At 36.2% G+C, this 72,089-nt stretch overlaps 1 pseudogene; it reads right to left on the bottom strand.

Moving 5' to 3' along the window:
- Nucleotides 1–37,495: 37,495 nt before the first annotated feature.
- LOC145105519 (putative complex I intermediate-associated protein 30) lies at nt 37,496–40,012 on the bottom strand (annotated as a pseudogene).
- Nucleotides 40,013–72,089: the final 32,077 nt, after the last annotated feature.

The raw sequence follows: 72,089 nt of genomic DNA, 5'->3' as shown, positions 1-72,089 counted from the left end.
GAGAAATGACGTTACACCGCCCGGTGTTTCCGCCGACGTCCGGGGTGTGACTGATTGGTATCAGAGCTATTAACTATAGTGAATTAGTACTTTCTTAGGAAAGCACGACTATAGTTTAGGGCTTACTCTGTTAGGTTTAGGTATCCACATAGGTGCTTTGACTAAGTCCAATTAGTCTTTTACTCCTGTTTCTCAAAATCCTTATTCCTAGGATATAGGCAGCTTCTCCAAGGTCCTTCATAGCGAAACACTTCCCAAGCCAGGACTTTACTTCCTGCAGGGTTGGGATGTCATTTCCTATGAGTAGTATGACATCCACATACAGTACCAAAAAGCTGACTATACTCCCACTAGCCTTGATATAGACACAAGATTCATCTTCACTCCTTGAAAAGCCAAATTCTTTGACTTTCTCATCAAAGCAAAGATTCCATCTGCGAGGTGCCTGTTTTAATCCATAAATGGATTTCTCGAGCTTTTACACTCTACTGGGGTACTCTGTACTGACAAAACCCTCTGGCTGAACCATATAAACATCTTCAGCCAACTTTCCATTAAGGAAAGCGGTTTTTACATCCATTTGCCATATTTCATAATCATGAAATGCAGCAATGGCTAACAGAACCCTAATAGACTTAATCTTGGCCACTGGTGAAAAGGTCACATCATAATCAACTCCCAGAGTTTGAGAATAACCCTTTGCAACCACTCGTGCCTTATAAGTGTGTACATTACCATCCATGTCGGTCTTCTTCTGGAAGATCCATTTGCACCCAACTATCTTACGATCAGGTACATTGTCAACCAAGTTCCAAACTTGATTGTCATACATGGACTGTATCTCGCTATCCATAGCCTCTTTCCATTTAGCAGCCTCAGGGCCTGCCATGGCTTCCGTGTAGCTGTTAGGCTCATCCAGATTTACCAGTGTGTCATCACTGATAAGTGTCTCACCTTCTGCAGTAATATGAAAACCATAATAATGCTCAGGTGCATTCCTAACTCTGGTGGAACGCCTCAGAGGTATAGATTCTTCAGTCGGCTCAACAGGAGTTTTCTCCTCAGGTTGAGGGCTAGGGTTTGAGGTTCCTTCACCACTTGACTCTTGAATTTCCTCAAGGTCAATTTTCCTCCCACTGTCTCCTTGGCTCATGAATTCTCTCTCTCGAAAGAATCCTCTTCTTGCTACAAAGACCACATTATCACTGGGTCTGTAGAAGATGTAACCAAAGGATTTCTGTGGGTAGCCGATGAAAATACACCTTTCGCTTCGGGGTTCGAGCTTATCGTGAGTCTCGCGTCTCACGAAAGCCTCGCAACCCCAAATCTTGATATGGTATAGATAGGGAACTTTTCCAGTCCACACCTCGTGAGGTGTTTTGGCAACCTTCTTTGTAGGGACTAGATTAAGGATATGGGCGGCAGTCTCTAAGGCATACCCCCAAAATGAGATTGGTAGCGAAGCTCGACTCATCATGGAACGAACCATGTCCAACAAGGTCCGATTGCGCCTCGCAGCTACACCATTCAACTGTGGTGTCCTAGGAGGTGTCAATTGTCAGACAATCCCACATTCCTTAAGATAGTCAAGGAACTCAGTACTAAGATACTCACCACCACGATCGGATCGAAGCATCTTAATATTCCTGCCTAACTGATTCTCCACTTCTTGCTTAAACTCTTTGAATTTCTCAAAGGTTTCTGACTTATGCTTGATTAGGTAGACATATCCATATCTACTAAAATCATCAGTAAAAGTCACATAGAACCGATTAGCATCTCTTGTGGCGGTTCTGAAGGGTCCACACACATCCGTATGTATGAGGTCCAACAAACCTTCACCCCTAGCATAAGTGCCAGTAAAAGGTGACTTTGTCATTTTACCAAGCAAACAAGATTCACAACTATCATCTGACTTTAGGTCAAATGACTCCAAGACTCCATCCTTTTGGAGTTGGCCTATGCGTTTCTTGCTTACATGTCCAAGACGACAATGCCATAAGGATGCTTTATCTAAGCTAGTGGAAGAGTTAATACACAATACATTATTTCCTAGATTATCTACAACAGATACAGTTTCATACACGCCATCACAAGGTAATGCTTTAAAATAAAGAACATTATTAAAGAAAGCATCAATACTACCATTATTATTATCAAAATAAAAGGTAAAACCTTGTTTATACAATGCATGAAAGGAAATAACATTTCTTTCCATTTCTGGCGAATAATAACATTTATTCAAATCTAATGTAAACCCACTATTTAGCACTAAGGAATAAGCTCCTATCTTGGTGACAGGTGAAGCTTTCCTATTTCCCATGATCTAGTTTATCTTTCCCTGCTCCACATTCTCACTTCTTTTTAGTCCCTGCAAATCACAACATATGTGAATACCACAACCTGTATCAAGGACCCAAGACTTAGAATGAGGTGAGTTATTAGACAATATAGTGTATATACCTGCATGGTTGGGTTTTACTTTCCCATCCTTCAAATCTTGCTGGTACTTTGGGCAGTTTCGCTTCCAGTGCGACTTTTCATGGCAATAGAAGCATTCAGCCTCATTAGGGTTAGCAGAAGGAGTGACAAAACCTTTCTTGGTTTTGCTTGAAGAGGAGCCTTCAAGGGTCTTGCCCTTGGTACCCTTAGAAGGGTTCTTTCTCTTCTTCCCTTTGCCATGCCCGATTGCCAAGACATTGGCCGCAGTTGGAGTAGGAGTAGGAGTAGTAACAACCGACTTACCCTTTAGACCACTTTCGGCGGTCTTCAAGAGTCCTTGAAGTTTGCTGAGGGTGACTTCTTCCTTGTTCATGTGATATGTCATGCGGAATTGGTCATAACACGATGGCAAGGAGTGCAAAAACATGTCTATTGCTAACTCCTCAGGGAAGTTCACATTCAGCTTCAGTAAACGGTCCACATACCTTTGCATTTTCTGCATGTGGCTCGTGATGGGTTCACCATCCTTCATTCAGGTTGTTATCATGGAGGAGATTATTTCATATCGCTCTTGACGAGCACTTTGATGGTAGCGGTCCATCAAGTCCTGGTGCATCTCAAAAGGATAATAGTCCTCATAGGACTTTTGGAGCTCGGCTGTCATGGTGGCCATCATGATGCATGCCACTTTTGTAGCATCTCTTTCATGTACCTCATATTCAGCAAGCTCTTCAGGAGTAGCAGTTGGCTCGGGTACCTTCAGCTCCTTGTCGAGAACATATTCTTTGTTCTCATACCGAGTGACCATCCTGATATTTCTGATCCAATCTGTAAAGTTGGACCCATCAAATATGACTCTCGCACAAAGATTCATGAGAGAGAAGGAGCTAGTAGGGTTTGAGGCAGAAGCATTGTTATTGGAAGACATCTAAAAAGAAGAGGGAATAGATTAGATTAGATATAGAGATAGTCCTTAACAAAACACCCAAATGTAATATTAAGGCTAGGACCCAACACAATATTTTATAACTTAGAAGAGGGATGCCGTAATCTAAGCTATAAGATATTTGAAGGTAGGTGAATGACGATTCACCAATTTCCACCATGAAAAACGAAATATTTAATTAGGTTTTAATTGGTTTAGAAACTCCTAGATTCTTTGAGATTCATTGAACTTTCTTCAATGGCATGTTCCAATCTCGAGTGTGCCCTTCAAGTTTTGTGACTGGGATGCCGAGGATCACAAAACAAGGTGTGAAGTAACCATGCAAATTACTTGGTACCCTTAATGTATTACCCCTCAATCGATGTGCCGGTTAACCACACACGCTCCATCGATACTATGATAAACATTAAGTCACCCTTTACCTACCTTGTTAAGTTCAAGTTAGTGTGTCGGTTAACCACACACGCTCCACTAACGACTTAAACAAAGTGTAAAGTGTAATTTCATGGATTAGCACCTTATTCACATTTTCCTAAAATAACTAAGATTGGGAATTCAATAAAGTTTAGTTACTTTAGTATTATCATTATACTATTAATGAGAATTTATAAGTCCTTGTCCTACCCGTTCGGCTAACGATCCTCCACCGATCAAGGAAGCGGTGGGTGAGAGTGGACACCCATTAAGTTGCCATTTTATAGGCAACAACCTTATACCCCCCTTATAGACCGGCTTCGTGAATAAGGCGTACTAACGGTAAGACGACTTGATCTTATACATATATAAATATTATTAAACTTATAATATTATAAAGTATAAGGGTTGAATTTTAACTTTTAAAATTCTAGGGGTTGGAACTAAAGTTTTTAATATGACTTTACATGTTCCAAAACTTGAGGGCAAGTTTTGTAAACTTTCAAAACTTTTCATTTCTCATAACTTATGAGTTAATGGTTATTAAAAATGAAGACTCTTCTTTTTTTGTAACCTATGTGTTCTTTTAATGGTTATTTATAAATGTGACTTTTGGTTATCCATAACTTAAGAACTAGTTATGGACTCCATTAAAACACATAAAGATCAAGAATTAATCTAATCAATTATTAGCACATAATTTCTATGATCTTCTAAACTCATATGCTTATGAATGTTCATATCAAAAATTTCAAGAATCGTAAGTACATATACAAAACTTGAAATTTTGATACGAGCTTTTGAACAAAACTTCGATTTTCAAGTTTTTTTTTTCGCATCAAGTATCAAATAAACAAACCAGGCTCTGATACCACTGATGGGTTTTGAGCATTCTAACACTTTTATGGTGTACATGCAACCCTAGAAACCTTGGATCTATGTTTGACTAAGATACATGCAAATAATTATTTTTCCAAGGTTCTTATCCTAACTAGCATGGCATGGGGTACTTGAATCAAATAAAACTAGTAGAATTACTTACCTTGTAGTAGTAGTTGATTGCTTGGAGTTTGAGAGCCTAGCACCAATAATGTGGATGCCTCAAATGGAAGTCACAAATCACCACAAACTTGGAAACTTGAGAGAATAGTCACAAACTTCTTGAAATCGGCCCTCTTAGTTTACACACATCAACTAGTGCAATTTCAAGAACCAAAGCCTCCTTTATATAGTGTGGTGGATTAGGGTTACATCCATGTAAACCCTAATACCCATGTCTTTTCATTTCCATGAGATCCATGGGTTAAAGCTCCATGGAGTATCCATGGACTTTCCATGCAAGCCTAGCCCATTCCAAATAAGCATTAGCCCACACTATATAAATACAAGAGCCCATATTTAATTAGTCATACTTTTGATCTCTAAATTAATTCTAAATTAATTATAGATCAATACTAATTAAATAATATGATTTTATATTAATATATTAGGACTTATAATATATTCATAAATCATAACTTATACTATTCTCAAACGATTATCCATAAATTGTTCGGGTGAAGTGCAACCCAAATGGACCATGCCGGGTCGGGTCAAGTACATACCAAATATAGTTATGGACTTAGACACTATATCCAACAAGAGAATCGATGCAGCTCTTGCTAATGTCACAAGAGGAGGAGTTAGAAACGAAGGCAATGTAGGGACCGCAAGAATGTGTACCTACAAGGATTTTATGAATTGCAATCCTAAGAGCTTCCATGGAAAGGAAGGGGTCGTTAGCTTGACTCGGTGGATTGAAAAGACAGAATCAGTATTTCAAATAAGCTTCTGTCCGGACGAATGTAACGTACGATTTGCTGCGTGTACCTTCGCTGATGCAGTACTTACGTGGTGGAACAGCCATGTGAATACAACGGGTATTGATGTTGCCAATTCCATGCAATGGGAAGAGCTGAAGAGGATGCTAGTAGAGGAGTATTGTCCCAGGGAGGAAATACATAAGCTGTAACAAGAATTGTGGACCCTAACCATGAAGGGTTCAGAGATAAATGCTTATACCGCTAGATTCAATGATCTTGCGGTGATGTGTCCAGCACTAGTAACCCCAGAGTATAAGAAGATCGAGCGATATATCTGGGGTCTAGCATCAAAAATCAAAGGAATGGTGATCGCATCGAAGCCTACAATATACGACAATGCAAAGCGTATAGCTCATCAGCTAACCAGCACAGAAATCCAAGTAGGATTTATAGCTGAGTCTCCCGAATCTGGAATGAACAAGCACAAATTTAATGGGAAGAATCCCATACAATCATCTGAGGAGAGACAAGAGGTGACAACTAATTATGCAACCACAACAGCAATACCCCTACAACCAAGGAAGTATGCTGGAAAACTCCCAATGTGCACTCAGTGCAACCGTCATCACCTAGGTAACTGTTCATGGTGCAGTCAATGTAACCGTCAGCACGCAGGTGACTGTTATATTTGCATGAAGTGCAAAAAGAGGGGATACACTGCAAATTACTGCAGGAGCACAACACCTACAATAGAAAATCAAGGAACAAACACTGGAGCAGGCTATGTGGGAGGAAGAGCATGTTTTGAGTATGGTGAATAAAAATCACATGTGATTATACCAATCATGTAATGTGATCTTGTTAAAACTAGTAATGTGATAAACTTACTATGTATTTCATGATAATTATAATACAAATATGAACTTTCTTTATGATACAACTCAAAGTATACATCCATACGATTCCAAAAATATACAGAACGTCTAAATTTGACTTCGCGTGAAGAAGTTATGATAAACCGAACACTATAAATCTCTATAAAAAGAGGAATTAAAAATAGACTTCTAATTAGCTATTTGAGTCTAAAGATAATTGTAGTACTTGGAAATACCTACGCGTGGATATAAAGAACGTCAAAAACGGAGTTCGTATGCAAAAGTTATGGCCTTCCGAAGATTTCGCTGTCAGAAACCCTAATTTGACTGAACTCACGACGTGAGCACAAAAACTCACGGCGTGAGGAGTCAAACCGCCACATTTCGGATCTAGAAGGTTTGACGAGGCTACGAGGGGATAAGATCCAAACTCACGACGTGAACATTGATAATTCACGACGTGAGGAGTCATTTTGCCACCTTCGGAAGCTAGAAGACGGATGGCAAGTCTACGAAGAGATAAGTTTGGAACTCACGATGTGAACAATGAGTTTCTCACATCGTGAGGGTCCAAAATCCTTCCTATAAATAGCAGGTCCGACTTCAGCTATTCCTTACACCATTTCCCTTTCTCCTCTCTCCTGTGCTGAAGCCATCTTGCATCCCGAGCCCCGACGACCTCGTACGCTGACCGTTTCTGCTTAGACTACATAAAATCACGCTATTAAGGTGAGTTTCACGGCCCCACTTTCTAATATTTTCGGGGGAAAATGCATGCTAAATATTGTATATACGTTATTATTATGTCTATATGATAATATATTAATATCAACGTAGATAGTTATAATAACCGGGATATAGTTATTTCGTATTTGAAAGTATACAACTATCGTAAAGTTGTTAGCATGTTATTGTTATAGTAGTATACTAATGTAGATCTTGAGTTATACTTAGGATTCTATATATATGTTGTGTGCGATATAGTTCCGAAGTTATATTCGGAAGTTCTATATGTTAATTGATAAGTATGTTGTTATTGTTGGTTTTATGTTAAGATAAAACCTGGTATGTTATATGTCGTTATTGTTAGTTTTATGTCAAGATAAAACTTGGTATGTTATATATTGTTATTGTTGGTTTTATGTTAAGATAAAACCGAGTTTTACCTCAAGTTATAGCTGTTGTACTACCGCAAGGTGTGATCCTTGTACTACCGCAAGGTGTAATCCTTGTACTACCGCAATATGTGATCCTTGTAATAATAATAAGAGGTATAAAACTAAGTCATATAGTCGCAGCTACAGACTCATGGTAGCACAACTTTAGAAGCATTATACTTTGTCGATATACAAGTATGAATGTTAAGTATAAGTTCCCCAAAGACTTATACTCTAAGTATAAGAATCTAGTAGGTATATTACTTATATATTAAGTAGACCACTACACGTATCCTACTTACTTGTATAGATGTGAAATAGATTTATACGTAGCGGTTTTACTCGTATAGAATTGAAATAGATTTATACGTAGCGGTTTTACTCGTATAGAATTGAAATAAGATTTATACGTAGCAACTTAGTTTGTATGGAATTACAAACATTTATACTTATAATATATGAGACTTATAGGTATATACTTATTTGGTAAGTAAACCATTATACCTAGGATATATATACTAAATGTTGGAGAGTCAAAATGATACTTTCAAAACTATACTTTTGAAACTTGGAAAATGTATTATTTTTATATGGAGTCAAAACTTGTGGACTCACCAACTTTATGTTGACGTATTTTAAATTGCATGTGTTTTCAGGAAGTTGATAACTATGATACGAGAAATGACGTTACACCGCCCAGTGTTTCCGCCGACGGCCGGGGTGTGACAGTTATGGTACCCACGTCGAGCTCTAGGATGTCGCGAGGAGGCGAGAGATCGAGATGGAGCTTCAGATGAGGGAGCAGTGGAAGACTCATGTTTAGTCACAACAAATGGAAAAGCAGTTCAAGCCCGCTAACTCGCATTCTGGGGGAAAAATGGGCCGCACTTGTGGCAAGTGCGGTAAGGTTCATGTGGGTGCTTGTCGATCTTCTTCTCGATGCCACAAATGTGCAAGGGAGGGCCACATTGCTAAGGATTGTCGTCAGCAGGACCTGCCAGTGAACATCGGGATTTGTTACCACTGTGAGCAGGTTGGCCATGTGAAGCCCGGTTGTCCCTTGCTTGCTGCAAGACCGAAGCAGGCTCCAGCATCGGCTACTCTAAGGATAACGGATGGATGCCAGCGTAGGGCAGAGCACTCGAGGGTTTGGGGTCATGCTTTCCAGCTCACGGCTGAGGAGGCCAAGGCGGCGCCGGACGTCGTTACTGGTATGTTTTCATTTATTATTATGTCAGTTATTTTATGGTATGCTTATCTTTATGATTATGTTAGGTACCTTCTTATTAAACACATTACCTGCTCTAATTCTTTTTTACTCGGGTGTGAGTCGGTCTTTTGTATCTTAGTCTTTGAGTAGTAGTTTTGATATGGTTGTGGGAGAATTGGAGTGTCCGTTGTGGGTTTCTATCGCCAACGAACATGAGGTTTCGGCATTGAGCATTTATCAGGGTTATGTCTTGGAGATTTTTAGGGTGTCTTGTATGAGTGACCCGATCCCTATTCCCATGGGGGATGTATGTGTGATTGTAGGGGTAGACTGGCAGAGTAGGTTTGGTGTGATGACTGACTGCGAGAGGCAGTGGGTGGTAATTCGAACCCCATTTAGGGGAGAACTGGTTATTTATGGAGAGGGTACTAGGATTGGATTAGCTTGTTGTTTTGATACTAGGGCTCGTCAGTATCTACAGCATAGGTGCATGGTTTATCTCATGTGTGTGGTTGACACTCGGGTCGGGAAAGAGGTTTCAGTGTTAGATGTTCCTATAGTTAGGAAATTCCCTGATGTGTTTCCGGAGGAATTACCCGGTGTGCCTCCTGAGAGGCAAGTTGAGTTCAGGATCGATTTGGTCCCCGGTGCGGCCCAGATTGCTAAGGTGTCATACCGTTTCACCGTGGGGAGCACCGATCTTGTTAGTGAAGAAGAAAGATGGGTCTCATCGCATGTGTATTGCTTACCGGGAGTTGAGCAAGTTGACGGTGAAGAACCGTTACCCACTTCTGTGGACTGATGACCTCTTCGATCAGCTTTAGGGTGCATCTTGGTTTTCCAAGATCGATTTGAGGTAGGGTATCATCAGATGAGAGCTAGGGAGGATGACGTGGAGAAGACAGTGTTTCGGACTCATTATGGTCATTACGAGTTCGTGGTAATGCCGCTTGGGCTCACGAATGTGCCGGCAACATTCATGGATTTGATGAATTGAGTGTGCAGACTGATGCTTGATCGTTCAGTCATTGTTTTCATTGATGATATCCTGGTCTATTCCAAGACTAGGGAGCAGCATGAGGAGCACCTTTGAGAGCTTCTGGGCATTTTGAGTTCGTAACGGCTATATGCCAAGTTCTAGAAGTGTGAGTTTTGGTTACGATCGGTCCAGTTCTTGGGACACCTCATTAACCAGAACGGGATTTTGGTCGACCCGGCCAAGATCGAGGTGCTTATGTTGTGGGAGGTTCTGAAGTCTCCCTCGGAGATCAGGGGTTTTCAGGGGTTAGTTGGGTATTATCGGAGATTTTGTAACGTCCCGAAAATCATGACATAAAATTTTTGTTTTTAGATTGATAACTCGTTAATACATATCTTTCCCATAAAACCAAGGTAGCCAAAATTTAGCAAAACATCATCAAATCAGAGTAATTCACAGAATGCGGAAACATGTGGCGTGTGCTCTACAATTATTTCGACCTCTTCCATTTGAAAACCAGAGTACCTTAAACATAAACTGAAAACCGTAAGCATGAAGCTTAGTGAGTTCCCTAAAATACCACATACATACAACCACAGAATATCATGTGTCATACATACAGGTCCCATGGGCTCCCCCATGGTCTTTACCTGGAATCCTATGGGCTCCCTCATGGTCTGATATCCAAGTGTCATGGGCTCCCCCCATGGTCTTTAGCTGGAATACCATGGGTTCCCCCCCCCCCTCCCCCCATGTTTTGATATCCAAGTGCCATGGGCTCCCTCCATGGTCTTTCATGCACGTATCATAGAGACAACTAGCATTCCACATAAGTCATTACATACCAACTAACAAAACCATCGTATATCAACTATTAAGACCACATATCGAGTAATGGGCCGACATTGGTGCCTTTGACCCATGGATATAGTAAGAAGACTCACCTCGATAGCTGAACCCATGAATAAATCTCTAACCGATGATCCGCAAGAAACCTCGCGCTATCAAACAAATAACACCCAATCAACAATTGGGTTCCAAACCAAATCCAATAATCCATACATGGGGTAAAAAGACCATTTTACCCCTCACCTAGTTGGGTCCAAGACTAAGGCCCAAACTCACCATCATAAAGGCCCACAGACCAATAATCATCCAAAGCCCACTAATCAAAATTAGGCCAAAACCCTTACATAGGCCTTACCCTAAAGCCCATTAACTTTTCCTAATCCAAAACACATATTCTCAGCTGGTCCAACAAAGCCCCAAGCAACCAAGCCCAAAAGATAGCCCAAACACACCATGCCCATTCAGACTGGGTACGTGGGGCGTACAGGCACGTACGCGCAGCATAATCGCTTGGAAGCTTGTACGTTGTGCGTACCTGCTTGTATGCCCAGCATACTCACCTTATTCAGCCCAAACTTGATTTTCACTTAATCTATTAAGACAAATCTTTTCAAACCACATATCTGACCTCCTTGAGCTGGAATACCACATAAAGTTGCCAACTTTACGTTTATACAAGACTAAAAGAAGCTCTTAAGCTTAAAAGGGACTTATTGGTTAATTAATTCATGCATGACTCCATAATACCCATAAAGCTTGAACCTTTACGTTCAAGGACACCAAAACGAACTCAGATCTAAAAGGATGAACCCTTAAACAACCTAACCCATCCATAATCTCATAAAGAAGACCAAAATCATAATAAACTAGCGATGAAGAGAACTAATCATACATAAGACAAGATGCAAACTTGTTACCTCAAAAAGCTTCCCTACAAGGTGATGATTATGGATCCAAACCTTTCCCACCAAGCAAAGCAACTTCAACCTTCTCTTGTTTCCTTCCCAAGGGCAAGAATGAGCATCAAAGCCTCCCAATAGCTCAAGAACACCTCCAAGAGGCTACAAGGTCGATTTAGGGTTTTTAGTGGGTGGAGGCTGACATGGAAATGAGGGAAAGGGGTTAACATTAAGCTTATATAGGGTACATCCCTAAAAATTAGGGTTTCAATCTGACCCTCATACACCCAGCGTATAAGGTCTCGCACCCCGATCCCAGCCTCGCACTACACTATACGTATTCTCCATTACGCACAGTGTAACCTCCCTTGCATCAGTATGCACTGCGTACTTCCGTGGTACGCCCCACATACTAGGGTTTTCCCCAAACCCTAATTCCTTCCGAATGTCATAACTTTCTCGATACAACTCCGATTCCGACCATCCTTATATCAATGAAAAGGTATCAGGAAGCTCTACACTATTATCAACTCCTACTTGAATTAAATTTCCCCAAACACAAATTTCAATTTCCATAAAGGCCTGCTGCCAATTTACCAAAATGCCCCTTGGCACCAAAACCAATTTCGAATGCCCGAACCATCTACATTTTATCACCCCCGCCCCAAATGGGTAACATTTCACCCCCGCCCCAAATGGACATTACAAATTTATTCAGGATTTCTCCAAGATTGATGTACCCCTCACTCATATGACGAGGAAGAGTGTGGATTTCCGTTGGGGCCTGAGAAGCAGGTTGCATTCAAGACTTTGAGGCGGAAGTTATGTGAGACCCCAATGTTGATCCTTCCTGAGGGTGTTGAGGGCTTTTTGGTATTTTGTGATGCATCCATCATCGGTCCTGGGGGCAGTTCTTATGCAACGAGGGAGGGTTATTGTGTATGCTTCTAGGAAGCTGAAGCCCCTTGAGGTTCGGTATCCGACACATGATTTGGATTTGAGAGCGGTGGTGTTTACTCTCAATATTTGGCAACATTATTTGTATGGGGTCCGTTGCACCATCTACACGGATCACAAGAGTTTGAGATATCTCATGGATCAGCCGAATCTGAACATGAGGCAGCGTAGGTGGCTTGACGTGGTCAAGGATTATGAATGTGAGATTCAGTATCACCCGGGGAAAGCGGATGTGTTTGTTGATGCTTTGAGCCGTAAGTCGGCTAGTTCCTCGGTTCGAAGCTTATGTATGAGGATTTCGATTGATTCTCAAATTCTGGATTTGATTAAGTAGGCGCATGACGTGGTGGTTAAGAAGGAGCATTGGAAACAGGAGAGGATCAGGGGAGAGATTGACAGGTTTTCCACCGACATTCGTGGATTGTTGACTCAGTGTGATCGGGTTTGGGTATTGGATTTTGGTGGGATCAGACAGACTGTTCTGGAAGAGGCACACAAGTCTAGATTTTCGATACACCCTGTAGCCACCAAGATGTATCAGGATTTGCGACTTAGCTACTGGTGGTCGTGTATGAAGAGGGAGATAGTCTGGTATGTTGAGAGGTGCTTGACATGTCGGATGAGCAAGTCCGAGCACCAGAGGCCACATGGAAAGCTTCAGCCTTTGGAGCTTCCCATGTGGAAATGGGAACAGACCACCATAGATTTCATCAATAAGCTACCTTGGACGGCTAAGGGGTTCGATGCGATTTTGGTAATAATGGTCCGTCTGACCAAGAGTGCCCACGTCTTAGCTATTCGAGAGAGATCCGCAGCCGAGAAATTGGCCGACGTGTATGTGCACGAGATCTTCGCCCGTCATGGTGTTTCGGTTTCTAATTTTCCAGATCGGGATGTTCGGTTCACTTCCTAGTTTTGGCAGAGGTTCCACTAGGAACTGGGTACAAGGTTGCATTTTAGCATTGCTTATCATCCGTAGACTAACGGTCAAAGCGAGCAGACCATCCAGACACTTGAGGAAATGTTGCGGACCTGTATGATCGATTTTGATGGGAGTTGGGACTCCAACTTCCCTTAGCGGAGTTTTCATACAATAAGAGTTACACTCCAGTATCGGTGCGCCACCTTTCAAGCATCTATATGGGAGGAAGTGTCGTAACCCAGTATGTTGAGGAGAGGTCGGTCACAGGGATATGGGAAGGACCGAAGTAGTCCTTCGGATGTTAGAGCTTATTCAACAGTTCTGACCGAGGTTGCAGACGGCTCAAAGTCAGTAAAAGAGTTATGTCAACAGATGCCGATCGGAGTTGGAGTTTCAGGTCGACAATATGGTTCTATTGAAGGTATCACCCTGGAAGGGTGTAATACGCTTTAGGAAGAGGGTAAAGTTGGGGCCCTGATATATTGGGCCATTTCTAGCGATTGCTAGGGTACGCGGGCAAGCTTATCGGTTGGAATTGCCTTAGGAGTTCAGTCGGATTCACAACACCTTCCACGTTTCTCGCTTCGTAAGTGTGTGGCTGATGATTTAGCGATTGTTCTTCTGGATGATATTCAGGTTAATGATCGCCTGAATTATGTTGAGAGACCAGTGGCGATCTTGGATAGGAAGAAGAAGGCCTTGCGCAACAAGGTGGTGTCTTTGGTCAAGGTCCAATGGAAACATCGAAAGGGTTCCGAATGGACATGGGAACCCGACACAGAGGTGCGGGAGCATTGCCCTGGGTTGTTAATAGGAGCGGACTTCAAGGACGAATTCTGATTCAAGTGGGGGAGAATTGTAACATCTCAATTTCCAGGCATTTTTCATTTTGACCCTTGATATGAGAATTGTTTGCAAATTTGGTCCCAAATGGCACTTTAATGAAAATTGGATGTTGCATGCAAACGTTGGACGTACATTGTGTGCGTTGGGCGTACATTGCATAAGATGGGTATACGTTGCGTATGTTGGGCGTACATTGCGTACGCTGGGCGTACGTGGCCAGGGTTCAAACCCTAATTTTTATGGTTTGGACCCTATTTAAAATCCTTTTCTCATTGAAACCTCTTTATTCTTCCGCCTCCACCTCCATATTCGACCCTAGCTAACCCTTAATCCATTTTTGAGCATCCTTGAGCCATTAGTGTGTGTTTTGGAGTTCATAAAGGAAGGAAAAGGAAATGAGAACATCTTAGAAGCTTGGAGAAACCTTGGATCTGGAAGTTTTGCTCCCTCTTACATCTACAGGAGGTATAAATTTTATACCTTGATGACTATTTGGTTAGATCTAGCTTGTATGATGTTATTATGTGCTTTTGTCCCCAATCAATGATGTTCTTGAGTATGGCATGCTCTAGACCCAAATGAATTGTCTTTTCAGACGTTTTGGAGTGTCTAGAGTTATAAATGCAATCTTGGTCATTGGTTTCCTTCCATGCATGGATTATAATGTCTTAATGAGTTAAGAAGTTAGGGTTCTTAGTATTGAGCACTTCCTAGCCATACAAAGTCATAAAGTTGGAAACTTTATGAATTAACATGTTATTTTGGGACTAGATATGCTTTTGCTCGAAGGGACTTAATGGAATAAGCCCTTAAAAGGAAGGAACTCATTCAGCCATCGTATACTGGGCATATATGAGCATACGTCGTGTGTACGTGATGTGATCCCCGATTTGGGATCTTGAGTACGCTAACCGTACAAGCTGAGTATGTGGGCGTACTCAGCTGAGTCAAATCGACTGACTTTTTGCCTTTTAACTTTGACCAGATTTTGACCACGTTAGACCTAAGGGTATTTTGGGTATTTTGAATTGTAGTTGAGTTTGGTAATTTTTCAATGTATAGGTGACAAGTAGAGCTGATATTCGGAGCAGTGTCCTATTCAGCTATCTTTTCAGACTGAGATTTGAGTTTTCCTCATTGTACTTGTGGGTCGAAGGCACCAATGTCGGCCAACTAGGTTATGTTCCATGTTATACAGGATGTTATTATGTTGTAGTGATCTGTTAGATCTGTATACTAGTATATATGATGTTGTTATGTTGTAGTGATATGTTAGATATGTATCCTGGTATATAGGATATGCTATGCGGTAGTGATCTGTAGATCTGTCTGTTGATTGTTTATATGTTTATCTATTGTATATGTCGACATAGTATGGCTTGGGGTTGAGGCTTTACTGCAATGTACGTGAGCGAACAGACCGGGGGTAATCCATCCTGATGGCTGTGGAAACGAGGGTATGTCAGACTAAGGGTATGCCATTCCGATCATTCTGAATCTGCAATAAAAATATTGAGACTGTTTTCTAGTTAGTGATTTAATTGGAGCTTCCTCGTTGTGAAATCTAATCATGTGAAGTAAAAAAGAGTGAAGTGTTTTTATTTTCCTTTATTTTATTCTAAATTCTATTTAGGTCATCTACATCTTTCCATTTGTTTATAATGTTTAATCTTTTTCTTACTTGAGGGCAACTAAGGTTTAAGCTTGAGGAGATTTGTTAGATGCAATTTTATGTATCTTTTAGGGTAGTTTTTATTATCATTTAGCATCATATTTTGAACATTTGCATGTCATTTGTTTAAATAATGTTCAGCTCATGTATTTTATTAGAATTCCCGTACTGCTAGCATTTTTTGTGTCAATTTCAGATAGTTCGAATGGAGCAGTACTTTGAGAGCAGATGGATGATGTTTGGAGCTTAAATGGATCTGGAATTGAATAAGGGTACTAATGAATAAAAAGGAGTGCTTAAACTGAAGAATTGCGTCCGAAACGATCCAGGAACCAAGATCTGCAATCGCATTTCCAATATATGCGATCACATTTTTGCCATGAAGTTTCCCAGCGTCGGAATAAGTCATCTAGAGGCCATATGAGCAGAAAAGACCAAACATGGATCGCATTTTCTTCCCAAAACTCTAGAAACTTCAAATTTGGCTTTGTACTTCATTCAGACACATAAATGGCCCGAAGTTCCAAAAACGTCGAAAACAGCGTCCTGCATCATTTAGGGGAAAATATGGAAAAAATTGGAAAACAATGTGATCGCATATAACCAACCTGCGATCGCATTTTTCAGTTTCTTTCTCTGGAAGTTTCCGTCTCGCATATAAATACAACCCTCATTATCAGATCTGGGGGTTAGACAATTCTAGATGGCAGAATACCCTTCTGAAGACGATTTATGATACCTTTCAGTGACTTTTGGAGATCTAAAGGCTCTGAATCATCTCATACATTTAGTTTATCTGGATTATTCGGTTAGTGTTTCTTTTTACTAGTTTAGTTTCGTTTTAGCCATGTGTATCTAAAACCTTAGTTTTCAGTTGTGCATATATCAGTACTTTTCATGTGATTAGTTTTCAGATATGGCGTTTGTTTTGTGTTTCTATCTAGATTTTTCCGTTTTGAGCTTAATGAACGTTTGATTTTTAATTCCTGTTAGTCTGATCACCTACCTAGGGTCTTATCATACAGTTAATCAATTAATAGAATTTGTAGTTGTTCTTGTCAACTGGTAAAAAGTAACAAGTATCAGATTGGTTCCGTGTTTGGGATTTAACTCTAGTATAAACTATAAAATTCATATATTTACGCTTCTGAGCTTGTGAGAAGTATTGGATACGGATGGGAATTTTACACAGAACATAAAGCTGATTTTTTGATCTAATTAAGAGCTTATTTAATTGAACTGTAAAAAGTTAGGGTTAATTCAAAGAGCTTGGTTTGGTTAACTAATTTAGGTAAAAGAGATTATACAAGAGCGTGTTAGTTTTTCTCAATACCATCTTAGATAGAACGCGTTCTGAATAACCAAATCTGCACTGATTGCATGATTAGGAAAGTTGCAGCAGAGCTGAAACCATTTTTATTATTGATTTTCGTTTAGTTTGTTTTCACTGCAATTTAGTTTTTAGTTTAATTTAAAAACCCCCCTTATTAATAATTCCTACTTTGACTAGAATGTGCCTGATGCAAAACGGCATTGACCGTTAGGTTGTGTCTATGAGGATTCTTCCATGCTTCCCTGTGCAATATTATTAGTGCAACGAGTAGTGAAAAATTTATTTGCTTAATACGCGCGCGACAACGTGTTAACAAATTGGCACTGTTGTCGGGGACACGGTGCTTTCTAATAGTTTTATGCCCAGAAATTTTCGTTCAGGTACACCATTAGTTTTTGATCAAAAAATTGAAAGAACTACAAGGAAACTGGAGAAAGAAGAAGCAAAGAAAAAACAATCAGTTGGTTTCTTTGGTTCATCATCATCCTCCCCACTACCAAAAATCTCCACACCACAAGGCAGTCCCTTGTGGAACGAACCAGACCCTACTTTTTCGTCTTTTCTGAAAGTACCCCCATCTTCACCTTTTAACAACCCCTATAAAACATACTCTCCACTATCCTCAGTCAAATCTGAAGCCACAGACTCTTTAGAACCTGAATCTGAAGAATCAGACATGAGTGGAGAAGAAGCAGAAAAGACTCTCAAAGAGCGGGCCATTCAAGAAGTCAATCAGCAGCCTCTCTGCATTACGTTTCTAGAAGCCCATAACTTCAAACTCAAATTTGGGCTGATACATCTTCTTCCCACATTCTGCGGTCTAGAAAATGAAAACCCACATAAATTCCTTAAGGAATTTCTTGTGGTTTGTTCAGGAATGAAGCCACATGCGATAACTGAAGACCAGATAAACTTAATGGCATTCCCCTTCTCACTTCAAGATTCAACAAGAGAATGGCTATATGAGCTCCCATCAAGTTCCATTGCTACTTGGACAGAACTTGTGAAGATGTTTCTAGAGAAATATTTTCTAGAAATGCGAGTTTATAGTCTCAGAAGAGAAATCCTTGGTATTAAACAAGGAAAAAGAGAAGCTTTACACACTTACTGGGAGAGGTTCAAGAAGCTTTTGGTTCGGTGCCCACAACATGGGATCAGTAATTATCAGCTCTAAAATTGCTTTTGTGAAGGTCTAATACCCACGGAGAGGCGCCTGATAAATTCTTCCAGTGGCGGTTCCTTAGGAGATATGACACCAACTGAAAGTTGGGAGCTAATTGAAAAGCTGGAAATAGACTCCACATTCTGGTAATGAAGACGAGTGGTATCCGGATCAGCCAAGGGGTGTCAAAGAAGTCAGCAATGTTCATCTGGTGTCTCAGATTTCTGAACTGACAAAGGTTGTTCTGCTCCTGACAAAAGAAAAGGTCGCTGCGAAAAAACAATGTGGAATCTGCTTAAAGACGAACCATCCTACTGATATGTGTCTAAATTTGCAAGAAGATGTTGCTCCAGTCAAATCTTTCAGAGGATACCAGCAACAGAAAAACATTAATCAGCCTCCTAATTTTTATCAAAACAATAATTTTTTGCTAAGACAGCAATTTCAACATCCTGCGGGTTTTCAGCAACAGCCAAATTACCAGCCTAATTTTCAGAATCACCAACAACAAAACTTTCAGAACCCGAATTATCAGAACTAATCTTCAAATCATCAACCCAGCAGTTCCAGCATGGCCTTATAAGATAGAGTGAAGAGTCTTTCTACAAGTACCCAAACATTCCAGACAGAAACCAGAGCTAGTATCAAGAATTTGGAACAGCAGGTGTCTCAACTTGCCACTTTTGTGGGTCGTCTGGAATCTCAAGAAAAGTTACCAGGACACACAGAAAAGAATCTGAAGCACAATATGAGAGCTATTTCCTTGAGAAGTGGAAAAAGTAATGGAAGCTCAAGCGCATCTGAACCGGAAAAAGAAGATGATGAAGTGTATGAAGAAGTTCTGGTAGAAGAAGAAAATGTAAAAGAATCGGAGAAAGAATAGGAAGAGTATGAAGAAGTGTTGGTTGAAGAAGAATTTGAAAAGCTGGAAGAAAAAGAAACTCCAAAACCAGTCCAGCGAAATCTAAAAGAATATAAGCCCTTACCTCCATTCCCATCAAGACTGAAGAGTACGAAGCGTGAAAGAGAGGATAAAGACATCATGGAAATTTTTCGTAAGGTTAAGGTAAATATCCCACTTTTGGATGTTATCCAACACATCCCTCATTATGCCAAGTTTCTAAAAGACTTGTGTATTTCTAAGAAAAAAAATGAAATTTAATGAAACTATTAATGGTGGTGAAAAATATTTCTGCCATTTTGCAAAAGTGTTTACCTCCAAAGTGCAAGGATCCGGGAATGTTTCTCAGTTCCTTGTAAGTTGGGGAACCTTCCGGAAGAGCCTCTCTAATCCTCTCCTCCTAAATTTTTTGTTGATGAAAACATGCAACATATACTCTCCGTCCTCAACAAAAAGCAAGACAAGGGTAAGAAGCCCATATCTGAAGATCATCAAGTTCACCACTCCAGATCCCCACCAAAGCAAAAATCAGGCTGGTCCCAAGAAGAAATCGATCGAGCACTTGAGGAAAGCATTCAGATTCAAGCTCTTAACGATAACACTAATCTGATGCTTGGACTCTCACCTCTCTGCCGCAAAGGAATTATTCATGATTTGGACATAGTACCGTTCATGTACTATGATATTCCTAATGACGATTCGGAACAACTTGATCTACCGCTCTCTCCTTACAGCAAGTACTACACAAAGTTCGCTCCTTTGCATCCGAATGATGATCCTTAATTGATCATCCAAACCGAGTGTGAACGATTGAAGACCTTTTATACTAAGAATTCTCTTCCCCAAAAGCAAGTTTGGTCTAGAAAAAGGATCACCAAAATCTTCGGGTTTGCAAGGAAAGTCTTAACCAAGTTCGACCTCAACTATGTGTTGTTTCGCTTCTACATCCTCGGGAATATAAACCAACCCAATACACCATCTCTGACGCTGATTTCCCTGCAATTAATCCAAACGATATCCTAACTATTGTTGCTTATTTCCAAAACCATCAAATTAACGATCTCAGCATGGGAGCCTATCACGCTACCTTAAGCTTCCTCAAGGATTATATGGCTGAATTCTGCCAATGCGACTATGAATTGGCATATCTGTTTGGAACTGAAAACTACTTAGCCAAAATCGACTTCATTCTGCCAGAAGTTGAGTTACTGGCTGAAGGGACCATCGATGAACCGGTGCTAGGGTTTGTTAACAAGCAACGAAATACAAATAAAAAGGACTTCATCCGAGTCCTTGACAAACACCTAGTTCCAACTAAATCCCTTCAAAAATTCATCAGTCGTGCATCCAAGTCCGAAGCACCCGAACATGTCAAGGAAAAGTTTGTGAGTCAGCTACAATGGTACATTGAAGTCAGAGAATGGTTGCACCGAGCATATATTTTTATCAGGGGAGAAGCAAACTGAGCTGACCTGATTGCTAAGTTCACTTAGGGGGAGATTGTTACCTGAAAGTGAACCTCTAGAAATCACACAATAAAGTTCTGAGGTCGGTCTTAGTTCCGAAGTAGAAAATGTTCCGGAGTCACTTTGTGATTAGAAGTAGAGTTGGCATCAGGAGTAAAAGCTTATGGTGCGAAGTGAAGGATGTCCGAAATGAAGATGATGTTCAGAAATGATGTATCCGACTGTAGTAATTTATCTTGTCATTTTGTTTGATGTAACTAGTCATAGGACTTAGTCTCTTTTGTCAACTTGGATAATCAGAGTGTCAGAAATAACTCTTTTATCCGGTCCTATGTATGTTTAGGAGTTTGTACGATGTAACCTTTTCACCTATTTAAGGTGCGTTTAATGACAAGAATACCAGACGGGTTGTTGCTCCAAAGATAGTATTGATTGAAGTTATTTCTCTTACACCTCTCTTTCAAATCCATTCTCAAAAACATTCTTCTTGTTCATTTATTGTCCTTACTCTGATCATTATCTTCATTCTTCATTTATGGCTTGAACACTTTGTTGAATCTCTTACTTCAGACTTGACTGGTTTACCAGACCTGACTGGAAGCTTCATTTAGTAGCAGACATTGATCTTAAGCATTAACTTAAGGTTTGAGTCTCAAGCCTTGTCCCTGCGCAATCAGATCATTTTTCATCACAGTGCCTACACTCGAGGTGTTCGAGAGTCTTCAGTTCCGGTTTGGGTTTATGCCCGAGCATGGGGTCCAGTTCCCGTCGGAGGGATCTAGTATTTATCAACCGTCGGCCGGGAATGTCGGTTTTTTGGTGGCAATTTTCAAGGCCAGGTTCCGTCTTCCTGCTTCCGACTTCTTCGATGAAGTCATGCAGGAGTATGGTTTTTCTGTTCACAATATGACCTCGAACGCCATGAACAAGATAGTTGGGTTCGAGGTGGGGTGTCGGGCGTTGGGTGTAGTTCCTCATTTTCAAGCGTTCCAGTCTTTCTTTAATTCGTCGACTCATTCAGGGATTCACACTTTTTCTCAGCGCCGTAACACACACTCTGTTATAGTTAACCAGAAAGCACCACGGAAAAACTGGCAGAATCGATGGCAGTGGGTCAACAGTGATTTGGTTGGTGCAGGCTATCCTCGTGTGACCATGGCTTCGGACCGGGCCCCCCATCTGTCGGGTGTCAGTTTATATGTGACCCGCGCACTAAGGGGAATTTGTTTTGACGGCGAGGACTGGCCGGACTGCATATTGGCGGCAGCCAGGATGAGCGCTGCTTGGCGTTCGCGTGGGAAGATGCCTCAGTTTTTTATGAGTAAAGGTGGTAAGTGTTACCTTCCTCCCCCCCCCACCCCCTCTTTGCTTGTCGTCATGTTCTCCCTCTTTTTTCTTCATTTTTCATTTTGAAGCGGGTCTTGCGTTGTGGTTGTTGTAGGTGACAAGAAGCTTTTGTCTCTCGAACAAGTATTACGGGGGAATTTTGGGGGTGATCTCGAGTATCACGAGGTTCCCCTAGTGGAGGCGCTACTTTCTCCGGCTACTGTCGGGCCTGCTCCCAAATGCGAGGCCTCTCCAGCTGTGGCGAGAGCCGAGGATGCCTCTCCGTCTAAGGGGTCGGGTGTGCCTAGCTTCCAGGTCGTCTCCCGTCGTCGGTCCGCTGTTGTAGATTATGCCCTTAGGGAGGATGTTGGTGGTGATACTAGTGGCCGACGCTTACTCCGTAAACACAACATCGAACCTTTTCTCGCTAAGTCACCTGTTGTTATCGAGATTGCTGATGGTGATGAGTTGTCAGCGGCAGAGGCGGTTTGTTCACACCGTCAAGGAAAAACAACCGTTACAGGAGGTTGCTCAACCTCACCCTTGGCTTTGGATGACAACTCGTCGAAGGTGGGGCCTTCCTCTTCGGGTGCCCCTGGTGTGTATCTCCCAGGGTGGAACCTTACACCCAATTCTCTTATATCGGAACAGGGTCCTGCTGGTGAATGGTGCCATCATGCATTTCCTTCTGCTACCCTGGAGGCCCTTGTTGCCCTTTCTTATTCTCATATGGCAGATGATCTTCAGTACGCCGCTACTCAGGTGGCTCCTTATTTGGTGGCGGCTATCGACCATCTTCGTTACATCGGGGTTGACAGGGTAGAGTTGGCTCTCATTAAATCGGAGCGTGACGAGCTTGCAGAGAAGGTCTGGCTCCTCGAGGAGGAGCGGCGTAAGTTCGATGAACACTACCTTGTGCTATCTGGGGAGAAAACTGTTGTTGAGGCTCAGGTGGCGACTCTAGAAGGGCAAGTCGACCGCCTATTTCAGCAAGTCCAAGATTTGGCTACGGAGAAAGCGGCATTAGTGGAACGTTTGGTGCTGCGAGGCAGTAAGCTCGCAGCCGAGGTCTCGAGGAGGAAAGTCCTGGAGACTGATTTGTCTTGGGTTCTTCGAAAGGGGGTGGTCCGCGTAGTGGACGGTGTTGTTGAGAGTTGTGAGTTTGCGCTCGAGATTCGCTGCATGAAGGCCGTGTGTGTGGATGCTGGTGTGTAGAGGGGCAAACAGGCGGTGCTGGTGTTGTCCTCTGGTAGCGGCTCCAGCCCATCCGAACCGGGTGTCGTGGCTCGGTCTACTGACGCCATACACGCTGCCATTAGGGATTTGCATAGACGGACTTCGCATCTTATCTCAGACTGGGCGAGCTTGGTCTTGCTGATCTCCACCAGTTTTGTTCTGAGGAGGAGGACGTTGTTCCAGACGAAGGCATTGAGGGCGGCATGTGAATGCAACCTTTTTAGGGTTGATGTTTTACAGGATGTTTTTTGTACGCTTGTTGTTGTTATTTGTTGTTTGTTTGACACCACAAGATTCTTTCAGTGTTTAATGTATGTATGTTTTTTAAATGTCATCATGTTTGCCTTTGTTTCAGGGAAGCGTCACCCCGGAGAGTATTTTGTAGGCCTGGACTTCGGCCCTAAGCCGGGTGACCTACTACCCTCCTTTTGTGGTCGCTTAAGGTGAGTCGAGGTCGTCACCTCGAGGCTCCCTGGACCCGCGTCTGTTAGATTTTTATTTTTAGGGGAAGGTTATGATCCTTCATACCCTTTGAATATGTCTGGTTCGAGAGCTTAGAGGCCTTGTTGTTTGGCCGAACCGACGTGTCCCCTGAGGAATCATCTCCTTTCGAGATTTATGGTTGCATGTTGGCGATTTGGTATGCTTAAACGGTGTGGGTGATCGGCCTATGATTTCGTTTGGAAAATTCACGCAACCCTTCTTTTTTGTTTTTGTTTTTTATATTTGCATCTGCGTGCGTATGCGTATATGTTGATTAGTAAGATTGGTCCTATTTTCTTGAAAGACTTTACTAATTGGAAAGTACTTGGAGAAAATATCGAAGGTTTACGTGTTGTCACTTTGACTTGGATGCAGCCCCGAGCCTAAAAGTTCAGGCGACACTGTCCCTTTTTTTTGTTTTTGCTATACTATTCGCCAGTTGTTTTATAAGTAAAAGTGGTGTAGGTTGCGTGTGTTCCATGTTTGGGGTATTGGTCTCCCATCTTGTTCTTCCAGTATGTACGCTCTGTCTTGGTGCGTCTTCACTACTTTGTACGGGCCTTCCCATGTCGCGCTCAGCTTGCCCTGCGGCTCCGAGTGGTTGGCCTCGTTCTTTCTCAATACCCATTCTCCGATTTTAAAGGTTTTTACTCGCACCTGTTTATTGTAGAAGTTTTCTGTGCGGGCTTTGTAGGCTGCTTGTTGCAACTGTGCTGCCTTACGCTTCTCGTCTAGCATATCCAGGTCTTGTCGTCACTCTTCCTCGTTCGAGTTTGTGTCAAAGTCCGTCAACCATAGGGATTCGCGCAGAATCTTGAGCGGGAGCACCGCTTCCGTGCCGTATGTTAGACTGAATGGTGTTTCTCCAGTTCCTGACCTCTCGGTGGTGCAGTATGACCACAACACCGTTATCAGCTCTTCAGTCCAGGCCCCCTTTGTTTTCATTAGGCGTTTTTTAAGTCCATTCACGATGGTCTTATTTCATATTTCGGTTTGTCCGTTCGCCTGGGGGTGCGTGACTGAGGTAAAGCGACGGTTGATTTGCTTCTCCTCGCACCATTCTTTGAGGCGATACCCTCAAATTGGGTGTTGTTGTCACTTATCAGGACCCTGGGAGTTCTAAACCGAGTCAGGATGTTCTTCCAGATGAATCTAATCATATGTTTGCCCGTGATTGTGGCCAAAGGCTCTGCTTCAATCCACTTTGTAAAGTAGTCGACTGCGACTAATAGGTACTTTAATCCCCCCAGGGTCGTTGGGAATGGTCCCACGATATCGATGCCTCATTGGTGGAAAGGCCATGGACTACTGATGCTGGTCATGGTTGTCGCTGGTAGGTTCTGGAACGGGGCGAATGCTTGGCACTCCAGGAATTTCTTCATGACTCCCGCCGCGTCTTTGTACACGTTGGGCCAGTATACCCTCAGGCGCAGTATTTTCTTTGTGAGTGCTCGCGCCCCCTCATGTGCTTCCTTCTCACCTGAGTGGCTTTCTTCCAAGAGAGCTTGGCCTTCATTGCGCGAGATGCATCTGAGCCACGGTGCTAGATACCCCCTTTTGTAAGGTTGCGTGCCTTTCACCGCGAACTGGGGGGCTTTTACTTTTATTTTCCTGGCCTCTTCCGGGTCATCTGGGAGGATCCTATGATGCAAGTAATCTAGGTATGGTTTAGTCCAGTCTGGTAGTTCTGTCATGGCATCCACTTGCTTGTTGTCGATGCTCCTTTCTCTGAGTACTTCTACCATCACCTTCTTGGTTAAATGGTCGAAGGATGTTGAGTCCAATTTATTAAGAGCGTCGTCTCTTGTATTCTTCCCCCCTGGGCATTTTTTTGATTTCGAAGTTGTTGAACGAGTGTGCTAGTTGTTGCGTCTTTTCCAGGTATCTTTGCATTCTCCAATCTTTACCTTCGTAAGTTGCATTAACCTGGTTTGTTATTAGCAGCGAATCGCTAAATGCTCGGAGGTGTTTCGCCCCGACTTCCTGCGCCAAGCAAAGGCCCGCGAAGAGCGCTTTGTATTCGGCCTCATTGTTTGAAACTTGAAAATCAAATCTTAGGGAGTATGTTATTTCGTCCACCCTGAGGTTTTTCAGAATTAGGCCCGCGCCTGAACCCTCCTTACTCGCAGCACCATCGGTGTGTAGTTCCCATACGTCTTTTCTTGCTTCGGGCTCCAGCGGGTCTGCAGGTAAGGCCTTTGGTATTCCCTAAACGTGTCTGGTATTCCTACCAGGAAGTATGCTAAGGCTTGGGCCTTAATACTGGTTCGTGGCCGGTATTCTATGTCGTGTTCCCCCGGCTCTATTACCCATTTCACCAGTCGTCCCGACTTTTCGGGTCGCAGTAGGACCTATTTTATCGGGCAGCTAGTCAGCACTTCGATTTTGTACGCCTGAAAGTAGCGTCGTAGGCGTCTAGCCATGTAGATTAGTGTCAGCACTAGTTTTTCCAGGATGGGGTAATTGGTTTTGGGACCTTGCAGTGCCCTGCTCACGAAATGTATCGCCAACTGCTTCTTGTTTCTCTCTACTGCCAGAACCGACAAGATGGCTTCATCAGCGGCTGCAAGGTATACTTGTAGGGTTTCGCCTGGGAGGGCGCTTTCCATTGTTAGCAACTGACGTAGGGCCCTCTTTAAGCATTGGAGGGATGCGTTGGCCTCCTTCGTCCATTTGAAGTGATTCTTGTTGACACACCCTTTCAAAGTTTGGAAGAGCGGTAGAGCTTTTTCTGCTGACTTGGATACGAACCTGCCTAGCGCGGTTATCCTCTCGTTGATTTCTTGGACTCCTTTTATATTGTGCTGGATCTTGGCATCAAGGAATTCCTAGATTTTGACCTGATTTGGCTTGATTCCCTCTTTGGTTATCTGGTATCCTAGGAACTGGCCCTCTTCTACTCCGAAAGTGCATTTTCCCGGGTTATGCTTCATATGGGCTTGTGTTAGTGTCTGGAGGGTCTCTTCCACATCGCGGAGCAATGTTATTTCACTGCGACTTTTAATGACCATGTCGTCGACATATACCTCTACATTCTTTCCGATCTGTTCTGCGAAGACTTTATCCATTAGGCACTGATATGTTGCTCCGGCGTTCTTAAGGCCGAATGGCATCTTCTTGTAGCAGAACGTGCCTCGATCGGAGTGGAAAGCTATCTTTTCCTCGTCTTCCCGCCGCATCTGGACTTGGTGGTAGCCTTTGTAGGCGTCAAGAAAGCATTTGAGTTGGAAACCTTCCAGGGATTCGACCTTTTGGTCGATTTCTGGGAGGGGGTAGTGGTCTTTTGGGCATGCGTTGTTCAAGTCGGAGTAGTTGATGCACATCCTCCATGAGCCATCATGCTTCTTTACCATTACCGGTTTTGCTATCCATGTGGGGAACATTTCTTCCTGGAGAATTCCCGCAGCCACGAGTTTCAAAACTTCTTCATTAATCGCTTTGTTTCTATCACTCGCCTGCCCCCTTCGTTTTTGTTAAATCGGAGAGCTGCCCGGTAAGATGTTAAGGTTGTGTTCGATGATCCCTCAGTCTACACCTATCATATCTGCGGGTTGCCATGCAAAGACCCTGGCGAACCGTGTTAGTAGCGCGATTAGTTGGGCTTTGGTTTCCGCCAATAGGTTAGCTCCCATCTTTATTACTTGTTTGGGGTGTTCACTGTGTATGACGTGCTTTTCTAGTGGGTGGTCTTCTTTGCATTTCTTGGGGGCGCTGACCAGGTCTGTCGCCGCCATGATCTGGTGACATGTCCGTCTGTACGGGGCATCAGCGACGATGGTTGTTGATCCGGTCCTTATGTCAAATTTGATTGTGCCATGAATTGTTGACGGCACGGCCTGTAGCTCGTGGAGTGTTGGATGCCCTAACAGTATATTTTGTTCTGTTGGGTGACGGATTACAGAGAATTCGATTGTTCGTGTTTTGTTCTCTCTCCCTTCGTGGCTGACTAGCGTCAGTGGGAGGTGTATTGTGTCGAGAGGCCATAGACTGTGTCTTGTGAAGCCGACCATGGGTCCACCTGCCGGGGGCTTCAACTCTTTCTTCCATTACTCTGGTAATTATCGGAAGCAATGTTCGTATAAGATGCCTGTGCTACTTTCATTATCTATGTAGACTCGGTGGATTTGTTTGTGTCTTATGCATGCGGTTACGAGGATTGGGTCTCTGGGATCCCACTCTGGCGGTCTCGGGTCGTCTGGCGAAAAGTTAATGATGTTGGCCCGTCGGGTCAACGCTTACACGTTGTGGTTTGCTCAAGTTCGTTCTCATTTCTTACATGACCTGTTAACCGTGAACACTCCGTCTTGCTTTCATTTTGTGTCTAGTGTCAGCACTTCGTTTACTAGGGAAGTAATCGATTGGCACCTGATGGTCATCGTACTGCGCGTGACAACGTCGTATGGCCCGATGTTGTCGTGTTGCGTCGGCATAGTGCGTGTGTTCACCATTGTAGGCACGTGTTGTTGTTTATTAGGTTGTGTCGCACTGGGTGCACGTCCGGATGGCGCCAACTGTTGTGATATGTCACCGGCTTGACTCCATCTTTCCGAGGGGTGGAAATGAAGGGCCTGAGAATCACAGCGAATAAAATGGGACCGTCAGTCGTCATCCGAGAGGATGTCCCGGAACGAGGTTCTGACGATCAAATCAGTGAGAGTCTGAGAGAGAGTGGGTTTAAAGCGTAAAGGGAGTGTTAAAGGGTTTTAGATCTTTGTTGGGTTTTAGTATACTACAACATCCTATGGTGCACATACAACCCTAAATACCTTGGATCTATGTTTTCTCTATTATACATGCAAATGGTTTCCAAGGCATTAAACCTATAACTAGCATGCATTTGACATAAACCATATAATATACTAGTTAGGGAAACATACCTTTTATGTGGCTTGAAGTCTTGATGTATTTGGCCTTAAGAGCTTAGCATCAATAGTATGAAATGCCTCAAATGGAATCACAACACACCTAGGACAAAGGTGGCTCTTGAGAGAGAATTCCATGCACCAAAACACCTCCATATTTCTCTAAGAAAAGAAGTGGTGATTTTGGCTATGGAGTAACCTATTTATATGTAGGATTCCAAGGGTCATGGGTATAACCCATAATCCATACCCATGGGTTTTTATGATCCATGGTTCATGTGGCCCAACTCTTTATGTATCCATACATAAACTTGGTCCAACATGGATCATAAGCCCAACACATATAAATATAACTAATTATCATAATTAGTCCCCATAGATTTAATTAGTCTCTTTTGATCACTAAATTAATTCCAAATTAATTCTTGATCGATACTAATTAAAACATATGATTTCATATTAATATATTATAACTTATAATATATTAAAAAACCATAAATAACCTTCTCTCAAAAGTCCATCCTAACAAATTGTCCTGATGATATGCAACCCAAATGGACCATGCTACTCTCGGGTCAAGTACATACCAATAATAGTTATGGGCTTAGACATCTAATCCAACAATCTTGACCCCTTCTCTTGGGGGAGAAGGGTGCCTTTTATACCTGTGGCAAGGGGGAACAGATCCCCAACACTACTTTCAACTTTTTCAGGTTCTGTAAGAGCCAGGCGAGCTCTGATTAGTGAACCGTGTTCCGCAAGTGGTTGCCTGCCATTGGCGTAGGTTTGCCAGGTGTGATGCTCTAGGCACCACATTTGTTGCCCTGCGAGTGGGTTGGTACTGTTTTGTCTCGACTATGGCCTTGATGCTTGGGCGCTTAGGAATAAGCATGGGAGCATGAGGGAAGAAGCGTGCGTGAGGACCCGACGTTAGTTGTTCGTCGCTCGGATTCGTTTGTCATACTGACGACTCTATTGTATTTAACGGATTCCGGGTAGGGTACGTCAACAGATAATATTTCTGTTAATTATCTGGGTACCAACAGTCCTTTATCTGAGGGATGCTGTGAGTTTTCTAATGTCTCTGTGCAAGAAATATTTGTAGACAGTAATTTATCAGACACATCAGAAGAGCTAGAAAAAGGAAATCTTTGGAAAAAAGAAGTAAAATTAACTGCTGAAAAGAAGTTATCTGAAGCATTAGAGAAGGAGCTGACAAGAAATAAGCTTGGGGAAGAGGAAGAGCTGATTTCTGCTAAAGAAAAATCAGAGACAAATCTGAAAAGAAAAATGGTTTTGGAAAAAGAAAAGGTGGGAGAGGTGATTTCTGATACAAATTTGAAAATAAAAGAATCTGAAGAAACATCAGAGAAGAATTTTGGAAAGCAAAATATCAGAAAACGAAAGAAATCTAATCATCTGAAAAACTTATTTGAAGACAATCTTGAGTCTTTCCTGTTTGTTGTTCAAGTTCCAAATCCACCGATTTCCATATCTAAAGGGATCTGGAGTGACAAGGAAAAGAGTTGAGCTTCAGAGAAGTCCCAACTACACCAGTTAACAAATCTGGTTGGGCAAAGTCGAGCCAACGACTTTAAAAATGGGCAGCTTTCCGAGAGGCAACTTGAGGAGTAGTTTTTAGTTTTTTTTACTCTTTCAATAAAGAGATGGTCGCAGTTCCAAGAAGGCTTGGGGAAATCAAATGATCGACAGAATTGCTGAAATTCAGATTTTTCGTCGACATCATTGTCAAAATCAGATTTCTACAAACGTATCAGGTACATTCATTCCTAGCTACACCATTTTGCTTTTATAAGCTTTATTGAGTTGTTCATTCCGCCCTGAGCATTGAGGACAATGCATCATTTTAAGCTGGGGAGTGGGTTAGTGTAAAATTTTGCATTTTTTAAAAAAAATTTAAAATTTTCAGTTTTTTTAGGCTAAATTTTTCAACTTTTTTTTTTCTTTTTGCATTTTATTTTCTGCATTGCATTTGTAGTTAAAACATTCAAAAATCCAAAAAATATTTTCCTTTTTAATTTTCTGCACTCATAAAAAAACCCAAAAAGATTTTATTTCTAGTTATTGTAGTGTTTATTTATTTTCTGCATTTAAAGTTTCCGAAAAATCAAGAAAAAAAATCAAAAAAATTTGAAAATATTTTACATGAGATGAGGATATCTTTTTACATTCGATAGCTCTATTAAGATGAAGTGTGATAGTTACCGAAAATAAAAGTCTCATTACAATCAATTTTTAAGAATTATCTTTTCAAGTGTTTTAAATGTTTTCGAAATATGAACCAACATATGAGTCGGATATGTTTTTACAATGGAAGTGTGAGATGGAAAAACTAACAATATTTTAGAAATAATTTCCATAAATGCCTTAAAAAGAACCTAGATTGAATAACCCTTATATTTCCTTGAAGTACTAAACCCTATAGTTTCCACGCTTTTTGAGGTTGGGAGGGAACTCTTGTTATACCCACAATTTATTATCATTTTTTTGAAGTATTGAAGCTATGGTGGGCCTCAAATTGAAATTTGCGCCCAGTCAATATATATGGTGTATCAAACAACTTGAAGAAATCTGAAATTCAAAGTCAAATCCAAGTCAAGTTCAAGTCGAAATCAAGAACCAAGCAAGTTAAATCTGAAGAGTTGATCAAGACAAAGAAGACGTGTGGTATGATGAGATTGATCCCTCGATAGTGGAATCATAGGGGTAAGCTTGGATATTTTGTCCATAATGGAGCTTACCGCGTTTACTGGACGAGTTCGGAAAAAAGGAGGGGTCGGTTAAGCTAAGTTTTTATAAACGAATTTTCGTGAAATTATTTTTAAAAATACATTGCTTTCACAAATTTAATTCAGCGTAAAAAATATTTGCTCAAGCTTGGTTTAACTTATTAAATATGAATTTTGAATCTACAATAAAAGTATTGAGACTGTTGTCTAGGTAGTGATTTCATTCGAGCGTTTTCGTTGTCAAATCTGATCATGTGAAAAAAAAATGAAGTATTTTTATTTTCTTTTATTTTATTCTAAATTCTTTTTAGGTCATCTAAGTCTTTCCTTTTGTTTATAATGTTTAATCTTTCTTTTACTTGAGGGCAAGTAAGGTTTAAGCTTGGGGAGATTTGTTAGATGTCATTTTATGCATCTTTTAGGGTAGTTTTTATTATCATTTAGCATCATATTTTGTACATTTGCATGTCATTTGTTTAAATAATGTTCAGCTCATGTATTTTATTAGAATTCTCGTACTGGTAGCATTTTTTGTGTCAATTTCAGATAGTTTGAGTGGAGAAGTACTTTGGGAGCAGCTGGATGCATGTTTGGAGCTTAAATGGAGCTGGAATTGAAAAAGGATGCTAAGAAATAACAAGGAGTGCTTAAACTGAAGAATCGCGTCTGAAATGAGCCAGGAACCCAGATCTACGATCGCATTTCCAATATATGCAATCGCATTTTTTCCATGAAGTTTCCCAGGATCGAAATAAATCATCTGGATGCCATTTGAGTAGAAAAGACCAAACCTGTGATCGCATATAGCTAACCGACGATCGTATTTTCTTCCCGCAAATCCAGAAACTTCAAATTTGGCTTCGTACTTCATTCAGACACAATTCTGGAAGATTTTTGAAAAAATGAGATCGCATAAACCTATACCTGCGATCGCATAAACGGCTCGAAGTCCCGAAAACATCAAAAATAGCATCCTGCCTCATTTAGGGGCAAATTTGGAAAAATTGGAAAAAATGAGATCGCATATAATCAACCTGCGATCGCATTTTTCGGTTTCTTTCTCCAAAAGTTTTTGTCTCGTATATAGAAGTTTATGTCTCGTATATAAATACGACCCTCATTATCAGATCCAGGGGTTAGACATTTCCAGACAGCATAATACCCTTCTGAAGACGATTTTTGATACCTTTCAGCGACTTTTGGATATCTGAAGGCTGTGAATCATCTCATACATTTAGTTTATCTAGATTATTTGGTTAATGTTTTTTTTACTAGTTTAGTTTCGTTTTTATCCATGTCTGGCTAAAACCTTAGTTTTTAGTTCTGCATAGACTAGTACATTTCATGTGATTAGTTTTCATATTTGGTTTTTGTTTTGTGTTTCTATCTAGATTTTTCCGTTTTAAGCTTAATGAACGTTAGATTTTTAATTCTTGTTAGTCTGATCACCTAGCTAGGGTTTTATCATTCCAGTTAATCAGTTAATAGAATCTGTAATTGTTCTTGTCAACTGGTAAAAAGTAACAAGTATCAGATTGGTTCCGTGTTTGGGATTTAACTCTGGTATAAACTGTAAAAATCATATATTTACGCTTCCGAGCTTATGAAAAGTATTGGATATTGCTGAGAATTCTACATTGTTCATAAAGTTGTTTTTCTGATTTAATTAAGAGTTTATTTAATTGAACAGTAAAAAGTTAGGGTTAATTCAAAGAGCTTGTTTTGGTTAACTAATTTAGATAAAAGAAATTATACTATAGCGTATTAGTTTTTCTCAGTACCAGCTTAGATAGAACACACCCTGAATAACCAGATATGAACTGATTGCGTGATTAGGAAAGTCGCAGCAGAACTGAAATCATTTTTATTATTTATTTTCGTTTAGTTTATTTTCACTGCAATTTTAGTTTTTAGTTTAATTTAAACCCCCCCCCCCCTTCTTAATAATTTCTGTTTTGACTAGAATGTGTCTGATGCAAAAAGGCATTGATCGTTAGGCTGTGTCCTTGAGGATTCGACCATGCTTCCATGTGCCATATTATTAGTGCAACCAGCAGTGAAAAATTTATTTTCTTAATACGTGCGCAACAGCGTGTTAACATTATGTTATATTGATCTTGGGGATATTTGTATTTTATACTTGGTTTTGTTATGGGTTTTGTTTGACAACAATGGTTTCTTTTGATTTGAAAATGAAAATTTTTACTGTGACTTTAGAATGTTACAGTTACGTTGCCTAATTTTTGGTAGAAAATCTTCTTTACTAAAACTCTAAGTATAGAAAACTTAATAACTTAGGTTTTAAAGCCTAATATTATTTCTTGAACGATTTGAACTATTTAGTCGATTAATCGTTTTGTTAAAGTTTGGGACTTAAACACATGCACAAATTTCTAGGGTTGTTAAATATGGAACTTACTATTATGAGAAATACTTCATTCGTTAAGAACATAAAACTTAGTAACAGCCATCTGTGTTGTAATCGTAAATCCGTAAGGAACGTGCAACTTATTGGTATAGATCTATATAGGTTGACAGCTCCGCCTATGGTTTCTATCTACAACTGTTTTCTGACGAGTCAAAAGGGGCATAATTGTTCATCCTCTTCCTATTTCACGACGTTGATGAAACGTTGGTGATGATCGTGACACATCTATTTATTGTGCTCTGCAGAGGCTTTCTCGTTCGAAGTTTAGTTATAGGCTCATATTATAATTCATAAATTCATTCTAAAATGTGTAGGAATAAAATGAGAATAATTTATTCAAATGGTTAAATGTTGAATATTTATTTACATAATTAATGTTTATAAATATTCAATACGACACACTTATTTATTTCTAGCTTATGTTAATAAGTTATAATTGATAATCAAAACTCTTTTACTTGTATGTGATTACAAGTGTAAGCAAATTGCAAATTACTCTTTTATAACTCATTAGTTTTAAACATACTTTTGATTATAAATACACACTGAGTCAAGACTTGTAAAGTTCACCAACATTATTGTTCACGTATTGTTTTAAACATATGTATCTTCAGGAACTTAGGAGTTGGAAGAACACACTCTCTGTGTTATGAAGGATGCATTTCCTTGCAATAAATGGTTGGCCATTTTAGTAGGCTTTTTGTTCATTTCTTACGCTTTGCAGAACTTGCATTAGTATTTAGCGCTTTTGGGATTTGTTAAACAATGTAATTCTTCGTATTTATTCTCTGGAAGAATGTAATGTTATATAAATCCTGGTATTATTCAATATATGTTGTTTAACTGTGAACCAACGTTTACGTCACGACCCCGGCGTTTCCGCTGTCGCTCGGGGTGTGAAAAATGATAAAGTGATCAAAGGGTATTGATAATGTAAATAGATGACTGTCATTTTCCAATGATTCAAGGATAGTATCCAAGTGATGGTATCATTAGAAACTGTCTAATGATTATAGCTATCAGACTACACGAAGTGCAGCTCGCCATGGACACCGGACACGCCTAGGACTCACCAAGCTCGTCAACACTACCCCATGGACACGCGTAAGACATGCCAAGTAAAGAGACGGATACGTTGGTGAGCCAGCGAGAAGAAAGAGAAGGAAAGAGTCTTGGGTGTGGGCCTTTGACCAAACTTTAGTCAATTTCCAACAAATTTTTTTTTCTTAAAAAAAACTACCATTTTTATATAATTAAATTTTTTTATAAAATTCAAAATTTCGAACTTTCCTCCCACCCACTATAATAACAACTAGGTGAAGATGTTGTTAGAGACTATCAAGAGATCTGAGGGTATTTCTCAAATATAAATAAATAGGAGTGTGACTATCTAGAGATCCGAGAATAGTTCACCCAAAAAGTAATGTGGGGACATATTGAATGTGCAAGTAGTTGATGAAGTGAAAGTTACTGGTTATATTTGATATATCATTTCTTTACTATGTTTATTTTATTTTCGGTACACACTATGATGCCTTTGTCATGCAAGGGGGATGTTATGTTACTCTCTAATAGTGTTATCTTACCATTGTTTTTATGATGTATGTTACAGGGATATGTACAAACGATAAGAGGAAAGGGATGGATTAGATTATGGATAGCATCTGATACTTTTAGAAGATGTTTTTGTAGCTTTTTATTTACTTGTGGTATCACCCGATTAGGACACTTTGTTTAGTTTGTTGTAACTATGGCATTGATGATGTAGCTTGATATCCTATAGTTAATATGAAAGTATACCATCTTGTTTGAAGCATGTTTGAAATGAAACATATTTTTTTGTACTTTATATTAATGTTGGGGTGTTGTAAGATGTCGATGAGTTTACGATTGAAGTCTTCAGATTGTAAGAACACTTGCTAATATTTTATGGAAGATATGGAAAAGACACAAGGTATTATTAGACTTCGAATAATATATTTAGTTATATTACATCCTAAATCTTGTGCATGTGAAAAACTTGAGGATATTAGATATTAAAAATGAGCAAGGGTGAAATTTCCAAGGATACATTATAGTATTTACATTATAATATAATGCATGACTTCCGATGGTGCTAATCTACAAACATGTTAACCAAGCATGTACGAAAACACTTGATTAGTTACAATGCTTGTTATTTTTTTGGAGAATATTTTAAGAATCGGTATTACTTGTCCGTCTTTGTTACTAGTTGATATGTTAATTTCGGGATCATCGCATAGGGTTTTGGCGGCTAAGCATCAGATTACTATCCGACGTCGGATTTAATTAAATAACCATTAAAGGTGTTTTTCTAGTACTTAATTGTACTTTGGCTTCAATAATTGTTTTGATAATAATATGGTATTCCCACTAGGTGTCTTTTCCAAAAATACATTATAAATATATACACCACAACTTTATTTTAATGTTACAAAACTTTAAAATAAACATAAGCAAAATAAATGTAGGGCACGTTGGAACTCTCAACAAGGAGACACAAGACCTCATTTAGATATGTTTCGCATTGATGCACGATGTAGATTTGATGAATTTCAATTGAGTGCATGACATCATCCACCATTATAATTTGCACCTCTATTTGTAAACGTGGCATATGTGTGATTTCAATTTGCGAATACGCGTCATAATTCATGAAATCTACGACGGTTTGTTTAAGTACAGCATTGACTTAAAATGTAAATTCACGCCATAATTCGTCAAATCTATGATATTCATGAAGAAACGTGTCAAAAGATTCAAAGAATACTTCTAAACACTAGTTCTACAAAATTACGTTATGAATAGAGTAAAAAACAATTCTTAAAAGTAGAAAAACTACTACACCCACCTAAGATGTTGGAAATAAAAATATTTGAGTAAACATGAAAAATGGCACTTCACCAAACAATTACATCTTTTTCAAGTGAGTATATTAATAAAAACTTTAATGATAGTGGGAATACTTATCGTGATACCATTTCTATTGATTGAAATTGGGATAATTTCAAGTATTCAATATTTCTTCAGCCTTGGAGGAATATAAAAAATCGTAGAATGTTTAGGAAGATAACTTCTAAAAAGGTGCATGTATCTACATAATTTATCAGCTCAATTATTGGGGTTTTTTATGTAGAAGTCTCCTATTTTATAAATAAAGTTTTTTCATTATATCATACATTAAATGAGCATTACGCTTATTTCAAAATATAGAAAACATGTGCAATTCACATCTCAATATGATATTAACGTGTTATACTAAATTTTATCATCAAGACAAATACTAATAATAAAAATTCTTTATAAAAGGAAATTTCCATCCACCAAAGGATATCGCACAATAAATATGCACTTCCCAAATGATAAACAATCCGATATAACATACAAGTGTGGATTTTATTTTATTTGATCTTTTAAAGATAAGATACAATTACTACAAGGTTAACAAACTCATGGTACTTACAAAACTTAACAACTCTAGGTAAGTTCCTATGTTCATATTATTATACTAAAAACCAGAAATGTTTTATATTTCTTTTATTTTTATTTTTTGTAATTCATTGTGTTATCAAGGCTTTGATCCAATCAATTTTCAATCTGAAATCAACTGGGCCAGTTTGAAGGTAATGGGCCAATGGAATCTGCAATTTCATTCCAAACTTGTTCCTCATTAACATTCCAAAATGTTTAACAAAATGTATCTGAAACTTGCCTTTGCAACAACCCAATTGTGTCTAGGCACAGACACAAAAGCTTGCCATGAATTATCTTCCATTTGTCCAAAATCGAATTTACCTAACTTTCGGTGTAAATATGAAATAAATTTATAAAAATAAATAAATAAATAAATAAAACTTAAAATGTTTTTACATATTTTATATATGAGACTTACAGTAGATATATAACTCCTCCCATCTCCTCTAATTTTTAAGGCTATAGTATCGTAGGGGTCTAAATCGGTAAACCCGTCAAACTGTAGGGTGAGAATTCGAAAGAGAGATTGTTAGAAAGCTCAGCGGGTAAACATGCAAATAACAAAAGTAAAAGGGTTGACGTCGACCTTTTTAGACCTCATTCCACATAATCCACTCCAGCCAATATTCCATTTTGTACTATCCGTAACATCCAGAGATAGATTCATAGAGAAAACTCCTATAATCATTTAAAGAATTCAAGAATAATAATAATAATAATAATAATAATAATAATAATAATAATAATAATAAAGATAAAAAGAGATGAATTTATTTTTTATAAAATATATGTCAATTTTACTAACCAGTGCAACCACTCTGTTCCCTTCCAGCATCAGTGATCTCCAATGCAGCAGATGATAAACCTGTAAAAACAATAAATAATGTAGAAGAGTCCTGGATGTAATGTAAAAATTAAAGTAAATAGTAGATTTATATAAAAGAAAAAAAAATACACACCTCCATATTCAGAATCTGAATATAAATGCCATTTTTTAAGCTCTTCTTTAGAATTGAAGTGGTATATAAATCTCTCACTAGGAGGAAACATGTCATCAATGTTTCACGAGAGAGCTTCAAAACAAAAAACAAATACATATAATAAACAAAATCAATGAAAGTATATATTGCTACTAGCCGAATTCCCGCGTGTTGCACAGTGTAGGTTAAAAATATACTGTTAAAATGTTGAAAAATATATATTTAAAATTGTTATGTTATTGACATTAACTTTAATATAATATTTTGAACAATATTATTCATTGACATCAACCCACCTTCCTCATTAATAAAATTAAATATAATTATCTATTTAATATTAATTTTAACAATTGTTATGATTGATTAACTTAAATTTTTACTTATGCGATTATTTTCTAATTTCAATAAAGATGTTCATTTAAAATACAATTTATTTGTTGTTCACGTTATGTAATTTATAAACTGAAATTTATATTTAAGTTGACATTATAATATTATGTTTAAATTAACAATTTAAGTATTTTGTCCAAACTGTTCAAAAGTTATAGTTTTAAATTGATAATGGTTTACATACAACAACATATTAAATTTAATAAATTAAGTATAATCTATTAAAAGTTAAAGACATAACTTTATAAGTAGAAGTAAATATGTTATTTAAATATTGAAATTTAGTTTATTTATGATTACACTTTAGGTTTGATATTTATTTAACCTTATTAACTAACTTATAATCATTATTAGAAAGACACTACAATTTATCATTTTTAACTATTTACAAAATATTATTTGAGGTTGTTTAAGTTAAACTAAAATTTATATTTAAGTTGATTCTGTAATGTTATATTTAAATTTATAATTTAAGTATTTTATACAAATTTTTCAAAAGTTGTAGCTTTAAAATGATAATGGTTTACACCTAACAATATATTAAAACTAATAAATTAAGTATAATATGTTAAAAGTTAAAAAACATAACTTTATAAGTAGAAGTAAAGATATTCTTTTAATATTGAAACTGAGTTTATATATGATTACACTTTAGGTTTGATATTTATTTAATCTTATTAACCAACTTATAATCATTATTAGAAAGAAATTGAAAAGTCATGGTAGTTTCAAATGAATGTGGTGAAAGGAAAAATGTTTCTTTTATACAAATTGTTCAAAAATTGTAGCTTTAAAATGATAATGGTTTACACCCAACAATATATTAAAACTAATAAATTAAGTATAATATGTTAAAAGTTTAAAAAACATAACTTTATAAGTAGAAGTAAAGATATTCTTTTAATATTGAAATTTAGTTTATATATGATTACACTTTAGGTTTGATATTTATTTAATCTTATTAACCAACTTATAATCATTATAAGAAAGAAATTGAAAAATAATAAGAGTTTCAAATGAATGTGGTGAAAGGAAAAATGCATAGAAGTTTCAAATAAATATGGTGAAAGAAAAAATGTTTCATTTATAAGTATATATAGATTATTTGCATTTTAGCCATTAATATTTAATATCAATATTTATTTATTATTAGTAGTAGCAAACAAAGAGTGTGCATACCTCTTTAGTGGCAGTTAAAGAAGCTTGCCATATTGCTCGAACTTTAGACATTTTTTTAGCTCCTTAAAAACCCTATGAATTTAAACAATTACAACAAATTTTGGAATTTATTGTAATACATATTAAACAAAATTAGGAAGTATTTGTGAAGGTCATGAATCATGGAAGTGAAAATAATTTCACAATGTATTAGCAAACTTTTGGGAAATGGGAAGTATTTAAGGCGTATTTGGTTTTTGAAAGGAATTGGAATTTTGTATGTGTTTTTAGTTGACATGCAATTGGATTGAATTCTTTGTTGTTTTCTATCTGGTTTGCAAAGGCATTGGAATGGAAACTATGTAAATGACCAAACTACTCTTTATTGGTTTTTTGTTATTTTTAAATTTACTATGAATATTTTTATTCATGAAACTCTTTTAATAAAGTTAAATTACAATAAAAGACTAACATATCAAGTGATCAAAATTTCTAAAACATAATAATTTGCGGGTATACACTTTTGAGAGTTAAAAGTTAAAACTGATTTCAACTCAAGATGCCCTTCTCTACTGCCTACCCTCTTTATTTAAGAAATCTCAAATGGAAATTATCCTTAAAATTTTAAGAAACAAATTTAAAATAACAATCCAAAACTCAGTTTCAAAGAAAATCAAGAGTCTAGACAAAGTAGGGTTCTACTTTTAGTATTATCTAGCATGTCTATTAAACGAATGAAGATCAGGACTTCTTCCACTTGTTTTACGTGACAATCAAACCAAAAGAGCTTAAACAGTTGTACCCATGAAAGTTTTAAACAATTATACCCTACAATTGTTTATTAAGAAGAAAAGGTAGGCAGGAAAGAGAATCCACTTTTCTATCATACTCTTCCTTTTCTATCATACTCTTCCTTTTCTATCCTTCTCATGAGAGAGAAACCTACTCTTCATTTCTATCATTCCATAAAGTTATCCTACCATTCCAAGCTTTTAATAGGAAAATATCCTTCTTTTCTACCCTTCCAATCTTTTAAAAGAAAAGCTATCCAACAATTCTTTTATTATAATTATTATTATTACTGTTGTCCAGTTTAATATCACATAGAATTATATATATATATATATATATATATATATATATATATATATATATATATATATATAAACTACTTTATAATATATACATAAATTGGACCACCAAAATTTTAAGACCAAGTCTTAAAACAAGGAGAAGAATTTCCAACCACTAGATTTCATTAAATTTAATTTGGATGGTATAGATTAAAGGATGGGTGTTGATCCAAATGAATAAAAATTGACCAATAAGAAACAAATACTTTCATTTAACCCATCACACATTGTCTATAAATTGACCTCATACTCTCCAAGTTATTAAAAAACTCTTTTTTTTCTCTCTCTAAAAAGCAGTTTCTACCGAAGCTAATACAGTGACCCTTCGACGCCCCCTCTGTTGCCACAACCTTCATCAATCAATCCCATAAAAACCCAACACTCTACTGCTATTGTCTTTAACAATACATTTTAGGTCTCCCTACTACTACAAACGCATTCAGCAACCTCAGTCTAAATCTCCAAACTTCGTACAACAACCATCACCGTTGTTGCACCACCGCCACTGCCACCTCTACATCAGCGGCCCACCTCTCTTATTCCACCATCATGTCACTTTCACTCTATGAAAATCCTACATCTAAAAATGCACTTACCGCTTTTTCCTTAACCACCAACTGATAACAGTATTCACCACCGATCCAAAGCTCTAGATCCATCCTCAACATAATCTTTTATCTTCACCATGGGCACTCTAGAAAGACCTTAAGTACTGTCAAGTTCTAGGTCTTTTACGACAAAGATTTTGTTTCTCTTTGTAGAATGACATTTTTCTCTTTGTTTTTGTTAATGGTTTTATTAGTTTTGCATTTACATGTAGATCGATGGTTCTTGGATATCTAACTTTGTTAAAATGTCTATAGATTGGCGTTTTTACTCTTTATAGTGGAAAAGTGGTGTTATGGAAGAAGTTTATGTATACAGTTCGTTATTTTCATATCTATCTTTGTTATTGCTTTTGTTTTTTGTGTGTGTTTGTGCGACCAAGATTATTTGTTCTCAAGCTTTATAAACTTGTATGTTTAATGTTCATATGTTTGAAATGTTTTGTTGAAGCTTTTATAAGATACACGAAATCTTGAAAAATATGATTTTTGGTCATATTTTTGCAATTTGAGTTGTATATATATGTTCATTTTTTGCATTTTCGCTTTATAAACTTTGGAATGTAATAAAGCTTTGAGGTTTAAATTATATTTTATTTAAATAAAGTAGAAAATATTAATAAGTATAATGTAAATTGATATTGTAAGTAAGAAATCTTGAATTTATTAAGTGTATATTTTTATTTCACAGTGTATGTTTTGCTCTAGAATCCAGATTCTTGTAATCTATACCTGATCTTTGATATAAGTCCAAGTATTTATATTGTCCAACTTATTTGGATATTATATTGTACTTTGAACAGAAAACAGATAAAATGACATTCAAAACTTTATAATATTTGATAGTGTGAACATTGTATTATCATAAAAGTAAAAGCATATGATTTGGTTTAGTGTGTTTGGAAAAGTATTTAGCTGTTAGGCTAGAATAATGAATCGCTATTTTTATTAATCACCTTCCTATGATGTACTTATCACCTATTATTGGCTAAGGCAATAGGTTTTTATATACTTTATGTATCTATCATAAAATAACCATATCTGTTTTCTTTTATTTTTAATTAATTTTTTAAAAAAGTTATTACTTAATTTATCTTATCAATATTATTCAATAAAATCTCTACATGTTTCTCCAACAAAATTTTCAGATCACCAACTCTAATTGACAAAACTTTACATGTAAAAAGAAATATAGAAACATTTATTTAAATATATACAAGGATACAATATTTAAAACATGAAAAATTATAATAAAAGTTGAATCACATAATATTATTATTATTTGTTTTATTTAAATGTAAAATATAATATATATTAATTTTACAATATTTAAATATAAGCAATATAACTTTCATAACAAAAATAATAAAAATTATAATAAAAAAATCGGTACTTTTTTATTTCACTTTCACTCGTGCTTTGAACATCAATTTTCTATTTGTTACTTAATTATAATATTTAATTATCTAGATATATAAATATAATTTATATATTATAATATTAATAAATTTAATAAGAAGGGATAAAGTAGTTTCTTAGTAAGATATATAGATAAAATTAGCCATAATGAATATCTATAAAGCATTCCCCCGTTTTTAAAAAAGAAACTGCAAAAAGATATAATGAAGCAGTAAAACTTTTTTTAAAACTATCAAAAAGATGTCTTTGACATATTGGTTTGATGGTGATTAAACGTGACAAGAAAAGTAGATCATTTATAGTGTTTAATAGGTTATATAGAATTTTATTATATTTAATTTATTTTAAGATTTGAAAAGATGGGCCTTATATTATATTAATAATTAAAATATTATTGTTATTATGTATTTATATTAAAGATTTCTTAGAAAATAATTTTATATCATTGTTCTATAAAGATTATAAATAAATGTAATTATGTTTTAACACATTTACACAATTTCAAAAATTAAATAATAACTACTCAAATCTTTATAATAGTAATTTGTGTCGCCTTTAGTAGCTGAAAAGCAACTATTTCACATAACTCCGACAAATCGAAATTAATCGCCGAAAATCAACTATTGATAAAAACATAATTCATTTGGCGCCATTGTCCGTCTAGAGACAGCTAATCATCGAAACATATGTATTCACCGACTTAATACTAATGAAGAGTAATAGACGGGAAACTAACCGTCGAAATGAAACAAATTGAAAGGAAAACGACCGCTGAAAGGAAACTAACTTTCAATCGGAAACTAATCGCCAGAATGAAATAAATCGCCGCCGCCGCATTGCGCGGGTACGCTACTAGTATATATATATATATATATATATATATATATATATATATATATATATATATATATATATATAGAGAGAGAGAGAGAGAATAGAAATTTGAACTTTGAAGCTAACCATTAAAAGTCAAACTGTATTCCCTTCCCTTAACTATCAACATCAACAGAGAAATGAACCCTTTTACATTTGTAGAACTAGAAACAAATTAGTAAGTAAAAAATGAAAATGCAATTTAACGAGCGCATCATCAGTTTCACTTCCAAAAACTTCCCAAATCCCAAGTAATAACTTCATCAACTGGATCCTGAAGGAAAGCAAATAGAAAAACTAAAAATCACAAGGAAACGGATTCAAGGAAGTTACAGGATACGGCAGAACTATGTTTCATGTATTTGCAAAACTAGATGCACACAAAACTATGTCTTTTTATATGTTGTTAATAAATGTTATTTCATGTATTTGCATGCTACATGGTTGTATGAATAAGAGGCATATATGATTTACAGAAGGGAGTTGTTGTTAGATGTAAATGACTGCTTCAAAAGTATTAACCTTAATGTTGATAAATTTGAATAATGAGTATTAACTCTTCTTGTCACAACATCATTTAGTATTAATTTTCCTGAAACCATCAATATTTCATTATATGCAAAGCAATCTAAAACACTATAGCAGATGAAGATGAATTTTTAAGAAAAAATGGTTACAAAATGTAGCTACTCAAACAAAATCAAAAGGTGAGAAACTAAGCAAAATCATCGAACTTAATACCACAGATTTAATAAAATTCCAATAAAATGTGCAAATTAAATTAGATCGTACTAGCTGAGAAGACCCCACTAATCAAAGGATTCATCTTTTGATTAGGAGAACCAAACCGATAAACCCAAATAAATGTGAACTCCACATGAATAAACCAATTGGTTATGATGATTGTACTGTAATCAAACAAAGCAACAACAAGTTTTTGAACTTTGAAGCAATACGGGAAGGGAGTGGGCAGTGGGTAAAGAGTAAAGAGGAGAGAAAGCAAAACCCTAAAATAAAATCAAACAAACCTAAACCATACAAATCGAACACAACTTATTTGAAAATGATGGAAGATGTTAAAGAATTGGTCACCGGCGAGAAGAGGTTTAACAATTTTCTCAAATCGTTGGAGTTGGGGTGAGATATGGTGGACATTGGACAGGTTAGCGAGTGTAATGGGTATGGGTGATCAAGATGGCTCTAAGTTCTAACTTCTAACTAAAACCTTTTTTTTCTTTTCTTTCCATTTTGTTTAATTAGGGATAGTACCAAGAAAACTTTAACATTTGATTTTGATTTAATGAGAGTTATTACCAAGAAAACAACAAAGGTGTTTGGCAAAAGCAGATGAAACCGATATCCACTTAGCTGTAGTTAGAAATTTGTAGCTGTAGTTGTAGCTTTTATTTGTATATGAGTGTTCGTTGAAAAGTAGCTGAAAGCTTGAAAGCTTTTAAAACATGTAAATTAGGGAAATCTGCGAAAAAGTCCCAAAGTTTTGTTTTGGGCCAGTTAATGATCTAGTCCTAAATTAAATTTCATTAACAAAAAAGGACAGGAAACTGGGTAATATAATCACTTTAACCATTTTTACCTTTTCAGCAGGTTACCTCTTCCCTCAGGTTACCTTTTCACATGGAAGTAAGATCGAAGCAAGAATTTGTTGCTTCCTGTGGTAATCTCCCATTCATTCTTCTACAAACACATATATTCAATACATTTCTTATCTCTATCTCTATTGATAATATATGTGCTAAATATGTAGAAAACAACAATAGAGCAAAGAAATTATTAGGTATCATGGGTCTATTCATGGAACAACATTACAGTCATAGGTCGACCCATGACTCAAATTGCAGTTTCTATAAAAGATGTTCAACAATCAAAGAAATTATTAGGTCAATCATGGGTCTATTCAAGAACCCATAAACTGAAGTTTTTGTTAAAGATGGTCTTTATCCCCTTCAAGAAGTTTCTGCTATTAGAGGTGCTTCTGAGAAAATGATGAGGTTTGTTAGTGAACTTGAAGTTGTACCTACATCTGTTGTAACTAAAGGACCATTGGAACCAGGTTTGACTAACTCCTGGTCAACAGATGTACCTAAGGATTCTTCAATTCCATTCCAACTTACCACAACTCAAAACCAATTCCATTACCATATCGTGACAACCCTTCCCCCATCCCAATTCCATTCGACTTCACCTTCACCTTCACCATTGATGAAACAACCTTCTTCTTCTGTCCCCGTTTTTGCCCTTAAACCACCCCTCAATGTACAAAGAAACATTGGAATCCCATTGCTTCAACCCTTTCCACCTCCCACTCCACCGCCATCACTAACTCCGAATTCCAATTCTTCCCCATTTTATGGACCATTGACCAGGGAAAAAGTTTGACCAAATCAGTGTTGAGAAGCTTGTAGAACACCATGGAGGGGTTTTATAGAGGAATGGGTGAAAGGGAAGGTTAATGGAGGGTAACCTAAAATCCTAATTATGAATCAGAATCAGAAAAAAAAGGAAATTAGACATTAGGAAGATGATGGATTGTTTTGAAGACGAAGAGGATCTAGTGTATATATGGGTTGATTTCAATCACCGAATCAACACATTTGAGTAGATCAGTGTTGAGAAGCTTGTAGAACACCACCATCTCCATATCTCCTCCCGTAAAACACCACCATCTCACATGTTACCCACCTACAAATCAAATGAGAGGAACTCCATATGGCCTTTGTGAACAAACGAGAGAAATAGAGGTATATTCTTGTTTATCTTCACAATTTTGGTTACCCACCTGCAAATAAAACGAGAGAAAGAGAGGGGGGAGAAGGAGAAACACATAAGAGAGATTTTAAAAGCTTGGGTAACCGGCTAATCAAAGGTTTACCGGTTCAAAGGACTAAAGTGAGTGTAATAGCCGGTAACCCGTCCTTTTTCATTAATGAAATTGAATTTGGGACTAAATCATACACTGGGGAAAAACTTTGGGACTTTTTCGCAGATTTCCCTGTAAATTACATAAAATGACATCTTTGTAAAATATAAAATAGAAATATAATTTAAGAAAAAAGATAGTTAAGTCAATTTAAAAAAACATAAAAGTGATTTTTGTTAAACGTTATTTCAAGTAGCTTTTCGATTTATAGCTTTTTTGTTTAAACTAAAATCTACAAGCTCTTATTGTGTAAAATATTTTTTTCTTTTTTCTAGCTTTTTCATAAAACTAAAAACTCTCAAAAACTATGTATCGAAGATGTCCCAAGTCATTTGAATTTTCAAAGTGCCTTTTTTTTATCCTATAATTTTTATTCTAACTTTCTAATTTTACATTTTTACGGTTTTTTTATTTATTTTAAAATGAAACTCTTTGAAAAACCCCTTTAAGTTTTTTCAAAGTTTTATGGCCTCACCCACATATGTTTTCTTTTTCGATTTTACCGTATAATTTTTACGTAATTAGTTAATTTTAATCAAAATATATCTTTGTCTGTGTTCATTTTGATTGATAATTTATTTGTTGACATAGCAAATCATGTTAGCATCTTATAAAAAACATAGATAATAGTGAAAAAGAAGCTCGAACTCAAGACCTCTCTGGTATAATACACATGTCTTATCGGGGTGAACCAAACAACATTTTTTGTAGTCAACACTACCTTAATTACAAAATGTATATAACTAATGTACTTTAATTACATTTTTTAATTAACACTATATATATATATATATATATATATATATATATATATATATATATATATATATATATATATCCCCTATCCTAATAAATAAGTAGAATATGTCCACGTGTCACTCTCCCAGCCCCCTAAATCGTGTTTTCCCGCTTCTTTTCTTCATCTACATTTGCGTAAATGCCCTCAAATTCATATATCATATACAATCAATAAATCTGAAAAAATATGCACCAATCAAATGCATTCAACAATTTAAAATTTATAAAAGATTTCCAAATAATATGCAAAAATCGTAAATTCAAATTTCAAATTCGTCATATCCAATAAAATATGGAAGTTTGTTTATTCTAATTGGAAGTTGATTAATTTCCAGTCATTAAATCCCAAAAAATATGCACCAAATAAATGCATACCGAAATATATACTACTATACCATCTATACGCTTCTATTTTGTTCACGATTCTGCTTCAAAGAATTCTTTGCAAACGGTATGCTTCTTCAGTTCTTCTTCACTGTACCTTCTCAGTTTTATTTGTTTTAAAATAATTTATTCAATAAATCAAGTTGTTAACGTAAGTTCTTCAATCCTTCCTGTCAGTACCAGTTATAATTTCCTTGATTTTGTGATCATTTACTGCATATTCATCCTCGACGACAGGAACAACTGCACAATGTTAGCAATCTGAAATCCTGTTCAGTCTTTCTTTTACAGGACAATCTGAATTCATGCATTTGTACAAATTCGATAACTGCATATATTTTTGTTATTTAAGCCATACTTTTGATAGAAAACTTTCTACTTTACTAATTTTTTTTCTTTTTTTAACATTGTACTTTGAAAGTCCAATGTTATAATTCAGAAATAACGTATGCATATGTGTGTGTGCATGTTTGTATGTGTGTGTATCTCAGTATCTGTATGTGTTTGTATGTGTGTACTTTCTGAATTTCCGAAATTGCCCTTACATTCCTTGCTACCATTTTTTTTATATAAAGTAAACATGAATATAAATTCAAATTCTAATAAAGCTTTTACTTGCAAATAAATTAAAATTCAGCTAAAGCTTTTACCTGCATTCAAATTTATAAAAGGAAATGCATTAAAGATGGCATATTTAACAGGATAATATCATTTTATGATTTCATTTAAATTCATATTACTATTTAAATGTTCATCATTCTCACCCGATTTTAGTCCCCTCTATCGTCCATTGTTTCACATTTCTGAAGTTCATATAGTCAGCCTTCTGCAACACATTGCAAATCAAGTTAGCCTTTTGAATTTGTCATTGTTCTTTATTTCATTCCGTGTTTTCTGCTTGTGTTTTGTATTTACTGCAAGTTACAACTAACAACAATCAACTCTATTTCGTTGTTCTGTTATTATGTATTTGTTTTTTACTGCATATAACAAAGAATAAGATATATAGTTTAGAAAAAAAAATCCCAGAAAATCAGGAACATTTCAATTTTATTTGGTATCTACATAAATTTACCCCTTAATATATAACACCCTAATTATCATCAATAAAAATCATGCACCTTATTACCTTAAATATCGTAAAAACATGATCCCTTCAGTTTTTCAATTGTATCTTCATCAATTGTAATCATCATTCACATATTATTTGAGATTAAAAATATAATCGGCTCATCACCTTCGCATACATAAGCATTCTTTCAAGTTTTTCCGTCTTTGCTTTTCTTCCTTGCCATTTGTTTTCTACTGCAGCAAATCTAATAAACAAATATATAATTCTATTTTCTCCAATTCAAGGGATAGCAAAATTCGGTGTGATTATTTGAAGTTTTGGTGTAAAACTAAACTAAAGGGCATTATTGTCTTTTTCATGATTCTGTCATATTTAGTTATCTTCTTATGCTTTTCTGAAAGGCGTCAAATAACTACATATTCATATAACACGAAGGATTATTGAATTCATAAATGGTCCCTATAAATGCTCACTGTAAAGTATAAATTGAAAAAAAGATAGTTCCCGTTAAACTATAATTGCAGATAAGTAAATTTTTCTCAAAATAGCTATATTAATTACAAAAATGATCCCTGTAACATGTATAAATTGAATGTGTTACTGGTTCTTTCATTGTCGTTTATTCAATGAATATTGAGAATATGCGTTGCTATTTTTGTGTCAAGTTCATAAGAATTAGTATATTGTATTGAACACCAACTATTTGATAATGTAAAGGCTTACCTCAATATCAATTGTACCTTGAATCCTCGAGTAATCAAAATACTCTTTTCTGTTCACTGGATCCGTTAGCCCATACCCTGTCATCTTTCTAACGAACTCAATCAGGTGCCGGAAACTTAACATCAATTGTCGTCCGACGTCTGAAAGTATCAGATAAGTCTGGCGGACTCCACCGACTAATCTATAATATGAGCGGTGGCCCGCCACCTATTGCAATCAACCGGAAACCCAAACGACTAAACGTAATTTCTCATTTCCAGATGCAACACCGATGAGAGGTTGTCGCACAACCGTAGAAGACTAACAGTGTCTGAACTCTGAAACTCGTCGGTGTCTGACATAATCGGAAGATCGCCGTTGGAGATTCCATACTGTCGATATGATTCACTCATAATCATTCGGTTATGAAACTTGATCAAATAGGGATCGATTAGGACATTGGATTGTTGGATATAGTAAATGGAGGATTCATCCGTATAATTAGGGTATGTGATTTAGGGTCAACCCATTTAGTGAAATTTAGGTATGTGGTTTAGACGACCCATTTCTTGAAACGTACTAAGCAACATAATACTACAAATTTACAAATAACTATTACATTTAAATTGAATATTTAACAAAAATTTATGAACTTTTTATTTTGAATCAATGTTTTTTAAAACTAATATTTATTTCATGTTAAAAATCATATCTTGTGCTCGTCAAACTTTATAAATAATTAACTAATTTCTACTTTAATAACAATAAAAAAGTATATTTATTGTCTTGGGTTTACATCTTACAAATATTAATTGTGTTTAATATAAATTTTATTTCTTCATATTTTATTTTATCAAAAGTATATCAATTTAGGATAAACATACTTAGTCACTTTTAGTAAACCACATTTCATCCATCATATTTATTAATTTATCTATAAATATGTATTGTATTTTTTTTTTATGTTAATTGCATTACTGAAATGCTTTGTTTGTTTTATAGCAATTCAATTTCAACGATTTTTTGTGTTTATTTCTCTTTACTCAAATGTATGTTCTATTATAAAAACTCATGACTTTTATCAAATAATTGGATTTACATACTTAGTAAATACTTACAAATGATAAACTTAATAAAAAAATACAATACAATTTATAATTTTTCTAAATTAATGATATATTATTTTATTACATAATTAATTTTTTTAATATATTTAAAATTAACACCCGTGGGTTCCACGAGTTATAACTTAGTATTTCTTAATAAAAGAGTCCTTAAACTGCCACATGACACTTTTTTAAACCACCATGACACGTGTCACTACCACATAAAATCATTGACTGATTTTCCCGCCCAACTTCGATCTCTGTTTCCGCTCATCTTCACCCTCTCAGTTTGAAATACATATCATTGTTTACCAATCTAATATCCCAATAAATATCCCTATAAATCAGCTAAGAGATTTTAGGCAACAAATTAGGGATCCTGATTTCTAATTTTCCCCTTTTTATCATAATTGTCTAATGATTAAGGATATCGATTGCATTTCTAAACGAATTCAGACAAATTTAGCAATTATGTTTTCGTCTGCTTTTCGATCGCTATCTCTGATGGCCTTTGAGATGGGTTTTTTTCGCTCTCATGTAGTTCATAACTTGAACCTGGTTCAAATTTTTATTTTTATTTTTGGTTTTTAGCCCTAAATTGATTTGTGTTGCTTGAACTAGGTTCGATGTGTTTTGTTTGATGTATTGGCTAGAACATTTTTAAACATAAGTTAATTTGTTTTTCTTGGATCAGGTTCAAATTTTCTTTTCTTGTGATATCTCACGTTTGATTTTTTTTTATATCTCAGGTTTGATTTTTTTTATATATCTCAGGTTTGAAGACTTGCACCTTGAAGTTCTTAATCTCGATTTTAGGTTAGTAATTTTCCTCTTTAGCTTTTTCAATTCATTATTTTAATTAAGGTTTCTTGATGTAGCCAAAACATGCAATTGCTTTGAAATCTTACCAAAATGCTTTATGTCATCCCCTACTATGTAGCTGCATCATGATTTGTCGGCTTTTGGTAACGAATTTGAACCTTTATTGATTGTTTGCTCTAATTGCTTTCTTTTTGGATGAATTAAAGGCTAATGAATTTTAATTTTGATTGAGAATAGGATATGCATGTTTCTTTGTCATTGATTTTATTCCATAATTGATTTTTTGTTGCATTGTATATAGACTTGATGATAGTTTAAAGTTTTGACCGTTCTGTTTTAAAGACATCAACAAGCTTTATTGATTTTGGTTTAATAAGAGCTGAAGATGGTGAAATTAATCCTAAGGATTCTCAAAAGCTTCTACTTTTTCTCTCATTCTTTCCAGGGTTTGGAACATTTTCAAATTCTGTGCCATTAGTTTGATTTCGTTTTTTTTCAATATCTATATTTAATTAGTTAGGTTTCATTTCAATTGGAGGTTGAAACTAGATCTTCTTAATTTTTATCACCGGCAGCCAAAACAAATAAATGTGGCAGCCAAAAAAATCCTTCATCAGTGAGTAATGAGGAAGTATTCCTATAAATGAGTTAATTTGGAAAAATTACCAGAATACCCTTTTGCTGTAGTTTAATTTCCCGACTTTGATGTTCTATGATTTTGTTGCATACTATTTTTAATTCGATCTCTCATATTTATGTTTTTGTGCTTTTAATCATTTTTTCCCGACTATATTTGGGATTTAACTTTGCCATTTAGTTTCTCCCATTTGAATGACAAATAATGATCATTACAAAAAATGACCATGTTGCCGTTTCAGCAAAGTGGTTCTCCCAATTTAATGACAAAACCTGTCCATCTTACCCTTTGTTTGGGTTTTGGAATTAATATTAAATACAAATAACCATTATAATGGATAATGTGGTCTTAAAATCAGAAAAAGACAAAGGCCGCTCCACTGTTGTATTTGTATTTAGAATACATATATATTGTTGACCTGATAATTTGTCCTTTTTTGTGAATTAGCAATTAACCTTAAACTATTTTGTGATTTAAACTCTAATATGTAATATATAATGTTGAGCTTTGATAAATTTTTTTTTTTGTATTAGAAATTAACCATAAAATAAAAATGTAATTTGAAAGTACATTGCATGATGTAAAAAAAGGACAATCACAAAATGGGACAAACTCAAACGTATTCTAAATTAAAAAAAGGTCCTTTATTTTAATTTTTATTAAAGAATTTTCATTTTGTTAATTTTCTATTTAACAATGTATGAAAGTAGCCAGGAATACAGCTTATATTGTTGTTTATTTTAAAAGAAATGCAAGTACGATGCTAATATTGTAAAATAAACTATAATACAATGTTATTTCATGTTGTGTGTGTATTTAAGTGTTTATTGCTACTTATTTTTTTATGAATTGAAATTTAGGATTATGGTTAGGTCATGTAGATTACACCTTGCAAAAATGGTCTAGAAAACGTAATAGGGTGCAAAAACATAAAGATTTTTTGAAAATTGCCAATTTTCTCAAAACAATACTCATGAAAGAGCCTTTGGAAACAATGTTCGATACAACTAAACACCATACATAAATCAACTACTTATATATGTTTGATAATGGCCTAAGCAAAGTCCACTGGTAGAGGTCTCATTGGAAGTAATACGTCGGTCTTGTGATTTAGAAATCGAACAAGTTTTTTTACAGCCGTAGGAACAAATGCGTATGTCCAATACGCATACCTCATTAAGGGTTAGACTCATTAAAGGGTAAAATTGTAATATAACTTATCAAAATAATTCTAAAACTCATCACCTCCAATGTTGTGTACTACTTATCAAATTAATTCATGCTAATATGTTATGATTTTTTTTTTTTGCATTAATTTTTTTATTTATATAAATTTTAATCATATCGACCGTGGTTTCTACGGGTTATAACCTACTATATATATATATATATATATATATATATATATATATATATATATATATATATATATATATATATATATATATATATATATATATATATATATATAACGCTACTTAAGGTAAGGCGCATGTCGAAACAATTTTCACACTTACTTTTGTTTTGTTTAACTCTTGTACATAGAAAATGAGATTGAATCTTTTACTACAAAATTATAAGTTGTTTTTTATATAGCTATCCATAATAATAATAATAATAATAATAATAAACATTGATACTTAAAACAAACGTGATACGTATTGTTATTCTTAATCCATTAGTAAAAATATGAATAACTATTCATATGATCTCATAGACCTTAACATTTCATTGCGATTCTCACATACCTCTTTTAAGGAATTAGTAAGTGAAAGGGAGAAACCGAGAGGTCTCGAGTTAAGCGTTTTTTCATCATTCTTTCCATTTCTTTTTATTAGCGTGGACATGTCACGTCAACAAAAATATATCCAATAGCATGGCCAAGAAAAATATAAAATGAGTAAAATTAACAAGGTCCATAATATAAATTTTTAATCATTTGTTAATTTATTAGAGTTTGTTTTTAGTTATTTTAGAAGGCATGGCTCAAATAAAAAGCCTAAAGTCCTTTATATATATATAAAAAAAATGAATAGATTTAGGATTTAAACTTGTTAATATTAATATATATATTTTTTCTCAAATATCTTAATTCTTGAAAATCGAATTGTAAAGACCAATCATACCGAATTGTAATTTGATTTGATTGAATGAATATGGTTTATACTATTTAGATCTATATTTCAAAAATCAAAATCAATTTGAATTCACTTAATTGAATCAAATCAAACATATAAACCCCTAAAATTAGCAATTTGGAAATAATTATCCATGTAAGTTGGTGAAAAGTAAGATAAATTTCAATAGAAACTTAGCTTCAAAATCTCATAATTTACATCATACAACAAACATAAAGAGATACAATTACTTTGAAAGAAATGGAAAGAATGATGAAATGGAAAGAATGATGAAAAAACGCTTGAACTCGAGACCTCTCGGTTGGACATTTTTTTACACAATCATACAACAAACAAAGAGATTACACAATCAACAACTTTCACTAATAATAACCACAAACTATTCACATCATTCATTTCTACAACATTTTACGTTTTGTTCTTACAGATATATATATATATATTTTTAAATCCAACATACTACCAAATAATATACTATATTATCATTCAAAATAAATGTAGAAATAGGATTAAAGAGTATATATTACAAACACATTATAACATGTCATGATGTCTGTGTTAACAATCAAAACAACATTTATCACAAACTATTATCTAAAACCAACTTTTAAGCAAAATACACAAATGTTAAACAAAACTGTGACAACCCGGAAATTTTTTTGATTTTAAAGCCCAGTCAATCAACTCAAATGAGTGTCAAACTCATTAGTACTGAGTTCTAGCCCGGTTAAAGGTCATCCTAAGGAGTTTTGAGCCTAATACACTTAAGGATTAAGTGTCAGAAAGTACCTGCTAGAACCACAGTGTAGCAAAGCAAACCTAAACCTCATCTAAATGAGTTCACGGCCACAAGACCATGAGTTTACGGCCGTAAACTCATGTGGCCGTAAACTCAAGTGGTTATAGGTGAGACTTGGCCATTTCTAGTCATTATTTCATTCCTTGGCCGATTTTCCTTCAAATCCTCTCAAGTATCATCCAAATTTCTTCCTAGATCTTCATTTATGTAAGTGTTCTTTCTCTAGTTTGTTGTTAATCCTTCTTAACTAGCTTCATCCTCATGATTCATCCATGGAAATCATGTTTTCTTAGATCTTCAAGAAACACCAAGATGACACACTAGTGTTCTTGGCCAAAACCGACCATTTTAAGCTTCTAGATCGTAAGTACTCTTCCCTATACTTCATATCTAGTTAGTATCCATACTTAGAGACTTGAAAACATCAAGAACACAAGATCAAATGGAGTTTACGGCCAGACCATCTCCCAACGCCGTAAACCCCTTTAAGGTGGCCATTTGGGCCATAAACCCTCCTAGATGCAAGGCAAGTGACCCAGAACTCTTCCTTGATGATTGTATGACCTTAAACCACCCTCATTTCATAAGGTCTATGAGATTACGGTCGTAAGCTCCATGCTTGGCCGTAAACTCATCAAGGGCCTCATATGGGTGGGTCTTTCTCATATAAGTATAGAACAAAAGTTCCTAAAGCATCCCTAGCCTTCAAACTCACTCTTATCCATGTTTGACCATGCGTTTACGGCCGTAAACTCCCTTGGGCCGTAAACCCATGGCCGTAAACACATGTTAGTGCCATTTCACTTTCCTTTGTTGAATCACATGTGATTCCAACACTTAGTCAAGGTGTTTCCTAGTCCCGAAAGGTGTTTCCTTTCATATAGTTGTTTATAAACACTATATTCATGTCAATATGTGTCCTTATATGTCATTTAGGACTTATTGAGTCTCGGGACTTCATTCGTGGAACTTCTCATCCTTACACGCATACCCGTTTGAATCACCCACATCAGGTGAGTTCATACCCCGTAATGAATCTTTTAACTGTTTTAACTGTTTTCAGGGGGGGGGGATACAAGTTGAACACAATGATAATTGTGTAAATGTTTGTTATAAACATCTTTCAAAATGTTACTTGTGTCATTTATAAGTTGTCAAAACATTTCAAAAACTCTTTTAAAGTTATGTTACTTTATAGTTATACAAAACTCCATTTTTAAAATACAAACATAACTTAGTAGATAAACGAGTCTTTTCAGTAACAGTCCAAGTAGAACATTAGTAAACTATAATAGGTATAGTTTAGGAGAATGCTATTCATTACTTCTAGTACAATGAAGCACACAAAGAGTCAGTTCTTACATGAGTCAAACACGCAGTGAAGAGAAACAAACAATACCATACAGAGAGAACACACAATTACGAGAAACAAACAGAACGTACAATATACAGTACAAAACAAACAAGTTAGGTTGCTATAGCATGAGAACACATACAAGATCTAATTATACCAATGAATCACTAACTCATTGTTTTAAACAAAAGGTGATAGTTATATTGGGTATACATGATCATATAACTTTAATGTGAATTACACGGCTTGCAAGAATTTGCAGAGGTCGCGTTTGGTTCCCTTAATCTCTTGACAGGGAGAGCGTTTAGTAGGGGTTCTAGCCTTCACATTATGACCGTAATAAAACAAATATGTTTTTAGGTCATTAGTACATCCGCATGTCATTATAAACGAGAACTGTGTACTTACATTTCCCATTACTTTCATAAAGTGACAGTACCACTTGAAAGTCAAACTCAAACTATTTTCGAGTCAAGATAGTTATAAACTAGGGAAAATATACATTTTTACAAACGACAAACGGAACAGTCGAGTCTAGCACATAACAGAAGATGCCTTGGTAGAAGGCTACGTTTAAAAGAAAGGACCATAATGCTAGTCTTATGATTCCTTAATGTATACATCACAGGATATATATATATATATATATATATATATATATATATATATATATATATATATATATATATATATATCAATAGAGTCCGACAGGTAATAGGATGTGTGCTCTCCGCTTCATTTCATGTTCCTTGTTTGGTTGTGGGCTTGGAACGAATTCACCCAATCTATTTTCTACCCGATTCTATATATATGTATGCTTACTATACATTAAGTCATCATAAGGGTACCAGGTATGGGTCAGGTTATAGGACACAGAGTCAAAGCATAGTTTTTCTAGTACAAAACATACTTTCCAAAATCAGTACTTTTGGTATACAAAACTAGAAACTTCCCAGTAAAGGGTTTAATCCATTTTATTAAACCAGTACAATTTAAAGGACCTTAGGTGAGTAACTCTATAATACCTTAGTTTATACACCATGTTTATATATAAAACTAATACCCAATAGGTATTTGGATGGGTGCTTTCCGCCTTACTTCCTGTTCCTCATTTGGTTGTGGGCTTAGGGCAGATTCGCTCAATTAACTTTCTATCTGATATTAGATTATATATAGCAGTATAAACTAAGCTATTATAAAAGTAGTCACAGTGATCACCATTTTACTATAAGAAAAATAGGTTTTCTTAAAGAACTTTCATAGATATAAAGGAACCATTACAATTAACTCCATGAGTAACAAGTGAATACACCAGGGTTATATATGACGATGATCTAATAACCAATGGGATGTGTGCTATCCGCCTTAAATTCTGTTCCTCGTTTGGTTGTGAGCTTAGGGCAGATGCGCACAATCGATTGTTTGTTTACTCTAAGTCTTATATAATTTGTACCCACTTCGTACCCATAGAAAGGGTTGTAGTGTCATTTTACTCAAACTTCCATCAAAGTAGGAAATATAGGATTTTCTAGAGGAACAGACGAACTTTTCAAAACAGAACTTACAACTTACAATATTTTACAACTACATTTTCAACACCATTTTACATCTACATTTTCAACAACACTTTACAACTTACTCATATCACTAAAAACTTATGAACTCACCAGCTTAATTGCTGATCAACTCTTTCAAATAACTTGTATTCTCAGGAGACTATTAGACAGGTGCTCGTGCTGGGGATTCAGAAGATGGAGCATTATAGCTTCAAGTCTTGTTTTGTTATTTGTGTATGAATTCTATGTTTTGTGAACACACACATTGTAAACACTTTCTTTCGAAATGAAATGGTTGTTCATTACTAGCAAACCTCCCGGTAAGTGAGTTATGCTTACCCTACTTTAAGTATAGCTTAGGTTTAAATTTATTATCGTTATTATAAACTTATAAACAATATATGCCACACCCCCAAACCGGAACGACGGAAACGTTCGGGGGCGGAGCACGTCATGTACAGTATCACAACAATTGTATAATAGTAATCAAAGCAACAACAATCATTGTATTAATAATATAGAGTTTACATTGTATTCGATTCACATATGATTGACTCCAAAAGTAAATAGCAAAACAAAGACTTGAAGCTACTATGCTTCGTCTTCTCGAAACCTGTCCGTGTACCTGTCTACTAGTTTCCTGAGAATACAAGTGATTTTGAAAGTGTATCAACATTTAAGTTGGTGAGTTCATAAGCATTTTCTTTTAGAAAATAAGTTCTTTGTTCCTTGAAAATGTTCGTGTGCTCCTCTAGAAAATCCTATATTTTCTTAATAAGTAATGATAAGTAATGTGACCATACCAGTTCCTTCTACGATAACTTAGTGAATACAAGTTATATATAATCCAGATCGAATGGACAATTGAATGTGTGGATCTGCCCTAAGCCCACAGCCAAACAAGGAACAGGAAGTAAGGAGGAAATCACACATTCCACTGCCTATCGGATCTTCATTATATATAACCCTAACGTATTCACTAGGTAATCACAGGGTTAACAATAATGATCCTTTTAGATGTGATGAGTGTGTTCCTTCAGAATGGAATGTAGTCTTAGGCCTTAAGACTAATATATATATATATATATATATATATATATATATATATATATATATATATATATATATATATATATATGTTTCCTATGCTTAAAGAATAAAATATGACGCTTTGAATTTATATAAGTGATGTGACCCATATTGGTTCCTACTATGGTTCCTTAGTTTATACTAGTTATATATAAACAAATATCGAACAGACAGTTGATAGTGTGATTCAGCCCTATGCCCACAACCATACAAGGAACAGGAAGTAAGGCGGAAATCACACATTCCACTGCCTATCGGATATTATTTATATATAACCCTGATGTATAAACTAAGAAATCATTGTATCAACAATAATGGTCCTAACCTAAGAGTAAGTAATCGTTTTTGTTTCCATAAAGTTGAATTGTAAACTGTTTGCTTGTAAAATAATGATGTTTATCCTGGAAAATCCGATATTTTCCATAAAACCGAATTGTAGTCTTAAACGTTCCAAGACCGAAAAGTACAAGTATAATTGCCATACTTAATTTAATGATACGCAGTTTTATTCATAAGTAAAACTAGCTGAAGACGTGTTTGCACTGTAAACCAGATGTTATGTTAATACTATCCTATGATCACTTAATACATACGAGTTATTTAAAATCGAGATCGAACAGACAGTCGAATGGGTGATTCTGCCCTAAGCCCATAACCAAACAAGGAACAGGAAATAAGGCGGAAATCACACATTCCACTATCTACCGGACATTAATTTTATATAACTCTGATGTATATACTAAGTAATCACAGAGTTAATGCCCCTCTAAGACCGTTTGAAAATATATCATTACGTAAATATTTAGTTAATGCTTATTGCGAGTGTTCATTACAACCATACTAATATGACTAATGGTCTGCACGACGTTCTTCGGGCGTCGGAAAGTTATGACATTTGTCACCCCAAGCCTGTCGGCCTAACTGTAGCTAACAATTAAGGTGTGGGATTATCAGTCCCATATAGATCTATACACAAAATCACACTCTCCCTCCAGGAGACTCTGGTTATAATTCAGGAATTTAACGGGTACCATGTTTGGTACAACGAAGGAGTGGCTCATAATCATGTATTAACTAGTTTACATAAAATGTGTTGAAGTTTTTTTGTCCTTGTTATCGTATGTACTATCCTTTTATAGTGTTTACAATGTATAAAATAATCATATTTTTATATAATTATTCCTTTGACCCAAAAGAGTAAAATAACGTGAATGTTCCCCAAACTATACCTATTATAGTTTAAAAATGTATGTTTCGATGAAATTGTAAAACTTTTGTATTTTTCTCAACTTTTTACGTAAGAGTTTATAAGTTTGGTAGTAACGATTTTAGCATTTTTGTGTAAAATATATATAAAGTACGTGAAAACATAATAAACGATTTATATTTTTAAACACAAGATTTCTTGTGTTTTACTTGTATCCCCCCCCCCCAAAAAAAAAAAAAACATAGAAAAGTTTGGAAAAATGTGGGGGTATGAACTCACCTTATGTGTGGTCGCGGTATTTGATAACGAGATAGAAACGATGAACTTCGAGCTAGAATACAAGAAGGATATCATAATCCTAATGGTATTAAACACATAATAATGTGTGAATAAGATGGTCTTAATAACATAAGTGTTTCTTAAACACTAAATAATATGAAGAATACTTACAATAGTATCTTAAGGATGGAGATTCAAATATATGTTCCAGGGAAGTTTGGTCTTTGATTCTTGAGAATGGAAGGAATATGGCTTGCTATTTGAGAGAGAAATGAGGATGTTTTCGTTTACTGGATGTGTGAAATGTGACGAATGATCTCTATTATGTATCTTAAATAGGATGTAATTTATGAGGAGGTGATGTGAGGTTTACGTTGGTAAATGGGATTATCACATTGGGAAGCTGAATAAGGATAAGATATCTATATATTTAAGAGTGTTTTCGGCCAAAAGAAAGTGTTTGCTGCCCAACATGACCGAAATCATCCTAAATCACTCACAAAAGAGTGATTTCGGTCCTAATGGACCTTAAAGAAGGGATTTCGGTCCCAAAAGGTTGGGTTTTTGGCCCTAATGGGCTTTAGACATTGAGTTTTCGGTCCTATGTGAGTCCATGAAGTAGTTTTCAGTTCAATAGTGTTCCAACATTCTAAAAATTGAAACCCTTAAGTAATATACAATAATATGCATATATACTTATTACTTGGACTTGTGTTGACTCCTTTGATTCCTTGATGTTTTGTTGACTTCATTTGCCTTTCAAAGGTTCATTACAACTTGGCTATCACAAGTGTATATACATATGAACTTGTATAAGCATGCTCTCTTGGTTTTTAAAGTTCCATTGCATCAAGTTATGTTGTGAATTCACTTATGCTTGGTTAGGGTTTAGACCTTGTTGGTTCCAAAATTTCCCAGTTGTGACAATATATATATATATATATATATATATATATATATATATATATATTGATAGGTTTTATATAAACAATCCTATGTGTGCATGCAACCCTAATTGGATCTATGTTTTCACTATTAGACATACAACTTTATGAACACAAAAAGAAACCTGGAATTCTCCTCTAATTTTCGAAATCTACATAGGAGAATAGAATACATACCTTTTGTTGTTATATAGCAATAACAACTAGTTCCTTGAATTTCCTTAGCTCTTGAAAGCAAGTACCACAAGTGTAGTACCTCTAATGGCTCACAAACACACTTTGAGTGAGAGGATGAATGTGAGAGAGAGGAGGAAAGGTACTAAGCTCCAAATTCGGCCCTAGTAGGGTTTTCTCAAGGGGGTGGTCGAATTCTAGTGCCTTAGGGTGTTATTTATACTTGAGGCTAGTTAGGGTTTCAAGGTGGAAACCCTAATCCCTTAGCTTAGGGCCTAAGCAAGTCCATGGACTCCTTTCCTTAAGCCCTTGGACGAAAACTCCTAGATCCTTCTAGGATTTTCGTTCAAGCCTTAATAAAGGTGATCCAATAGCCCAAAGTCTCAACTATCAAATAATTATAAAACAACCCCTGTACTTTTAATTAATTCCTTTAATCCCAAAATTAATTCCTAATTAATTTCTGATTAAATACTAATTAATAATATGATTCCAAATTAATATATTATTCATATAATATAATAAATAAATCATATTTATGCCCTAATCAACCTCTCTCCTCAACTGTCATCCTGTCTAGTCACCCGTGTGAAGGCAACCCAAAAGGACCATGCTCACAATCGGGTCAAGTACATACCAAAATAGTTATGGACTTAGACACTAATCCAACAGTCTCCCACTTGGATAAGTCTAATAACTATTCCGCGTATGACTTCAGAACCTGATCAGCAATCGTAGCTTCCAAAAGCTACTGTCAACTCTGATCTTATCAGATACGCGTGTCCTTTAGACAAGGGATCATATATTCCTCCATTCTACGAGATATCGTATAGACATGAGAGATGGATTGAAATAATTCTCTCAGTCTATGTGTCGTTTCCCGATTTTCGATTTATGACGACTGACTAATTGAACAAATTAAATCAATCCTGGCCCGACCGAGCACTTTCCTTTGTCATCACTAAATCATCGAGGGGCCCACAGATATCGCTTTTATCCCACCTTGGGTAAAAGGAATGGATAAACTTTGACTCAAATGCTTGCTTGCACCTACTAATCGAATCACACACAACAATAAGTTTTATAACACCAAGTTACTGGTGTGTTTACTTATCATCAATGTGCAACCGACCAGCAAATAACAACTCACACGTCTCGGTTTCAAGAATATACAATGTTATCGTCTCACCAATCACTCGTGATAAAACCATGAAGTGATTCAAGTGAGTGTGGGTTTAATCCAATACTTTAATCTTATCAAAGCACTCATGAACTCTGCAGCAAACTTGTGCTATGTCTAAACACTTTAGACAATCTACAGACAGATTCATGACAGTCTTCCTTCATACCTACTTCCAACGTATGACCGACTGTGGAGGTTCGAATAACCTAGTTATTCTGGAAGTCAAAACATGAAAAATGAAACGCAATAATAATATTAATCCTATATGGTCCCAAAACTTTTGAGCGTAAATAAAAACACTTTTATTTAAACACCATATTGATTACTCATTATTCATTGCTTACTGTTTCAGAAAATCAACTTATTACTCGAATTATAACCACAATTGTCCCATGCTCCAAGCATACACACTTTGGTTTCCTATGGTCCATACTTTGTGAAATAGATCAATTGAAAACTTTTCCAATGAAACTCATTTCACAATCCCCAATCCTTATTATTAGTATAAGAATACCAAATTTTTGCCACTTTTAGAATATGTCAGATTCTAACATTTTATGCAATGATTCTTTTGTAATGTCATAGCACAAAAGTCACCAAGACCCGGCTAATGAAATTACAAGGTATTCTATCGGAAATTGTTACAAGACAATTCCATAGACGTGAAGTCTCACATTCAAAGTACATTCCTTTGAACATGCTTCTCGCATAAAAGTTTCTAATCTAGACATATTTCTTAATATCCAACTCCCATTAATGGAAACATTTCCATATTTGCCATATGACAACTCATTCTTAATAGAATCTTATCTATTCATAATAATGTCAATATAGTCCATCCAGTACTATACTTCCAACTACTCATAAGCGACAAATCCTCAGTGAACCTCAGATCGTCCTTTGATAGTTGTTTAATTATTTTAGTCAAAACCAGTTCTAGTCCCTTTTCCCTCTTAATGCCCTAGGCATTTGGAAAATTTTAGAATGGTCAAATATTATAGCATATGCAATCGATCCTATACCCGAAGCGTATTGGACACGATGCATAATGTCTCACATAAAGACATGATACTTCATCATCCTTCTGCCATAATATTTTATGTGCCCTGTTCCCACAATTCGAACTATGAAGAGGGATGCCGTAATCATAATCGAATTTTGAGAATGCACTATGTATCCTTGACTAAATTTATTAACATTTCTCGATCTAAGGTTTAGAATTTTGAAACGAAGTATAATATTCTCTCCCTTAATTATAGCAAAACAATTTTTCAACCCTTGCAACTTTGCAAAATGAATCTTTGTTTTCTATAATTAATATTGCTAACTTGCAATACTTACCATAATAATCATGCTCCCACTAACATGACGATTATTTTCTTACCACCATAACACTTATGCTCCCACTAGCTTTGACATGTATTCAGAAAACAATTGAACTTCTAGAAAACAATGCTTATTGAATTCCTTAAGTTCATATTTCTAATACCTAATGCTTTGATAAGCCTTTATCTAAGCTTTTTAAGCTCATACACCTTTGCCTTAGATAGCTCACATGTGTGTCTAAACAATTCAGAATTTATGTTACTAAGTCCCAAATGTTCAGATCAATTGCCAAATCTCACAATTCGAACTCTGAAAAGGGATGCCGTAATCATAATTGAATTTGAGAATACAATTTTCACAATTTCTATCTTCTTAAAATCTCTCTTAGTGAAAGCATTTCCTCACAATCATTTTCATGAAGGAGGAAAACCTTATGACACTTAGATTTTATGATGTATGTGTTCCTATCCATGTGAATTTGTCAAAACGAAAGTTTGCGACAAATCCAAAACCATATGGACTGAACTTGTTCAATCTTGATTTCTTGCCTAATGGTAACATGAATGCCCACCATGTCTTCCAAGAAACTCATCCTTTCATATCAATTTACTTTCCATTGATCAAGGTGCTTTGTCTTTATGCATTCAAATGAGAACTCATAGAACTCACACGCATAGTTAACTCAATTGGAATGACACATAAAAAGAGTATGTCATCCACGATAGGCTTTAAACCTCAAGTCGTGTGCTAGTGATGATCAACTAGGTTTACTCTTGATTTGTTCTTGAAACTTTTCAAGACCATTAAGACTCCCACTGACTCCTTGACATATAAGATTCTCTTGTCAAGAAACATTTCTTGACAAACAAATATTCAAGAGTTAGTGTAGCCTTTTGTCAAGTTTAACACTTTACACAATCGGTCCTGGTTGGTCTTTGTCTTATCCAAGACATCACAACTTACCAATTTCAAATGTGCAAGAATAAGAAAACTTTTCAAATTCCACATTTGTCGAGTGTTATAAACCTACTTAAGGCTCGCTACTGAGGAACCCCCTTAGTAGTAGTGTCCATCCCGATGAAAATCCTTAGGCTAGGTACCTTACTTTAGATGCTTTAGGGACAGAAAGTGAGGATAACGGGAATGGGTAATCGGGTTGATTGATGTAATGAAACTAATAAACTTAATTATTGTGGGTTGAAAACCCTATGTTCTTACCAGGATCCCAAGTCTGGCCCACTCAGTTTCTTGTATACAAATAGTGGCAAGAGAGCACAGGAGTGATGGTCTGAAAAGTGATCAATAGATTATAGGCCACTAGAATAAATAGATGTTGTAAGGCCTATGTTATTTCTGTTTATGCTTTTGATCTGTATTGACAATGACATCCCGAGGTTTTTAATATAATGAAAATACATTTCTTTGAAAATGCTTTGATAAATTCTTTATCATCTTTCTGGGAACAAATTCCGCAACATATTTCTTTAAAGGTATACTCTGATTTTCAAATAAAGCATAAACAAATCGGTCTTTTTTGGCCATGAAATTAGGGATGTCAAAGAAGTTATATATACCTCTTTGATTTGTTATAGAACAAAAGTATAGAACCTTCTTCAAAACTTTTGGAAGCGAGCACTAGAAATCTCGTGCCTCTGATGGTTCACACCCAACCCTATTAACTAGGAAACTTGAAGAGAGAGAAGAGAGGTGGTAAATTTTCGGCTATCTCTAGAGGAGAAAGAGTCATATATTAGAAGAATCATAGATAAGCCTTACTTGATTGAAATAACAATATCTTAAATCAAGTAATTATTTGGTTTCTTAATTATCTTCAAGTGATATTCTAGATCCCTTAGGAAGCAATACAAAATTCGGTAATCCTAGGATTATTCTAGAATATAACAACCTGTTATTTCAAGTCAATGTAATAGTGGTCGTGACAAGGATTCAAGAAATATAAAGAACACCGAAATCCGAGCTATAACGAAAAATTTATGGCCTATCAAAGTTCCGCGACAAAACCGGCACGACGTTGTGTGTCGTAAAAAGTGAGTTTACAATAAATTAGTTTTTAGTCTTAGCGATCTAAATGAAAGTCGTAGTATATGTTAAACCGAAAGCTTGCATAAAAAGAACATCTGAAGCTGACTTCGTATGACGAAGTTATGAATTTTCTAAGATTCGACATAGCATTGTACAGCCTGAAATTAGAATTAAAGATCGAGCAATTTTTAGCCGACACAACCTAAATGAGAACGAATATCTCGTCAATAGTAGTTCAACGGTAAAAATACAGACGAAAACGGATGTCGGATGAAGAAGTTATGAATTTTTAACGGATCTTTCCTGTCCCGGACTGTTAAAAAGATAACGTTAAAAAATAAATTCAAAATTAGCCAATGAAATCTAAACGAAAGTTGTAGAGTACGGTCTCACCTACACGAGGATATAAAGAACGTAAAAAATGGAGCTCGTATGCGAAAGATATGAATTTTTGAAGTTTGAGGCACAAAATACGAGGTCTGACCGAAGCCGTACGCCCAACGTACGAGATTACGCCCCGCGTACTCAGAAGCTTGGTCCGGAGTCGGCCACGTCGCCTCCTTCTTCGCATGGTGGACACGTATCTCGCACCATAGACATGTCCGAAGCACGGAAACCGAACCGAAGCCACGTATCACTAAACGCCCCGCGTATCGGAACGTGCAGCGTGCTTCGCAAGTACGCCCAACGTACCGATGACCAGTTCACTACTATAAATAGGATGCGAGACCTCTCAGGTTATTTTGGTACTTTACCATTCCTTTCACACTTTACACCCTCTCAAGCCACTTTAAAAACCCCCCGAAGCTTAGGGAACATCCCTAACACTAGAAGAAAGCTCGGAACACCCGAAGCCCCCAAGAAAAGAGTCTTTCGGTTTGAAACACGGCCCGCGCAAAGCCCGGTTTTCAACAGAATCTCACGGTTTCGTCAAGGAAAATCATTTCTAGTAACGAAGCGCTGCCCAAATCACCGTTTTATCAAGTGAGTTCATACCCCTACACTTTTATAAACTTTTTCCATGTTTTAAGGGGGGGAATACAAGTAAAACACAAGAAAACTTGTGTTAATATACAAACCATTGTTTATGTTTTCTTACATTTTATGTATCTATTACATGAAAACGTCAAATATGCGAAACAACGTTATTACCAAGTTTACAAACACCTACATGCAAAACATGCTCAAATGAAACGGTTATCATTTTCGACGAAACATGTATTTTTATACTATAATAGGTATAGTTTGGAAAACATTCTTATTATTTTACCCTTTAAGGGCAAAGAAACGATTATATAAAAATACGATTATTTTTATATCTTATAACTATTGCGAAAGTGGTAACAATTTTATATACAATCGATTTAATTGCAAAAATACGTAAAATCATTGGAAATTTGTGAGACATCGTCTTCGTTATACCTACCTAGGTATACATTGAAGTCATGTTTTATAACCCGGGTCTCCTTCCGGAGAGTGTGATACTTGTGTATAGATCTATACGGGATTGATAACCCCGCACCCTGGTTGTTAGCTACAGCATGACCGGCAGGTTATGGGTGACAAATATCAAACATAACGACGCTTGAAGAACGTTGCAGCAGGCAAATCATTTGTTAGCACGGTTATGAAAACTCACATGATAAACGACAATACGTTTATTTTACGTGAAATTGACAATACACTTATTTTTACGCGAAAACACATCTCTTCAAACGGTTTTATAAACGAATAAAACTACATGTCATTAACTTAAGTATTGTAATATACTTACACTTCTTGGTCTTAGAGTAATTAAGACTACAATTCAGCTTTAAGTATGGTAATATACTTACACTTCTCGGTCTTAGAGTAATTAAGACTACAATCCAACTTTAAGTATGGTAATATACTTACACTTCTAGATCTTAGAGTAATTAAGACTACAATTCAGCTTTAAGTATGGTAAAATACTTACACTTATCGGTTTTGGAGTAATTAAGTTTACAACTCAGCTTTATGGAAAATATAGGATTTTCCGGGATAGATACAATTACTTTACAAACAAACCGTTTACAACTCAGTTTTATGGAAAATATAGGATTTTCCAGGATAGATACGATTACTTTACAAATAAACCGTTTACAACTCAGTTTTATGGAAAATATAGGATTTTCCGGGATAGATACGATTACTTTACAAATAAACAATTTACAACTCAGTTTTATGGAAAATATAGAATTTTCCGGGATAGATACGATTACTTTACAAAAAAACAGTTTACAACTCAGTTTTATGGAAAAATATAGGTTTTTCCGGGATAAATGTCAACACTTTTCAGGAAAACAAGTTTACAAATCAGCTTTAAGGAAAATATAGGATTTTTCGGGATAAATGTCAATACTTTTTGTGACATCCCCATTTTCACGGTTAGAAAAGACCGATTTTTGTTTATGCTTTGTTTAAAAATCAGAGTAACATTTTAAATAAAAGTGTTGCCGAATTTGTTCCCAAAATAAAATATGATAAAGATTTATCAAAGCATTTCCATAGAAATGTATTTCATTAAAAACCTCGGGATGTCATGTTTGATACAGATCAAAAGCATAAACAGTACAATATAAGCCTTACTACATTTATTCATATCTACAGGCCTATATCCGTAATCTCTCATCCCAAACATCATATCTATGGTCGTGCACCACTACCTGTAATACAAGAAACTGAGTGGGTCAGGCTTGGGAGCCTGGTGAGCACATAGGGTTTTCAACCCACAATAAATAAGTTTATTAATTTCATCAACCAACAATAACCCGATTACCCGTTCCCGTTATCCTCACTTTACGTCCCTAAACACCTATCATAAGGGACCTAGCCGAAGGATCATCATCGGGATGGACACTACTGCTAAGGGGGTTCCTCAGCAATAAATGTACTAAAGGCAACCATGAGGGGGATGGAGTACACCGGTGAACACATCGTTCACAAACACCTACAGGTTGCGAGCCTGCTAGCGTTCCACTGGACTGTCTAGAAGAGTCTGTGGTCGTCATCCATACTCCGCTAGATGACAGAATCAACAACAACAACATCGAGGTCTCTCATCATTTTATCACACATCGTCTATTACATCTACCCATGTTTTACCCCAACATTTTGTAGATATAAAATAAATATACAGTTTAAATAATTTAAAACATGTATAAAAATCTTTCATCAGCATAGACAGCAAGTATTCAGACAATATGCACACATAGCATGTAATTTATATTAAATACTTCATATCTATGTGTAAGATGAAAGTGACTATGCACTCACCTGAAAAGGTGGTGACTCTGCACTCGGACAGCGCTTCGTTACTCTTAAAACAATTTTCCTCGACAAAACAGCGGATTTTTATTAAAAACCGGGCTTTGCTGGAGCAGCGTTTCCGAGCCGAAAGCTTTTCTTCTCGGAGCCGTCGGGCGCTCCGGGGCTTCATTCTCGTGCTAGGGAGGTTCCCTAGACTTGGGAGGGGTTTAGGGAGGCTAGAGAGAAGTTAGAGAGAGAAAGAAAGGCTTATGGTGTGAAGAAAATATGAAGAGTGACCCTTTATTTATAGGGATTTTATAGTAAAGTAGCCCCTAAGTTTCGTCTGTGTCTTCCGCATACGAGCTCCATTTTCTACGTTCTTTATATCCACGCGTTGGTATTTACGAGTACTACAACTTTCATTTAGACCCCTTCGGCTAATTCTCCTTCTATCTCAGATTTACAAAACTGTATCGAATTCGCCGCGCTCGAAAAGTAGAGACTAAGCTTCGTCCATAACTTTCGCATACGAGCTCCGTTTTTGACGTTATTTATATCCACGCGTTGGTAAAAATAAAATCTACAAATTTCCTTTTTACTTCGTCGGCTAATTCTCGACCGATCTAAAATTTAACAGTAGGAGGTGATTACACTGTTAAATGTCCGCGTAAAATTCATAACTTTTACATACGGACTCCGTTTTCGTCTGTCTTTTTGTCGTTGAGTTCCTATTAATGAGATCTTCAACTCTCATTTAGGTCGTGTAAGCCAAAAACCACTCGAACTAAAATTCGAGTTTCGGGCCGTGCACTACTATGCGAAATCTTAGAAAAATCATAACTTCCTCATACGAAGTCAGATTTTGGTGTTCTTTATATCCCCAGAATCCTTGTGTCGACCACCACCACTTTATGTAAAGATATAGGGTTTATCTTATACTTTAATTTTGACGCTTATTTTTATTCGTTATTGATTATACCTTTATAATTAAGTATAAAGCACATAAATTCATATAATTCACATAATACTCAAATAATTCATTTTTATTACTTCAAAAAGAGTTACAATAGTTGACATAGACTATTACATCATCTATTAATACTCAGCCCCGAAACCCGGGCGTTACAATTCTCTCCCCCTTAGGATGATTCCGTCCCGGAATCATGCATCAGCAAACAGATGTGGATAGCGACTCATCATGTCACTCTCTGTTTCCCAAGTGAGATTCGGCCCATTCGAATGTTTCCATCGGACTAGCACTAAGTCGACCATCTTGCGTCGTAACTTCTTAGTCTTATGGTCAAAGATTACACCGGGCTCTTCTATTAGCCTCTTATTTTCATCCATTATTAACTCTGAGATTGGAATTATGTCGGGAACTTCTCCCGTGAACTTCCTCAAATAACACACATGGAAGGTGTTATGAATACCATCTAGTTTTTCGGGTAATTCGAGCTTGTAAGTTTGGTTCCTAACCCTCTGAAGAACTTGGAACGGTCCAATAAACCTTGGACTCAGCTTCCCTCGTTTTCCGAATCTTATAAGTCCCTTCCACGGTGAGACTTTAAGCAAAACGGAATCTCCAACTTCAAAATTCATTGGTCGTCTTTTCTTGTCACCATAGCTCTTCTGACGATCCTGAGCTGCTAACATCTTTTCCCTGATCACCTTTAACTTTTCAGTAGTCTCATGGACTATCTCGGGGCCCATAAACTGCTTCTCTCCGGTCTCAAGCCAACAAGACGGCGTACGACACTTCTGTCCATACAAAGCTTGATAGGGTGCCATATTGATGCTCGAGTGGAAACTGTTATTGTAGGAAAACTCTACCAAAGGTAAGTGCTCATCCCAGTTACCTTGGAATTCTAGGGTACATGCTCTTAGCATATCTTTTAGTGTTTGTATCGTTCTTTCTCTCTAACCATCAGTCTACGGATGGTAAGTTGTACTCAAACACAACTTCGTACCCAATTCCTCTTGTAGACTTCTCCAAAATCGTGACGTGAAACGACTATCACGATCCGATACAATCGTTATTGGAACACCGTGAAGTCTTACTATCTCCTTCACGTAAGCATTTGTGAGCTTATCCATAGACCACCTTTCGTTGGCTGCTATGAAGTGTGCACTCTTAGTGAAACGATCCACAACCACCCAAATCATGTCGTGACCGTTCTTCGTCCCTGGCAGTTTAGTCACAAAATCCATGGTGATGTCTTCCCATTTACCCATGGGTACAGGTAAGGGTTCTAAACTCCCATACGGTTTCTGATGTTGTGCCTTAACTCTTGCACAAGT

Source organism: Lactuca virosa, chromosome 4 (assembly GCF_052849685.1).
Source record: "Lactuca virosa cultivar CGN04683 chromosome 4, Lactuca_virosa_CGN04683_v6, whole genome shotgun sequence".
In the NCBI taxonomy this organism is placed as follows: Eukaryota; Viridiplantae; Streptophyta; class Magnoliopsida; order Asterales; family Asteraceae; genus Lactuca; species Lactuca virosa.
The sequence above is the reverse complement of the archived record's forward strand: the minus strand, read 5'-3'. Positions and strand labels throughout refer to the sequence as shown.